Source organism: Castanea sativa, chromosome 1, assembly GCF_040712315.1.
Source record: "Castanea sativa cultivar Marrone di Chiusa Pesio chromosome 1, ASM4071231v1".
NCBI lineage: Eukaryota > Viridiplantae > Streptophyta > Magnoliopsida > Fagales > Fagaceae > Castanea > Castanea sativa.
In genome coordinates, this window is record NC_134013.1 from 74624698 (window position 1) to 74696786 (window position 72089).

Sequence of the window (72089 nt, forward strand, 5' to 3'; positions counted from 1 at the left end):
AATGTTCCATAACGACAAGAGAAGCCGCAAGCCCGCTCGGTCGCACCCCTACAGGTAGCATTATGTAGCTTGTATTGAATAATAAACTACTACAAATCCAAAGCCATACATCATCAGATTCAGATCTTCTAAGTCAAATTGTGTTTTTATATTTGGATAAGACTAAAAATTGATGCGTGAGGAGATTCGCCCAATTTGTATATAATAATATAATATAATGTATATATATAACAAATTGTAAACGTCATTTTTGTGTTGATCAATAAAGATACTTACAAGTTAATTGGTTCTCACCACATAGCAGTTCTCAACGTCATTATTTAATTGGTTCTCAAAATGAAAAATTATTATTTTCTTTTTTAAATGATAATATTTAATTTATTACATTTTAAAATTTGAGGATTTAATTTTTTATTTTTTAAATCTTAGGTGATGTTTGGTACGAGAAATCCACATTACTTCTAGTATCTAAATTCTTGGAAATGTAATGCCTTGCAATCTAGATGCCTAGTAATGTAACTATTCCTATGTTTGGTTTAATTGAGAATCTAATAAGATTCTTTGGAGTGTGAAATTATAATGTTTAGTTTATTTCCAAGAATATTAATTGAATTATTTATTTTTTCCATTCTATCCTTAAATTTGTAAATCCAATATAAGTCTTTTATAAAAAAAATCTTCCTCTAAATAAAAAATGAAAAACAAAATATAAACTATAAATTATGACAATTTTATTAAAAATATATTCTAAAAGAAGAAAAAATGAATATATCAATAGAGTTGTCTATCTTGTTTATATTGTTTTGGCGAGAAGAGATAATGTTGTTTTGGTGGGAAGAGATAAAGACGAAGGAAAAGATATTGATGATTTGTTTTATATTTTATCTCAATTGCTTAAATGATAAGGGAAAAATGGTTAAAATTGTCAATTTATAAAAAAAAATATAATCTCCTTTAAACTTGGGAATTTGGATACTCACCTGTTTTAAAGGAAATCCACATTTCTAGTGAAAGGGGGTTAAAGATGGAATCTAGATTCTTTGGCATCTGATTTCTTAGCATGATTGACAACCAAATATGAGAATCTTTAAACATTATTGAGAATTCTAAAACATTACCTCATATCAAACGCCGCATTAGGGTTTTAGTAGTTACACCCATATATTATAAGGTTTAGACTTTAGAATGTAATTTGCTGCCTTTATTTGGGTAAAACAATTTTGGGACTCTTTTTAGAAATGGGCAGAAAGAGTTTCTAATTAAGCTAGTCTCATGCTGTTACACCCTCACATATATATTGGCAGATAGTACAACTCTAGGGCTTTTTATGTAATGGAAGAGCCATAGGTGGAAAATGCTAGGAGCATAAATTTTCTCACAATTTGTTTATGTGACAAAAGTTGTGAAAAAAATTGTGGTTCTAATATTACTCGTCTTAGGCATAGATTGGACCTCCACAAGAGTTTTCTTACTATATTTAAATCTTAACTACTTATGCTTCTTCTTCTTCTTCTTTTTTTTTTTTTTTTTTTTTTGGTGAATAAGTACTTATGTTTTAGTAACTTTTAACGTACTCTATCTAATGGGTAGTTGTAGACTAGTAGTATTAGCTGCCATTAAATCTTAGAAACTCATACTTTTGGGTGACCCTTATTTGTTGTCAGGAGAGAGCAAAGAGAATGATGAAATTTGCGGACTTGATTGACCAAAATGTGGAAGAATTAGCTGCCTTGGATACCCTTGACGCTGGCAAATTGTTCAGTATGGGCAAGGCTGTGGAAATTCCTTCTTCAGCAGATACTCTCCGCTACTATGCAGGTGCAGCAGATAAAATTCATGGAGATGTACTTAAAATGTCACGTGACTTTCATGCATACACATTGCACGAGCCAATTGGTGTGGTTGGACACATTATTCCCTGGAACTTTCCCACCACCATGTTCTTCTTGAAGGTTAGCCCTGCTTTAGCTGCTGGGTGCACCATGATCGTTAAGCCCGCTGAGCAAACTCCTCTCTCGGCTCTTTATTATGCTCATCTTGCTAAGCTTGTAAGTTGCATCACAATTCGATTATTTACTGTTTTGCAAACGCTTAAGGGTTAATTGATTCACACACTATTCATATTCCCAACATTTTTATTTTTATTTTTTTGTTCCCAACATGGAATTTAAATAAGGTTTTCCTCAACAATTCTTTTAGGACCGCAATTTGATGTAGGGGATCCATCCCATTATGTTTTTCATACCACTTAGTGGACCACTTCAGTTCAAAGTTGTGGCACCAAAATTGTGTCCCTAAATTTTCTCTTCTCAAGTTGTTTTAGAACTATAATTTTGTTATAATTTTAATATGTCAAACTATATATGAGTTGCTTATTATTTTCATACGAACTCACAATTTTTTTTTCCTGTATTACACATAGTTTGGCAAGTTGTGGCAAAAATAGTAGTGGTCTTAGATTTTCTCTTTGGGTTAAACTCATTTCACACCTTATTTTATATAGTTTTACAGATAAGCGAAAAAACAACTGAAATTAGGACTTTCAACTCAAGTTACGATTAAGTCATTTTTTTGCGTTTGTAAAATTATGTATAATAATTTGTGTGTAACAAACACGGTTGTTTCTCTTTTGACGTTCATATTGCCACCATGGCTCATAAACTTTGGCCTGCTTTGGATTTTATGAGGTCTAACTGTTTTGACCTTATTTTGTTTTTTTCTTTTTAAAGGCTGGTATTCCGGATGGGGTGCTCAATGTTGTGACAGGATTTGGACCAACGGCTGGTGCTGCCATTTGCTCTCATATGGACATTGATGCGGTAATTTCTAGTTTTAACTACAATACATGTTTGTCTTATATGTGAATCTTTTCAAGGAAATTATTTAGCTATAAATTTGTTCTCTTTTTTTTTTTTTTTTTTTTTTCAGGTGAGTTTCACTGGCTCCACAGAAGTAGGCCGTATAGTTATGAAGGCCGCAGCAGAAAGCAATTTGAAAGTGGTTTCACTTGAATTAGGAGGCAAGTCACCCCTCATAATTTTTGATGATGCTGATGTTGATATGGCTGCTCAGCTTGCTCTCATCGGCATCTTATATAATAAGGTGAAGTGTTTCTACTCAATTTTTCATCAACTTGCATTTTAGAAAACTAATTAATGACTAAAACATGTACATCAATGACATTTTTCTATTTTTTCAGGGAGAAATATGTATGGCAAGTTCTCGTGTCTATGTTCAAGAAGGGATATATGACAAACTTGTGAAGAAATTAGTGGAAATGGCAAAAGCATGGGTAGTTGGGGATCCTTTTGATCCTAAAGTTCAACAAGGACCCCAGGTATGATCACGATGTGAGAGGATTCAAGATTTTGTTCTTGTTTGAAGTCCAAACATGAAACATGGGGCTTTAGGGAGCAACATACAACAGAGTTCTTAATGTGAAAGATAGAACATAATCCACTTATAAATTATAGCCTATAATCTGAATAAAATTGCAATCTATATTGAAGTAGTAGTACTAAGCTAACAATTTTCCCTTAGTAGGTTTCCAATGAAAAACAACATTTTTATTTCTTTTTTGATTTGCAGGCCGATAAGGAGCAGTTTGAAAAAATTCTTACCTACATTGAGCATGGCAAGAGAGAAGGGGCCACCCTATTAACCGGTGGCAAGCCCTTGACCTTGGGTGGGAAGGGATACTACGTTGAACCCACGATTTTCGCCGAAGTGAAGGTTTATATATTTTTCACTTTACAACATGCATCTAAGGATCTTAATTTTTAAAGTCCGTTTATCTTTCCCTCCCTTGATATATTTCTATTGATGACTTGATCAGGACGATATGCTTATAGCAAAGGATGAAATATTTGGACCTGTTCTGGCACTTGCCAAGTTCAAGTGAGTACATTCTTCATTAATCCTCTTATTTCTTTGATCAAAACTTTAGAATAAAATTATTTCATTTATCAATTTATGGTTTTAGAAAGTAAAACATGGAGCAAGTGTATTATAATGAACACAATAGTGCAAAATAGTGTTGGGGATTTATATATATAAGCGCTTGACTATGTTGGCTTATTTCATGAACAATTACAGAACAATTGATGAGGCGATTAAGAGGGCCAACAGTACTAGATATGGACTAGCAGCAGGTATCGTTACAAAGGACTTGAATGTGGCTAACACTGTCTCAAGATCACTCCGTGCCGGCACCATTTGGATCAATTGCTATTTTGCTTTCTGCCAAGACTGCCCTTTTGGTGGGTATAAGATGAGTGGGTTTGGAAGAGATTCTGGACTTGAAGCCCTTCACAAGTATCTTCAAGTCAAGTCGGTTGTCACTCCCCTTTATAATTCTCCTTGGCTTTGAATTTAATATCCCTTCAGGCCTGGCAAAAGGAGAATTCACCATTTAGCATATAATAACGTTTGCAATAAAGTTCTTAGTTTTTGGCAAGGTAGTCGATACCGTACCATATCAGCTGGTACCGCCGGTATGTACTGTACTAGTACCTGTACTGTTACAAAACATTAACATTTCGTACCGGTTTAAATACTGGCCGTATCGGCCGATACAGAAATAAGGTTTTTTTTTTTTTTTTTTTAATTTCAGTTCTGTAATTTTTTAATTTTGTGTAAGGATTTGCATTAATTTATTAGTATTATTTGTTTTTTTAGTATGTTAAAGTTTAAAACCTTGAATAATTTGTTTTGAATTGAGGTAATGTTTATATATATTTATAAATATAAAAAATAGTAGTAAATCCAAAACGGTACATTGGTATTGACCAGTACCGAAATATATCGTTCCACTAGTTAAATCGGTACAGCCTCTGGTACGAGATTGACTCCTTTGATTTCTAGGCCTATTGTACTACCGTATGTGTGTGACATACACCACTAATTGTGTTCCAAAAAACAATTTAGGATATGAAGTAATAGATCCTTCTGTGAAAATTGGGGATTGTTTCACCTTGTTAAATGAACACTTATTTGTTTGTGTTGTAGTTGTGACTTATTTTGTTTCCTTCCCATGATATTAAATTTCAGTCATTCAAAAATTAAATAATTAATGCCGATAAGAAGTTGATATAATATCTGCGCGTAGTATAAGTATATCGATATAAATTTCAAGAACACTTGCATTGTTAATGTCCATAACCTTTTTGTGCATGAGGTTTGGTGAAACAATAATTCTAGAACCACAGCAAAATTCACAATTTGTCCACATGACAAGTTGTGGACCCACAATGAAAACTTGGAACACCAATGCCAACTTTTTGCATCACGATTCTATTTGAGTCTATCATTTGCCTATAGTATGTTTAGATCATCATGCTCTTCTTTTTTTGGTAAACTATGCTCTTCTTGTTTAATGGCAAAGGCCCCAATCTTTAGCGTTTAAGCTATAAAGAAAACGCATTTGTTTAGAAGAAAAATGAATTTATGTGAAGGCAGTGACTCACTGTTATTTTCACATGGACTTCACTTTTTTTTTTTCAACACTCATAATTAGTCACATAAGAGGTGTGAACTTGTTTTTTAACACTCACAATTAGTCACATAGGTGTTAAGAAAGACTGTGGTCCTCCTGTTATTCATTTTCAACATCCCGCTACGCTTCACGTTGTGACTTTGTGTGGTTTTACCCATTGCACAATCAAACTATTGGACTTTTGTGTACAAAGTCTACAGACTACGGTGTACAAACTATGAATCTATGATCGCTCTAACTCGTGTCACGTGAAAGGCAAGGTTCGCGGAGTAAGACATTCGTGACTAGAAATGTGTCAAATTGGTAACTTGTTTTTTGCTCAAAGAAATTTTGGTAACCTGTTCTTGTTTGAAAAAATAATAGCTCCCACATAAATAACTAAAACCTTGAATCATTTTTATTTCTTTAAAAAGTTTATAGTTGCAATTAAGGGTTAAAGAATTTGAATCTTAAATTGAGATTTCTTAGCTACTACTTGGCATGAACTTGGATCCAACTTAGAGAAATATTTGCAACCTGGCGTGCGCACATTCATCACCTCCATTAAGATCGATATCTCATTCTAAGAGACCAAAGTTTAAAATTGAAGACAATATCAGATTTAGAGGTCAGGCACAAATTTTGTTTCCACGTAAAAAAACGAAATTAACGGAAAATACGCATAAAGAAGGAAAAAGAAAGTCATAAAACTCCAATGACATTCATATTTTCAGTTTTCTTACAACCTAATTTCATCTCACATCAGTTGTTACTTTCATTTACCGTTGTCCTTCACCAGTTAACAACCCAAAAACAGAAACCTTGGAAACCAAACACATATGTTGCGATTTCACCCCAAAAAAAAAAAAAAGTATCCGTACTGTTATTTTTTCATTTTTGTATTTTTTTTACCGATTTTTTGATACATAATTTCTTGAAAGATGTCAAATTATACTCGTTTGTATAATTACCATAGCATATACATACCATAATGTGTTCAAATGGTAACCTGTTTAAAAGAGATTTTTCTTCTTTGAAAAATATAATACTCCCACATAAATAATTGTAACCTTGAATCATTATTTCTTTAAAAATTCGATTGTTGCAAAATGTAATTAATTGGTATCCAAATATATATATGAATAAATTTACATAGTGTCTATTATCAGTTGATTAAGGAGGTATTATTTCCATGGGTTTGGAAGGATTTGACTCTTTTTAACTTTTTTGAGCCATGCTCTTGGATCCAACTTAGAAAAATATGTTCATCCTGGCGTGCGCACATTCGTCACCTCCGTTAAAATCGATATCTCATTCTAACAGACCAAGATAGAAAATAAGATAATTTCAGATTCAGAGGCCAGACACAATTAAAAAAGAAAAAACGAAATTAACCAAAAATACGCATAGAGATGGCCAAAAAAAAAAAAAGGGTCATGAAACTCCATTAATATTCATATTTTTTTTACAACCTAGTTTTCTTCCCAGATCAGTTTCTACTTTTATTTACGAACACCCATTACCAAGTTACACCCAAGAACCAAACACCCTATGTTATGTTCATGATCCACACCACCGAAACACTAACAGACACTACTACGTCGTTTCGAAACATCCCATCACTTTCCAATCTTTCCCCTCAGCTTTACACCAAGAACCCTTTCCATCTTCGCCAACACAGCCTGGTTCGGCACAGCCTTCCCATTCTCATACTCCTGAACCACCTGAGGCCGCTCGTTGATCTGCTTGGCCAGCTCAGCCTGGCTCATCTTCTTCTCCAGCCGCGCCTTCTGTATCAGCTGCTTCACCTCCGTCGAGACCCGGTCCAGCGCCGCCGGCTCAGCCGCCTCATCAAGCTTCTTCGCGTTCACAACCGGAGCCGCCTTCTTATTCGAACCGGCTTCCGCCTTCTTCACGGTCTGCACCGCAGCCCCGGTCCGCAACGCCTGGTTCACCGCCTTCCTGTCGCGATCTTGAACCTTGGTCCTGTTCTTGTGAAGCACCACTGGCTCCCAGTCTTGGGTCAGAGCTCCTGGATATCGGCTCGGCATCGTAACAAACTCAGAGACAGCAACAAAGAAACAGAGAGAATTTCACTAACGAAGAAAGCTTAGAGAGAGAAACACACACAAGGAGAACAAAAGAGAGAGAACGACAAAGAAATACAGAAATTCTGTAACCGATTGTTCATGAAACAGAACTTGGAGATAGGGGTATATATAGGAGGTGAGGGTCTGGAAAATTCTCAAGCCTTCTTGAAAGTTGAAACGGTTATTACTCTTGGTGGTCCATTCCGTTAGCTTGCAAAACAAGCCATGAAGTTAAAAAGAAATATCTGATCTAGTTGCTGATGTGTCGTTATTTTATTCGTCCTTGTTGCTGACCTGGACCTTACTAACTTCTCTCCGTTCCGTAAGAAAGGGTAAAAATTTGGCTTTCCCGTTTTTCTAGAGGTCTTTAATTAATTTTCCTCCAGTAGGAATTTGCCACGTAATTGTATAGTGAAAATTTATTTTGGATTAAGCTGATGCTTGCGATCTATGATTGGTTGTTATGCTGATCTGCTTTGTCACTAATCTTTGAAATTTCCTTTCTCGGTGAAGGGTAATTTTGGATTTTCGCTCTGCAATTGAATCAGACGCATCAGAAAATGCAATGGAAATCAAACGGTAGATGTTTACACTGGAAAGTGAAGTTTTTTTTTTGGTGCTAAATCACTGGAAAGTGAATTAAATAAGTCAAAATCAGTCCACGAGTTTTCTTCGCCCCAGGGCAAGACACTCGAAGGGGCAAAATTTTGGCGCCAAATTTTCACATTCTAAAATCTTTTAGTAATAAATACCACTTCACTTCATTATACAACCTCTCGCGCGCTCTCTCTCTCTAAAAGTCTGAAAATGCAGCGCCAAAAATCTATACTCTCCTTTTTCCAAAAACCCTCGCCGGAAAGCAATGGCTCCGGTGCCGGAAATGAGCTCGGCAAACGGCGTGTTCCGGCGAAGCAAGAGAAACAAAACGGTGTCGCTCTAAATCAGGCTGTGAATGACACTGTTTTGGACTCGTCTCTTGAAATCAGAGGAACCGACACACCGCCTGAGAAAGTGCCACGTCCGATATTTCCGGCGATGTCCAACGGAAGCGAGGACAGCAGAGGTTCTTCACTGTTCTCGAGTATTATGCATAAGTTTGTGAAGGTCGATGATAGAAAAAAGGCTACAGAGAGGTACTAATTTAATTTAATTTAATTTATTTTTTGTTTTTAAAAATTATTTTTATTTGAATGCATGTGTGAGGGTTTTGCAATTATTTAAATCTATTATAGTTTTTTTTTTTTAAAATAATAAGTAGAACTGGAAATTTTGCTCATCTCTTTTATTTTTTATTTTTGAAATGCTAACTACTGTTTGGTTGGTGAGAGGATTTGACAACGAAATAAAAATGTGATGATACATTCCATATTGTTGCTTTGAAAAGATGAAAATCTCAGATTAACTGAGGCATTTCGTTTATTGAAGCTGTCAATATGTTAATCCAATTTCACAATAGCCGATTGCGATATAATGGCATTGTTGGAAGTGACTGAATGATGGTTTTGGGTATCCAACTTAAAACTTTTGAAGGAATTTGAAGTTGTCAAATTGCATATCTGGTCCTAAACCTTTCACTTTTGTTTCAAAATCATCCCTATACTTTTAAAATGTTTTTCACTTCATTCTTGATGCTTTCAAAATCGTTTAAAAAACAAACAAAATTCATGAAACCGTGGTCACTTTGATGACGTGGAGCCTATGAAATGGCATCAATTCCATTTGCCATGTTAGAATTTCCATCTAGCAGATGACAGTAAGGTTATATTTAAAGTATAAGGATGATTTTGAAACAAATGTCGAAGGTTGAGGACCAAATATACAATTTACCCTTTTTCCCCCCTTAAATTCATTGTTGAATGATATATGTATTGTCCAACCTTATTCTCGTATTGTCCAACCTTATTCTCGAGTCTTGCACAATTCTTATAAGTTTTGAAGTTACAGCTTATTGCTGGTTAATGATACATGTAGTCATGTAGATTTATGATTCTGTCATAATACACAAATTATTTCGCAAATTTCATGTGTCGTATGGTCATAGCTAGTATACAAAACTATCCGAAAGTAACTTTACATTTGTACGGTTGTGTTGCATGGTATAGTAATGTTTGTGTAAACTTTTGCAGTAACCACAGTCATGGTGAACAACATCCCCAAAAAGGTAATATTGTCAATTCGAATGGGGCAGTTGATCAAGGGTGTGTCTTGCATATTGAAAGTGACGATGATATTCCTGGGCCGGAAACACCTGGTACGCAACCCCTTGTTCCTCGTTTAAAGAGATCTCAAGAGGATAGTCCCAAGTTCGATTCAAGCAAAAGGCTGAAACTACTTCAGGATACAACCGTCTTGAACAAGAATCATACGGAAGTAACTGATACAATCAGCAAGTTTGAGTGGCTTGATCCTGCTCGAATCAGGGATGCTAATGGGCGAAGGCCTGGTGATCCTCTTTATGACAGGAAGACACTTTATATACCACCAGATGCTTTGAAGAAAATGTCAGCATCTCAAAAACAATATTGGAGTGTCAAAAGTCAATATATGGATATTGCACTTTTCTTTAAAGTGGTTAGTTATTGTTTTTATCCAATCTTGATTTTTTTTTGGTTGAAATAATTTATTTCTAGCTATCATTTTGCATTAGAGCATGAATAAGCCCAAATGTGAAATGTCATATTTTTATTAGTTTTCTAATTGAGATTGATTTCTAATCAGTGACTATTGTTAGAATGGCCATTTTCTACTAGCTTAAGGTTTTTGGACTAGTGGTAATTTATCAACATAAACAAGGTGCTAGTCCTCTTCCTTTGGAGCATTGTTGGAATTATCAAATGCTAGAACATGACAAATGCACCTTGAGCAATGCAATTCGTTTTGATCTTCAATGTGGGAAAAGTAGCCTTGTGTCTTTTATTTATATATTTTTATTGGGACTAAAGTCAATAGTTTGGCTTGCTAAGCTTTAATTTTTCTATCATGATGGGAAGTCTCTTTGCAACATACATGGTTATGTAATTAAATGCTTCCTTTACTTGGGACCCCCTTGCTTGGGAGGGGGACAAAAGAGAGGGGGGGGGGGTGTTTTAAGGAATGGGAGAGGGCTGCCTGCTCTTGTGTATCCCATTAGCTCAAGTGGCCTCCAATTGACTGAAAGGAAAGAAATAATTGTCCCAACTTTGGATCATTGAAAGTTATTCATATCTATCTACATTAAGAATTACAGTTTAAAAAGGATGATTTTGTATATTGAAGCATATCTGCAGTACTATTTTTAAATTCAGAATTCTTTCTTTTGGAATTATATTACATAGTGTAGCAACCTATGATCAAATGCAGGGAAAGTTCTATGAGCTATATGAACTAGATGCTGAAATTGGCCATAAGGAGCTTGATTGGAAAATGACATTAAGTGGCGTGGGGAAATGTCGGCAGGTGACTTCATGTTATTTTCATAAACTTACTTGAGATATTTGCTCATCTATCGAAGAGAGTGATCTTGCATGCAATAACAGCAATACTTTCTGGTCAGGTTGGCATATCTGAAAGTGGGATTGATGATGCTATTCAAAAGCTTGTTGCTCGGGGGTAAGGAAGTGACTGGACTTATGTATTCCTAATCCTAACCATATTTGTTCATTCTTTGTTTCATTTTGTCTTCAAGGAAAAATGAGGACATTCTATTTCATTTCTGATTGAGTCTTTTTTGTAGCTAAAATCCTCTGGTACATGGCAGTTAGGTTCGGTATGCAAAAATGTGTATTTAAATTTTTTGAGATTTTAAGGATCATCATATGGCTGAAACGACAATCTTTTGTTCATGTGCTACATCTGACAAAATAGAGAGAGAGAGAGAGAGAGAGAGAGTTAATGAGAGCACTTGTTCGATCTAGCCATCTGCTGGTAGTTAGGATGAGATTTAGTTTAATGAAGTACTTATTTAAATTTCTGCTATGATATTTTTTATATGCTGTAGTTTACTTGTCTTATAATTTGTTCCTTGTGAAGATATAAAGTTGGGCGAGTGGAGCAGTTGGAGACATCTGATCAAGCAAAAGCCAGAGGTGCAAATTCTGTAAGTTTTTCATTGCTGCATGATGGGCCTTCACATGAATTTATAGTCTTTGTTTTAAAGGGTTTTACTTGACTTGAAATCCATCCTGTGTTTGCAGCTTGTTACAAATGAAATTATTGTTGGGCTCTCTAGTCTTGACATCAATTTTCTAATAAAAATTGTTAGCCACACCTAAAGATTGAATTATTTTGTTGAAATTTAAGACCAAGGTCGATCCAAAGAAAGTGACATGTCCACATTAAAGTTAAGGAACTTATTGAAGGAAAAAAAAAAAGGCAGAAAATTGTCAAAATGAGGATTTAAATAAATAATAAACGTCATACCTAGTGCACAAAGCTCTCACTTTTGCAGGATCTAGGAGAGGTCATGGTAAGCAACTTTAATTTTTTGGAGATGATGACTCTCAGACTCAAACCCTCGATCTGTCACTTTGGTGGAAGGCACTTGCTATCACACCAAGGCTCAGCTTCTATCATTTATTCAAATTATTCATATTATGCAATCTAAAATATCATTCCTATGGTGGCATGATAAAGGGGGTTGAGTTAATTGGACCTTCAATCGTCCAAAAGATAGAAATGTGTGTTGTACAAATAAAAGTGAGGGTCAAAATTGGGAATTAGATTGAAACTAGTGACAGCTAAATACTAAATGGAGGATCCAATGATGGTGGGGTCAAATCTACCCTGTTTGTGATCCATCTCTAAATTTAAGATATAACTATTGCAATTAATCATTTATTACGTGGTTGAAAGGCATATATTTTCCTTTATGCTAGAAAAAATTCTTGGAAATTTCAATTACTAAATGAAGTGATGCAATGTGAAGCCTGTAGGAAAATGACAAGAAATATTTCATTTGAAAGAATTGTTTGTTTAAAATTAATTTTTTGTCCTAGAAAGTGGTGACATTGGCCATTTTCCAGTTTTTTGTTTTTGGTATGGTTACTTGGAAGCTTCAAGAAAATCAAATAAATAGAGATAAAGTTGCACCAGGCAGGGGTTGTACTAATGTTGCAGGTGTTTTACTTGTACTATAAAAAACCTTGTTATTGGATGGGTTAATTTTCTGATCTTGATGAATCGTCAAATAAAAAAGGCCTTTCTTATTAATTTTCATTGATTATTTGACAATTATTAAACCCAGTCTTAGTATTTTTATTCCTGTTGGTAACGTTATCAATATCGACCCAGGCCTTAATATTGATCTTATTTCTAAGACAAAAATGGAGGATTTTCCAATCCAAATATTTTCTATTTGAATTTTTTTCTATATGAATTTTTTTCTATATGTAGACTATCATCTTTGTCGAGAGAATTATGGATAAGGATACCTCCTAGCATATCAAATAATTTGCGTTTAGGCGAATTGTAATTATAAGAAATCTCTTGGTTATTATTTACTTGTAATGGCAATCCATAAATATACGAATCTTTCTTATTTTCATAATTAATAGATTTATACAATAAAAAAATCATATTTATATTGTTTTTGATTTGGTAATGGTTCTATTTCAAAATCTTTTGCCTTTTCGTAATGAATAAATTTGGTTTTTTCATATTCATGACTCACATTTATTGAGATCTTTATTTTTAGTCATATGGTTGAATCTGGTTCGCCATTTTTGTGTTACTAATCTAGACCATTTAATCTGAGATAAATCGTATTGATATTGATAATGATCATTTAGCCAGTTTTTCCATTCATTAATTCCATAATTTGGAGGTTTTTTTTATGTTTGAATTCAGAATCAAATATTTCTTGCGTTCCAACAAAATACTCCCTTATTTCATTCTTAAGAAAAAAAGATGTTCTGTAATTTTAAAGACGGATCTTAACTTATATAGGTTATTGACTGGGCTTTGCGATAATTTATAAAATACATATGCTTCGTCACCTATTGACCTTGTTATTTGAAAGTGATGAAATTTCACTTTTCTATTTAAACTTGTATGTCCTTCGTCTTCTTTTGCATCTTTTTTCTTGCTCTTTTTTATCTTATTGTGTGCTTGGATTGACTTCAAACATTGGTTTTCAGGTAATTCAAAGAAAATTGGTTCAGGTGGTTACGCCATCAACCGCAACTGATGGTAATATTGGGCCTGATGCTGTTCATCTTCTTGCAATAAAAGAGGTATGCTTGCTACTAGTCAGTTATGTTCATATATGTACAAACAGAATGTCAATCTTAGTTTGTACTGAATTCCAATTTTCCTGTTTACATGAAGGGAAAAGCTTGTCATTTATCTTTCAATGCACATTCCTGAAATCGCATTAGATGCGAGCTCATTGTGTGATCTTATCAGTAAAGACAGTCAACAATAGGAAAAAGATTCTATCTTGAGATTTTTTTTATCTTCATATCTATGTTTCTGAAAAATGCATGATTCAAAGCTTTATAGTATATCATGAAAGTCCTGAATTATTACTGATGTTATAAGAAAGCATCCAACCTGGCTCCTATCTTGTTGAAAATTGATTTTTTTTTTTTGTTTTGGGTGGGGGGTCTTTATGGGCACCTTGAAAAAAAGAGGCAATTATTATTATTATTATTATTATTATTATTATTATTATTATTTATTTATTTATTATTTTCATCTCTTTTAATCATATGTAATGCAGCAGTTGACTACTTGCCTTTTCCTCTTAAAGTTGGCACTACTTGAATTAGTAACGGTTTTATGAGTTTATCTTGTTGCTGCTATCTACTAGAAAATTTGTTCCAATATATTAACACTATGTTTTGTTAAATTTTCTCTTTAGGAAAATTGTGGCCTGGATAATGGTTCAATTGTTTATGGCTTTGCTTTTGTTGATTGTGCTGCTTTAAGAATTTGGGTTGGTTCCATCAATGATGACGTGTCCTCTGCTGCTCTGGGGGCTTTACTAATGCAAGTATGGTTAACGTACTGTTTCCTTTGTTTAATCTTTTTTTAAGCAAAGTCTATCAAATTTGAATATTAAAATTTAGTGCTTTTACTGGGATTTGATTTTAGGTGTCACCCAAAGAAGTTATATATGAGAGTAGAGGTGAGCATTCTTCCCCCCACCCTGATGTTTGTGATTTGACCAGGGTTCCATTTCTGAAGCTTACATGAAAATAACTGCATAGTTGAAACTTTAAATATTCAACTCCTGCAGGGCTGTCCAAAGAAGCTCAGAAAGCACTCAGAAAGTACTCATTAACAGGTCAGAATGTTGCTAAACTTTTCTGAATGCCAGATTACATATGAGTGGAGTATAACATTTAAGTGTTCCATGTAAACACACTAACATACATGCTTTACAAATTTTGTTTTTCCATGTGTTAGAATAATGATTAAATTTTCCATCCTCTATCTGTTTAAGCTTTTGGGATTAGTGGCAATTTATCATGGTATGAGAGCATGTGATCCTGATCCTAAGTTCGAATCTTATTTCCACTCTACCTCCCATTTGAAAAATTAAAAATCCCATGTGTTGGGATCCACTTAGTAAGGGGAAGTGGGCCCACATCTGTGGAAAGTGTTAAAATAGTGATTAAATGATTAAAATGGGTAATACATGAGCTCTACTTTTTAAAATTAAGCCACATAAGCCACAAATTGAAGCTGTACCAAATGAAAAATAGTTAGGAAGAGTAATTCTGCAGCCACTTTTCTGCAATATAATTGACATTGATTTCAACTTTGGTGAATATGAGATGGTTAGATATATTTTCTTGTTTGAATTATGTTGTGACTTGAGAAAAAAGGTTGAGCTTTGACTTCAGTGTTATAGATGCTCTTTTTATTGTTCTTTGAAACCTGGAGAATAGTATGAGTTCTGTAGATGTGATTTCTACATTCATGTGTGCGACTTAAGTGGAATGAGAGCACAAGTTTCAAATCAGAGTTTTCTTTCGGCTGTTTTGGGTTTGGGAACTTTATATTTGAGAAGTTAATACCAAATTTTGGTACCGAGATGCATATTTATATGCTAATATATCAATTATCTGCATACTGATTTACCAAAAAAAAATGCTGCATGATAATCAGTTTAGAATCCCACAATAAGTAGGATTGAATTATCATGTTTGTTCATTGTAGGTCCAGCAACTGCACAAACAAGTCCAGTTCAGCCTATTACAGACTTCCTGGATGCTTCCGAAGTTAGAAATTTAATTCACTTGAAGGGATATTTCAAAGGATCTTCTAATATGTGGGAAAATTTACTTGAAGGTGCAATGCACCATGATATTGCCTTATGTGCTCTTGGTGGACTCATTAGTCATCTGTCCAGGTTGATGGTAAGCTTGCTAGTACCCTTTTTTAAAAGTTAAGAATAAGAAAAAGTAAATGGGAGCATCTATATGTGTTGTTTATAATGATTGTCCTGTGTCAATTACAGTTAGATGATGTTTTACGGAATGGAGATGTATTACCTTATCAAGTTTATAGGGGTTGCCTCAGAATTGATGGACAGACACTGGTTAATCTGGAGATTTTCAGCAATAATGCTGATGGTGGTCCATCAGGCAAGTTCCTGCATCTCCTTCACTTCAAGCAAACTACTCTGGCATATGATGTCCTATATTTTGCTTTAATTCTTAGTTATGTAATATCTAAAAGTTTAATACTCCTTGATTTTCAGGTACATTGTACAAATTTCTTGATAACTGTGTGACATCATCTGGTAAGCGGCTTTTAAGGAATTGGATTTGCCATCCACTAAAAGATATCGAAGGCATAAATAATAGGCTTAACGTGGTTGAAGATCTAATGGCAAATTCAGAAGTTATGTTGCTTGTTTCTCAAAATCTGAAAAAACTGCCAGACTTAGAAAGGCTGCTTGGACGGGTTAAGGCTAGTGTTCAGTCATCAGCTTCACTCATACTGCCCTTGTTAGGCAAAAAAATTTTGAAACAGCGAGTAAGTATTCTCTACCTTTTCCTTCAAATGGTAAATACATTTCCTTTTTTTTTTAAAACTGAATATTCTGCTTCAATAATTTAGATGAAAATATATAATGTTTTGTGGTACAGGTTAAAGTATTTGGGTCACTTGTGAAAGGCCTTCGTATTGGATTGGATTTGTTAATGCTTTTACAGAATGAAGGGCATATAATTTCATCTTTGTCAAAAGTTTTTAAGCTTCCAATGCTAAGTGGTAGTAATGGGCTGGATCAATTCCTTGCCCAATTTGAAGCAGCTGTAGATAGTGACTTCCCGAAGTACCAGGTAATGTTTGTTTATGCTTGTACCTTTTTTTATAGACATTGTAAGCTGAAATTCCAAATTTTTTTTTTTTCAGTTTTTAATAGTGGAAGATTCCTGTGACGAAGTTGAAAATGTTGCTGCAGCTAGCAATGGTTTATTTTTGTTTGGATTTTTGAAAATTTATATGATTTGAAAAGTGCTTTTTCATTTTATCTTTTCAAGAAGGTTAGAAGTGTGTAATCAGCAATGCTGAATGAAGTTCTGTCTCTTGTAGATCTTAGTAGGAACCTTAGCAGTTGTATGTCAGTGGATATTGTGCATGATACACATTGTTTGAAGTCTTATTATCAACATATTGCTTGCTCCCACCTTCAACTTGTTAACATTATCTAGGAATTATGTTCTGTTTGGATGTACTTGGACCTAAATATAATATATTTTTTGAGTAAATTATTGCATACATAACCTTTCTTTCTACCATATAGACCTCTTAGTTCAAAACAACTTTTCCATTCTTATGAATGAGCTTGTTTGGTGATTGTTTTACCAGGCAATGCATTAAATCAATATTTTGTAGTTGCTAAAGTTTTAGCATCTTCACTATTGTATGCTCTCAAAATTTCTTATCCTTGAGTAATAATTTAAGTTTCCAGTGTTGTGGCTAACACTCAAGTGATATTGTCTTGTTGCCAGAATCATGATGTAACAGATTCGGATGCTGAAACACTCTCTATTCTGGTTGAGTTATTTATTGAAAAAGCTACTGAATGGTTTGAAGTCATTTATGCCATCAATTGTATCGATGTACTAAGATCTTTTGCAGTCACTTCTAGTTTTTCATGTGGGCCTATGTCCAGACCTGTTATTTTGCCTCAATCTGAAAACATAACTATGGGCCAAGAGACCAGAGGACCAATACTTAAAGTTAAAGGGCTATGGCATCCATTTGCCCTTGCAGAGAATGGGGGAGTTCCTGTCCCAAATGACATAATCCTTGGTGAGGATACAGATGACTATCATGCCCGAACTTTGCTACTGACTGGACCGAATATGGGAGGGAAATCAACCCTCCTGCGTGCGACATGTCTAGCTGTCATACTTGCACAGGTTTTTCTTTTTCTCCCTATGGGCAATTTTGTTGTTTATCACCTAGGTTTTTGGTCTTAGTGGAGGAAATAATCACATATATTTTAAAATTCTAGGGCGTTCTACCTATAAATTAAATAAATAAATAAAAAAACACCAGGATGTTCTGTTTTGGGGTCAACTCATGTATATATTTTAATCTATGTTGACTTGCAGCTGGGTTGTTATGTACCCTGCGAGATGTGTGCTCTCACACTCGTGGATATCATCTTCACTAGGCTTGGAGCTACTGATCGAATCATGACCGGAGAGAGTAAGTGCGCCTTAGCCAAAGAAAAAAATTTAATTGTTATGGATTGATTCAATGTTTATGATCTGAAGTTTTCTGTGCAAGAATTTGACATGCTGGACCATTTAACTGTTGGACTCTGTTATTGATTATCATGCTATGAATGGGAGTGGGTATGTGGGTTTTGAATCTTTTGATAGTACGGTAGTCATAGTGCTGGGTGCTTGCAGTTGATTTGTAAATACCTTTGGTGGCTGGACCTGGTGGTGTTATTTAGGTGGTTTTTATTAGGTTCAATTGCAAGGCAAAAAAAAAAAAAAAAAGAACTTCTGGAAGGCTTAATGAAGTAACGCAAGTTACCTTCTGTTTAAAAGTTTTGTAGTTTGATCATCAAACCCTTTTTTTTGGGGGGGGGGGGGGTGTGTGTCAAAAAGAAAGAGGAATTCAAAACTAACAGAAGCAGAACAATAAATTAGTTATCCCTGCCCAAAGCAACTCTAAGCACTTGGGGGAAATTCCTCTCAGACAAAAAAACCATTAACATTACATCTCAGAGCCCTTTTTTTCCTTTTTTTTTTTGAGGAACATCTCAGAGCCCATTTAGCAAGACAGTCAGTAACAACATTAAAATCTCACCGAATATCTCTGACTATTTGATAATCTTCCCTGCATGGCTTTTGTTGGGCATGGTAACAGTTTCAATAATATTCAAAGGTTTGTGACACAACTTGTCTGATAGCCAAGGCTTTGGCTACTGCAGGAGAGATAGCATCAAAACTTTCACTCAATAATGCTTCACAGCTGCTCGCATTTATTTGATTGTACAAATATTTGTGGTGATAAAATAAATCATACTATAAGACTAAACAATCAATTGCTGGACTTCAGTAAAGCGGCTTCCATGCATATGCATGGGCTATTTTTTTGAGGGTCTTAAAATAAATATCAAGCAAACTGAATGCCTGCATCCTTCTAATATATTGGACTTTAAATCCAAGTCTTGTTTTTATTAAAATTAATGCAACATAGATTGAAACTCACCCTCACAGACATGGACACGGGTTTGTATGTGTAAGGACTTTTGGAATTGCAAAGTGATTTTGGAAACAATGTCAATCTTTTGTAGGTACGTTTTTTATTGAGTGCACAGAAACAGCATCAGTTCTTCAAAATGCGACTCAAGATTCATTGGTTATTCTTGATGAACTGGGTAGAGGAACAAGCACTTTTGATGGATATGCCATTGCTTATGCGGTGAGATTTTGCTCTTTAATGACTAGTCGTTTGCCCCCTTTCTTTGTTTTCTCATCTTATCCTCAGAAATTAGCATACAAATTTCTAACTTCCAATTAGAATATCTTTAAACATCTTTGGTTCTATCGAAACTAGTTGGCTTTTCTAAATAGTCTATTTGTGAGAGGCTTGTAATATGTTTAAAAATGGATGTATAAATATAACAAGTTGCAAACTTATAATTATATGCATGTATCGTGTGCTTAAGCATAGTTTGACTATAGACTTCCTAATCCAAATGGACTTAAGCAATTAAATCAGGGTAAACATATATTAAATGTTCCAGTACTTATTTATTTTAAATCAGGGGTGTCAACAACTGAAAGAAAGCAAATATAAGATACAATGAAATTATTTTTACGCATCAAAACAACAAAAATGAAATTATTTTTACAGTCACAGTCACACATACACATATCATGCAAAGGGGATGGTAGCTTCTAGGGCTGCATGTAATTAGCCTAAACCAAGTATGATATGAAATTCCTGTCCTATTATTCTATATAGCCACTAATGCCTCCCATAGGCTACTAATAGTTCTAAGTTGATTGTATACTCCTGTATTATTAACCATTTGACTTGTAAGTGTTCCATGTGCCATAGCTGACTATGTTTTACTTTTGATGTGTTCATTTCAATGGAATTAACCTTTAATACTTGTCCAGGTATTCCGCCATTTGATCGAAAAAGTTAATTGTCGACTACTATTTGCTACACACTACCACCCACTTACAAAGGAATTTGCTTCTCATCCGCATGTTACCCTGCAACATATGGCCTGTGCTTTTAAGTCAAAATCTGAATGCTATTCTAGAAGTGACCAGGAGCTTGTTTTTCTATACCGGCTTACATCTGGAGCCTGCCCAGAGAGCTATGGGTTGCAAGTGGCAATGATGGCTGGAATCCCTGAAAAGGTGGTTCAAGTAGCATCAAAGGCTGGTCTGGTGATGAAAAATTCTCTTGGAGACAGTTTTAGAACAAGTGAACAGAGATCAAAGTTCTCAACTCTCCATGAAGAGTGGTTGAAGATGCTAATGGCAATCTCTGATACTGGAGATTGTAATTTTGATGACAATTTCGATACGTTGTTTTGCTTGTGGCATGAGCTAAAAAGCTCGTATGGATCGGGTAACTAAAAAGAAAACATTGGAACGCTTTGTAAATATCAAGTTTTGAAATGATTATTACATTAAAATAGCAATGCGAGTATCGGCTTTAAAGTTTCAGCCATTTTATCAGGTGTTCAAAAACTTTGTAGGTTTGTGATCACTTAAACAGAACTGAATAAATCAGGAGTTGTAAATGTATAAATTAAATATATAAGTATCATTTTTAACCATACAAATTAAATAATAAGTTATTTAAGCGAGATAATTCAAAAAATTAACAACTTGTTTAGAGAATAATCCAGCGGTCCCTTGCAATGTTTCTTGCCTAATTCACCCTGACAGAGTCAAAAGACAAAAACCGAATCCAAGCATGCACTAATAAATTACTCATTTCGTCACTTCCTGACCACAACATTTCCATATGAGAAATGATATGTCCACAACATTTTTACAACATTTTTACAACAAATCCTAAGTGGCAAGTTGTTACTGGTTGTTATTGTTGGGACAAAAAAGTAATTTTAGTGTTAGATTCAAATTTGAACTTATAACAACTAACCACCTATGATTTATTGTAAAATTGTTGTAAAAATGTTGTGGACGTAGCACCTCTCTTTCCATATACAACTACCAAATATATTCCCCACTTCCATTCCTAATCGTTTTTTTTTTTTTTTTCGTCTTTCCTTCCATCCTTTCTTTCTGTCTACTTACTTTATAATGCAGACAAAAAGTTATAAAAATCATGACACCAACGAAAACAACTGTGCATCATGCCTGGAGAAAGAGGAAGACAGCCAATTTTTAGTTAGAAAATGCTATAAGAAGCTTTTAGGGCAATAGTTAATAATCCGTTTATAAAAGTTTTTTATGGGAAAGGAAAAAAAAAAAATTAAAATTTTGACAATTTTTTTTATTTTTTATAAAAGTGGTATTAAAACTTTTTTATAATGGATTATTAACTATTACCGTAAGTCTACATGTTACTATGATCCTTCTTAGCTATTTACTCTATAATCTTCCTCGTGACCCTAAATTTTTGGCATGATTAGTCAACTTTCTCATTATCTATCAGACTCCTCTACTGGGGAGCATGGATGACGCTTTGTACCTAAATCCAAGTGAATTTGAATAGAATCTAAAGTAATTAAGCAGTGCTGACTCTACGCCTACATGTTACTATGGTCCTTCTTAGCTATTTACTCTATAATCTTCCTCGTGACCCTAAATTTTTGGCATGATTAGTCAACTTTCTCATTATCTATCAGACTCCTCTACTGGGGAGCATGGATGACGCTTTGTACCTAAATCCAAGTGAATTTGAATAGAATCTAAAGTAATTAAGCAGTGCTGTATTAGGAATATCTTCAGCGATCAGAGGCGGCGCTACACTTTGTTCAGGGGTTCATTTGAACCCCTCACTTCAATTTTTATTTATTTTTATATATAATATATATTTTTTTGTTAGTTTATTACTTTAATTTATTCTTAAAAATATTATTTTTGGACGCCTTGATTTAAATTTTATACACCCTTATTACAAATATTTCAAACTTTAAGAGAAAGAATAATGTATCAAAAAATAAAAGAAAAAAGAGAAAGAATAAGGGTATGTTTGATAACTGTTTTTTCCCCTTATTTTCTGATTCCAAAAACAATTTTCTATTTTTGAAACTAAAAAATTTGTTTGGTAACCCAAAATAGAAAGAAAACAAAAATTGTTCTCAAAACTCAATTTGTGAAGAAAATTGAAAACATGCAAAAGGCTGTTTTCAGTTTCTAGTTTTCAAAAGTTAATAAAAACACATATTTGATTTAATAAATCTGTCTCATTTAATAAGCTAGCATTAGAGTTCAAACCCTCGTAACAACATATGTTAGTATTTTTTATTTTTTTTCTTCAAAAAACTATTTTTTTTTTAAAATTTCAATGAACCAAACGTGTTTTTTATTTTGAAAATACAATAAATTTTTTTTTCTTTATATTCCCAAAAACAAGTTTTTGAAAATAGAAAACAAACACTATTACCAAACATAATCTAAGAGTTTGTGGATTATAAGTGTCCTCTTTATCATAAATTTATATTAGAGTAATGCTACAATCACAAACTATTTTACAACATTTTTATAAAATATTGATGTGGTTAATATCTTATTAGTTTTCATCTAGATCCACCATTAATATCACTTTTTCATTTACCAATAATCACTCATCACATCAGCAATTTATAAAAATTGTTGTAATATAGTTTGTATCTCTAGCATTATTCTTTATATTATATATGTGTGAGTGTATCTAATATTGATTGTGTGCATTACTTTTTGTTATAACGTTATTTGTGTAAATAATGATGTGTGTGAAATTTTTTTTGTACAGTATAAATATAAGGGAAATGTTTTGACATTCTTTTTATAGGAAATATAACAATTGTCCTAAGAGTATCTGTTAGCATGACCCTAAAAAATTGCCCTAGAGAGGGTTTGTTGCATGTGTGTATTGTCATCGTGTTATAATAATTTTTTGTTATAAAGTCAGAAAAATTCAAGAAAAAAAATTGTAAAATTAGTAATTGTTCAAGTATTTGATTGGTTAAATAGACATGTGGTGTATTATTTATATATGAATGAGTATGGTTGTGTGCGTCAATGATTAATACAAAACCAATGAATTGAGTTTATTCTTTTAGTTTAAAATATTTTTATAAAAACAAAAACAAATAGATAATAACAATTGCATAAAAATAAAAATATTAGACAAACTTAACAATATAAAATGGTCATAGCTAAGCAATATATACTCATAATGAACTATCATATAACAATTCAAAATTTGAAAACTTGTAGAAGGAAATGTAAAACTTCAATTTTTTTTTTGTCAATAACTCAATTATATATTTTTTTTTCATTTTAGTTTTTTAATGATCCCTAAACAAAATTTATAGTCACCAGTGTCAGCAATAGTTCAAAGTACAAACTTGCCTGTTGATGCTTTGCCCAATCTTGGGCGCTCTCAGACATTTGCAGCTTCTGACAAAGGCCGCAAGTTCAGCACACCGATTGAATAAGAAGAAACTGTTGGTTTCTGCTGGGACTTGGTCATTCCATTGCTTTGGCCAACGCACAAAGCTTCCGGACATTTTGGCCTAATTTTCAAGATTATATGCTAGCAGTTGATCAGTTTCCTATGTTATCTCCAATTCCATTTGCAGAGAAGGCCATTCTAGGCCTTTTCAAGGTATTCGTATTTCTTAAGCTCCTCAGTACATATCAGTTTAAGAAACTCCCTGAGGAGCTCATTTTCAAGTTCATTAATTTAATGTGGGAACTTAAAAACGAAATTCTGGACACGAGTTCATAACACAATCAGTGAGCAAGATTATTTCTTGAGTATCCTGTAAATTTGCAAACCCAACTTGGATGAAAATCAATCCTTCACTTGTTATTGCGGCACCTTGAAATCTATGATCAGGGAGTTGAGATTTTGATTGTGTTGATGTCAGATGGGAAACCATGTTTCACGGACAAACTATGCCTACTGTATACATTGCATTTAATTTTATTGTACTCAAGAACAGTCCACTAGAGAAGAATTTGAAGATACTGGACCTAGTGGCAGATTCTGTGAATTTGTTGATCTAGTGGTATAAAAATCATTACTCAATCAGGGCACAGATTTAGCAATTCAAGCAATACAAGTCCTCTTTACAGGGAAATTCAAGAGGGCTTGGCTCTTCAAACTTTGCCTCGAATTTATTTCTTAAATTAGGGAAAGAAAATAGAAAAACCAGCTTAGCTCGGCAAGAAGAGATGAGAAACCATCCAATCATAACTCTTCAAAAAAGCTTCACACTGGCTAAGGAATTGGATCTCACCACCAACCGTGTGAACTATTTTAAACTTATCATTTTTGCAATGGTTGATGATTTACACAAGATGTTGGAATACTTGATAAGGGAGAACTTGGAGAAGAAGATGAGAAGTATCGAATGGACCCTAGAGATTGCAATGGAGTTATTGATAGATGTGTACTTGCAGTTTTTGAAACAGATATCACAGGGTCCTGGATGTCAAACATTCTAGCTTGGCTTGTTAAGAAGAATGGATGCATGTACGAACGCTGATTTGGTAGGGTATGGTACATCGAAAATTGAAAAACTAATCCTAGACTTGTTGAGAAAGATGATGTCACAGATGAAGGAAAAGAGGATTTTTAATGCAGAAGCAAGGTAACGATCTCTGGAAGATTACATATATTCAGATTCAATTGTAGCTCTTCTCATTCAAGGAGGAACTATTTCTTGAAGAAAATTTTTTAGAAAAGGAAGGAAATGAAAGGATAGTTTGTTTTAGTTTAAAAGCAATGGGCAGCAACAAAGTAGAAATGCTAATTGTGGTGTTTGTCCTTTCCCACTTCTCCTTACGATTTTCGTTTCGTTTATGGTTATTTAATTTTGGGGCAGTAGACTATTAGAATTTAGAAGGATGTAAAAAATGGCGTAATTAGAGCAATCACATCACTTCGTTTATTTTACCCATCCATTTTTACACTAAAAACCTACTTTTCTATTTTACATATTCATTTTTACAAAACACCCACATCAGTTTTTCTATTCTACCACATCTTTTAATTAAATAATCAATTTTCTTAAATTTTTTATTATTTCTCTTTAACTACCCTATACGCGCGCACACACACTCTCTCTCTCTCTCACTCTCTGTACCTTTTTTTTTTTTTTTTTCCGAATTTTGCTCTCTCTCTCTCTCTCTCTCTCTCTCTCTCTCTCTCTCTCTCTCTCTCTCTCTACCCATTTTCTAGATCAACTCTCCTGACAACTCCGATCCATAGCTCAGATCCACAGCATCGATCCATAGCTCCGATCCACAACCCGATCCGCAGCACCGATTCGCAGCTCCGATCCGCAGCTCAGCCAATCCACAGCAGCGATCCCAGCTCCGATCCACGGCACTGATCCACACTCCAATCCACAGCCCGATCCACAGCACTGATCCGCAACTTTGATCCGCAGCTCCGATCCACAAGCATCGATCTCCCTAGCTTCGATCAGGCTCCGATCTGGCAAGACCCAACTCTGATTAAGCACTGATCTGTCTCTTTGTTGTTTTTTCGTGTGGGTTTGTTTGTGTATCTCTGTGAGTTTTTTTTTTTTTTGTTGGAGTAAGTGTATGTCTGAGTTTGTTACTGAATTTGTTGAGCACGGAGAAAAAAGAGAAAAAATAGAGCGAACGGGAAAGGAATAAAATAATAAATGAACGAGCTATAGTACCTGTGTATATTTACACAGGTACTATAGCTCGTGTATGGATTTTCATATTTTTGTCAATTTATACACCCACTGATGTGGGTGTTTTTTTTGCATAAAATGTGTAAAAATTGTACTTTCTTTTATTTTAGAACACTTTAATTGATCTGGTGTGGATGCTCTTATCTAATTCTGCGTGTATATTTTCCATGGAATAATTTTCTTTGATTCTTCAATTGCTCATGTGCAAACTTACATATTGCAATACTGTCTACTAGTCTTAAACTCCAAGATGACATTATCATTATTTTACCCCTCTCTCTCTCTCTCTCTCTCTCTCTCTCTCTCACTCACACACACACACACACATCATTTCATCCACACAGTAGCTTTCCCCCAATAAGATTAAGAGCTGATTAGATAAGGCAAAATCATGAGTTCTCATTTATGGAAATCATTGAACCTTTCGTTTTACCTTAACTACCCTCAAATCAGCCAACCCACCATCATTTCTTTATTGACATTATGTTCTAAGTAGTAACATTATAGAGCCTATTCTATCACTTCTGTCAAAAAAAAAAAAAAACATTATAGAGCCTAAAGGATTCCAAAACTAGCAAACCTTTCTCAATTGACAATTTCTTGAAGAGTATAAATGATCAAATTGAGAATTAAAGTTCCATGATTTGTATTAGAGTTCCAACCACCGTCGATTATGAAATCAACGATTCTAACGTGGGTAAAGCATGTAGTTCTCTAGTTCTGAATATTCCATAATAGATCTCTTCTAAAATTAAAAGTATCAAGCTTCTTAAACAACTGTTCACCACCCCATAATTGATAGCTTTAATATCCAAAAAACATTTTCATGGACATGTTGACTATAATATAACAAGACTCTAACAAACCTCTTCAATCATGAAAAATTAAGTTGCAAGCAACCAAACCTCTAGTTATTATGTTAACCTTAACCATGACATTCCTCATACACTCCCCAGCTGCAGTGTTTCATACTCTCTAAATCATTTCCATTCTATAGTACTCTTCCACACAGCATGCCTAGAACAGCACAAGTCCTTGAATCTATCCATCTAATGAACGCAGCACATATTTTCAGGGAATCTATCAGACTTGTACTTCTTCATTCAACTCATTTCCATTCAATCTCAATATTCCTTTTCTCACCTCTCCCTATCTCTCTCTTCATCTCCCACTTTCTCATTCACCAATTTCCCCAAATGCCCGCCTCAACAATTAAATTCACACATCATTTACTTGGACTACCTCTGTCTAAATTACTCTCCAAAAACATTGTTCACATCCTCATATGTTTTCCTTCATTTATCACCTTCTCTCTGCTTGGAAGAGCTGCCACTGCTCAAGCAGTGTCAGATAGTTACAACAGAATAAACCTTGACAGAAGAAGGTTACTTATGAGAAGTGGCTTGGCTTGGATTAGGCTTCTCCATACAAGTTTTTGTGAATTCCTTGTTGTATTTGGCCTTCTGGGTGTTTTGGTGGCTATGTTGGCAACAATACCAAAGATATTATTTGCATGGGGTATTTGTTCCAAAATGTTAGGACTCTGGGGTGTCCTAGGGATTCTAGGTGTGCCCTTTTGTGTGGCATTTGCACATGTTACGGTTGTAGGGAACCTAGCGAGGGTTTTATCAGTATTGGAGGGTGAGAGTTATGGGTTTGAGTCATTATTGAAGGCCAAGAGTCTCATGGAAGGAAAGCGACAAACAGCTTTGGTTATGGCTTTGTCTAGCAATATGGGTCTTACACTAGTTGAGCGTTTGTTTGAGTTTAGGATGTGCAGCGGAATCAGCTTATGGGAAGCTCCTCTGTTGGTTTCCATGTATTCCTTGGTGCTAGTTTTTGACACTGTCATGAATGTTGTGTTCTATTATGCATGTAAACCTTGAGATTTTCTAATGTCATATAGGTAGCAAATGTTCCTTTACCGTGGTTGATTCAGATTAGGATCATCTTGAGTTTTAGAAATTTCTAAAATACAATTCATTCGGTTTGAAATGAGTGAACTAAATTTTACCAAGTCATCAACATATATAAGTAAATGTTAATGATCGCCATTTTGAGATATATATATTATTAATGAAGTGGCAAAATCCAATTAACACATTTTATATAAATAGATTAGATTTTAGTAACTCCTTGGTGGAAACCTTTTGAACTCTCAAGAATCCTAATCCGCTTGATTCCACAAATTTCAAAGGATTTTAATAAGTTGAATGATTCTACAATTTTTGGGACTGAAAATATTTGTTGTATAAGCCAGAAAATACGACTGACCGAGGTTAATTTCCTATTAGCCCCTAGAAGCAAATTCATCTCTAAGAAAGAGAACAAAATCTGCTGGTAAGGGAATCTTCAGCCAGAGTTATTCAAGCAAGATCTACCCTTGCATTTGTATAACTTCATACAAGCAAGATATACCCTTGCTTCTTTTTTCAATCAACTGCACAAACTTATATCTTTGGTTTAAGGGGAAGATGTGAAAAGGCAGCATTAACATGGAATCCTTTGCCAAGATTTATTTATTTATTTAAGTTTGTGAATTACCCGTGCACTCCATTAGTCTTGAATGCACAAACTGCTCTCCACCTTTACGAAGGAAGGAAATTCCATTTGAGTCAGATCTCAATGGCCCTTTACCAAGGGAATTTATTTTGGCAATTGTATTGAAATGCATTGCCAAGAAACCAAATTAGCAAGCCATGAAATTATCTGAGATTGGGCAAAAGTAGAGATGAGCTCAGATAATTGAGAGAACATAAGAGAATAGCCATGAGTATTAATCAGGAGAGTATGATACACTATTGATACAAAGGCATTGCATAAATGCGGAAAGTTCCAAACATTTCCCCTCCCCTCTCCTCCCTATCAACCCCTCTCCTCCCCAAACATACCCTTGGCCTGATAGCTACCCCTTGCTTCAGCAATGAGCAGATGCTTCTTTTTCCAAAACCCTTGCAACAGGTCCCGATACCACCATCAGCTCAGAAATTTCAACTGCTCAGACAAGTGAACAATTAAAATCTATTACTACCAATACCTCCGATTGTAAAATGCCATCATATTTATGAAAATGACTTCAACCAAAAAATATGTTTACCAAGTTGTTAATTAATTTATATGCATAGAAAACCTCAAATCACTGGCAACTCAGAAATCCACCAATTAAATTCCCACCAGTTTTATATACTAATCAAAATGCAACCAACAGGAAGAAGCAGCAGAGTATGTAGATCTGACAACTAAAAAAGGACTATATGTATAAGTTCAGATAAATTACAGAATTGATCCACACATATTAAGATCCTACATTACAAGTATAATGTGTTCCCTACACTAAGAAAAGCAAAAGCATAATGAGCTACATGCAGCAGGATGAAAAACTCAGGCCTCAGTACCAGGTTTTTCACTGACAGACGCCACAACGCACTAACATTAGCAACAATGAGGTACAAGAGTTCCACAGACCAAGAGAAAAGATTATTTCTACTACCTGCAAGTTAAAAAGTACAGAGAAACAGAACAAAGACAATGGATAATATCCTTGTTCCCAAAATTTAATCACTTCTCAGTATCACCTCAAAGAGAAAGGCTAACTGGGACAAACATGGATATCATGTTTCCAATGGACACTTCTAGGGAACAAATCCCCACCCCCCCTCCCCCAACTATTGAATTATTACCAAAAAAAAATAAATAAAGAAGACAAACATGGCTATCCAGTGAAAAAAAAAAAGTATTTTAGAGATAGCATATAGTTGAAAAACTTCCAATCTCCAAAGGCAGTTATGTTAACTTGTTTTTTTCTGGTGCCTCTTTACCTAATAGAGCACGCACCTACTGCTAGTAATAAGGACCAAACAAGTAGTACAAGTTATTGGCACTTATTAAAAAAAAAAAAAAAGATGCTACATTTACAACATTTTCAGAACAAATCACAGGTGGTTAGTTATTATTGGTTCAAATTTGAACTAAATACTAAGATTACTTTTTTGCACCAACAATAACAACCAGTAACAACCTGCCACTTAGGATTTGTTGTAAAATGTTAAAAAAATATTGTGGACATATCATTTCCTCAAAAAAAAATTAGTACAAGCTATAGGCAATACTAAAGTAAAGCAATTAACCCTAAAAAATTTCCGTAATGTTTGCTAGCTACTCCACTCCTTAAGCATTAACCCAAGGGAGGTTTCCATAATGTTTGTTAGCTACTCCATGCTTTTGAAATACGCATCACATCAAACTGAAGCAAAGCCACCTATGGAATGGTCCATATCAAACGCCTTTGCAAGAACACAACCACGACATTTAGGTCCAAACAATCTAAATTGAAAGGTTTGCAATGTTCTCTTTTCTAATGGACTAAAGCTTTCACAAAAACAAAGTATCACATGACCTCAACTATGTTATGTCTGTCCTAATTTGCAATGGAGAACAAACTGACATCCATAACCATTAATCCAAGTAGAAGTCAATTCACTTTGGTTACATAAAACCAGCTACCTTATGAGTGTAAAATAATTAGGGTTCACATTTTCACATGTATTGTTTTTACTTGAATTTCAACTTCTTACAAATTGCATATTCTAGCCAGAGTTGAAGATGTAAGTCTTTTTTTTTTTTTTTTTTGAGAAACAAAGATGTAAGTCAACACAACACAATTTGACAAAGCAAATCAAATGTTTCCTTAAACAAGAGATGCATAAGTTAATCATTAATACCTGCTGTCAAAAAAGGAATAAAACAAATACAATATTTTTCCCTAATTTTTCACATCTAATACTAGCAAATAACTCTCTCTCACTCTCTCTCTCAAAAAAAAACAAAAAAAACAAACAAACACTAGCAAATAACAAACCATTCAATCATAAAAAATAATTTAAACATGCCATGTAAGATCAAGGAAACACCCACCACCAACATCACTCACTGAGATTCTCTTCAGAAGCATCGGAATCCTCATCATCCTCCACCTCTTCCTGCATTTTCGCAATCTCCACCTGCGCCCTCTCCAGAATCTGCTTCTTCTGCAACTCCAACTCCCTCTGGAACTCCAACCTCATCTTCTCCAACTCCATCATCTGCTGCCTCTTACTACTCTCAATCTTCTCATATATCTCCCCGAACTTCTGTATCGAATCCGCCAACACCTTATATGACAACCCATCTCCACCAATTCCTCTCACTCCCCCCCTCTCATCAAACCCATTCCCCTCCTCTTCCTCCTCCTCATTCTCCGACTCCCCAGGACTATCCCTCATCTCATCAAACCCATTAGACCTCTCCAAATAAACCCGGGTATTCATAAACACATACTCCCCGGAATCAATCCCACACGCCAACCCACATTCTTGCCTCGGCGACGAAGCCATTAACATATCCATCTTCTTAAAGTAGACCCATTTGCTAGAACTCAATCCAAAGTCCTCAACTTTAGCCCTCTCTTTCTTGTACTTCCTCTTCAGCTTATCCAACATAGTCCTACACTGCAACTCATCCTTCTCCATCTTCGATGCCTCCGATACCTTCTCCGCAACATCCTTCCAGTCCTCAGACCTCAAGCTCTTCCTCCCCAATTGGAGAAACCTGTCCCCCCACACCTCCAACAGCACAAACACCGAGTGCTCATTCCAGTCAGCACCCGAATACAAAGGCTTCGAGCTCCTGCTACCCCTCGGCACCGAAGCGAAGTCGAACTCGAACTCCGGAATCGAATTCCTTAGCTTCCTCTTCTTTGAGTGCCTATCGACAAATTCACCATCTCCTTCCAAATTCCGATAATACCCATCTGGGTTTTCGTCATCTTCGTCCTCCAAATCTTCTTGCAACTCGACTTCGTTTTCGTCGTCGTCGTCGTCTTCTTCGATTTCGTAGCGATTGGAGATTGGGTGAGAGAAAGGAGCATTGCGAATTGGGTTTCTATGGCGACGAGGCGGGTTGTATGGGTTTAAAGAATAGGGCTTTGAAGGGTACCTCGCGTCGTCTTCAATGTCGTCCATTTTGTTTTTTTTTCCTGCAATGAAATTGATTTAGAACCAAACGAGCCCTAATTTTGATTTTGAGAAATGTTAGGGTTTTTGTTTTGGTTTGGAATTGAGGACGGTGTCGTTTTTGTTGGGGCTTGGCAAACCCTAAATTGTTCTATTTTTCTGGTGAAATTTTTGAAGAAAGAGTTGGAAGTTTCGGGTAGGTGAGAGAGAGAGAGAGAAACTGAGTGAATCGGGTGGGTTTTTGGGGAAAATATCGGCGGGAGCTAAAATGCACCCGGGGTGCGTGCGTGCGTGCGTGGTGTTAAATTAAAGTGGCCGTCGGTTTTCACTTTTTCTGTTTTCAGTAGATTGTCCACGCGTCACCGGTGCGCGTAGCTATGTGTTGTGTTTGTATTGTTGTCTTGTGCCTCACTGACACTGGGTTTCTGGGCCATGTTGGATTGGAACTTGATTCCAGAAGGCTGCCAGTGGCCACCGAGAATTTGCTAGAAACTGAAGTGGTAAACGTGGGCTAAAGCCCAGGTACTGCGTGAGATGGATGAAAACATACCAACAACACCCACACCCACACCCCCACCCCCCTCTTTTGTTTATTATTATTATTATTATTAGTAGCAGTATGTAACTAGTGCTTATCCATATGATGAATTGTAGGGGTGCTATTGATGTTAACTTAGGTTATAAAACATATAGGATATTAATGCGACCAGGACATTTGGAGGTATTGAAATACTTTTTTCTTACAATTTTCATGATATTAGTTACACTAAGTTTTTCATTACACTGCTATTATGTACATAATTTTAAAAATTACTATTGGATACTACATATATAATATTAATTTACGATCATTGTTCATGAAATTCTACTAAATACACCACAAAATAAAAGAATAAATTGGTCCAACAGTATTTCTTAAATTGAACGAGGATAGGTGCATGGAATCGTTCAACTTGATTACAATTTGTTACATTCAAGACCTTGGCATACAAAATATCTTAATAGAAACAGTACAAAAAACATGCTCATTAGTTTAGAGAAAAAAAACAGCAAAAATTTAAACAATAGATGAGACAGGTGACGCAAAATTAATTCTAATTGAACTCTAATTTTTACACTGAATTAATTAACTTGGCACAAAAAATTAAATACTTAGATTAGATGAAACACGTAGCGCAAAATTAGACTCTAATTGAATTCTAATTTTAAATCTAATTGAATTTTCTCTCAGTTTTACTTGTTAATATAAACCAACCCCAAGGGAGTACATAGGTGATGGGCTCATTAGTAGCGGTGAGCAAGGGCTTGCCTGACCCGACCTGACATATCTTGGGCAAGTTTGAGTATGCTTAGGTCTATTGTTGGCTCACACAATTAGGTTGTCATCGACTTTGGTTTGGGTTGTGGGTCAATAATTCACTCGATTTTTTTTTTTTTTGGAAAAATCCGATTTGGATTTTGGGTCTCTCTCTCTCTCTCTCTCTCTCTCTCTCTCTCTCTCTCTCTCTCTCTCTCAAATTTCTCACCTCTCCACACTCTCAAACCCTCACTAAATCTCAATGAAACTTTCTCAATCTCACTCAATCCTTTCTCACAATCTCACTAACGATAAGTTAAAAAAAAAATTGTTTTGATTTTTGGTTTAGGATTTCGGTTTTGGGTATTAGTAAAATTGGGGTTTGATTGGGTTTCTTTAAGGGATTTGCCTCACGGATTTTTGATATTTTGTGGTTTTTTGGGTATTTTTAGACTATGATGTTAATGCTGTTTTAGTTTTTGAGTAATTTGGGAATTTCGGCATCTAGGTATAAGTATGCTTTCATTTAAATGAAACTTTTGGTCATTTAGATTAATAAATATATGAAATGCTTTTGCTTAAATTCATGCGTTTATTTAATGGGTTATTTTAGTTTTTGAGTAATTTTGCTAATTTTGCTTCTATGTAATGGTATGCTTTTGGTTAGTTGTGACTATTGGCGACTTAGATTGATAAATATCTGGAATGCTTTACTTAAATTTATTAGTTTAAGCTTACTTCATCGTTTTAGTTTTGTTACAACTGCTTGAATTTGGGTTCTAGTGCACGTTTGATTCTACTTTAATTTTGCTATTTGGGCTTTTAAGTCCGATTAGTTTAAATTATAATTTGGTTGTTTGGGTGGTTAAACTTAATAGTTGTTGTCTATGATTTTGACATGTTCTTAATGTTGTAGTTTTCTAGTTGCTTTGTTGTGTTCCATTTTCTGCATGTTGTTGCTAGTGAAGACAAGATTGTTATAGGTAGTTTGAAATTTTTCAATGAGAATTCATATGGTTTGGTTATTCGATTTCTCCTTAGTAGTGAGTTAACCAAGCATTGATTGGTTACCTCATTTTTTTGAAAACTTGCAATTCTTTTTTTTTTTGAGTTCATAGTATGTCATGTTTTTTAGGTAGTATTTGATGTAAACTATCATTTTTGTACTTTTTTTGATGATGATATGCTTCCACTGGTATATTGTTATTGTGAAAGTGTTATTAACATATATTTAATTTACTTGTTTCTACTGTATTTTTTTACATAGTTTATTATATTTATGAAAAAAACGTCTATGTAATCTTATTTTATTTTATTTATTTTGTTTATTAGTTGATTTATTTTTGTTGCTCAACCGGATTCAAATGAGCCTTTACAACATAATACTATCATTGCAAGACCTGCTGCCATTGCAAGACTTGCTAGGAAACCTCCTTGTCTAGCCAAGGTGAAAGCTTCTTCTTCTAATCCTAATAAGAGAAAACAATCATGGGCTTGAGAACACTTTGATAAATTTGTAGACAAAGATGGTCAAACTAAGACGAGATGTAAATATCGTAGAAAAGAGTATATGGCTAATAGTAGAATTTATGGGACATCTAATGTAAAATCTCATGTGCCCACTTGTCTCGAGTATCCTAATCAAGATTTGCCTGAAGGAGAACACCCATTGTCCAACGATGGGGAGGAGGAAAATCTAGTACCTAGGAGCTTTTCAAATGTTGCAGGTAGAAAAGCTCTTACTGAAATGATAATATTGGATGAAATTTCCTTTAGGTTTGTAGAGGGTTCAGGATTCAAAAGGTTTTGTAAGATCCTTTAACTTAATTTTAATACCCCATCTTATTTTACAGTAGCTAAAGATGTGAGTATGATTTACATTATGGAGAAGAATAAGTTGAAAAATGCCTTGAGAGGCTGTAAGCTTTGTCTTACCACTTATGCATGGACTTCAATTCAAAATTTCAATTATATGTGTCTTACTTGTCATTGTGTAGATGGTAATTGGAAGCAACATAAAAGGATTTTGAACTTTTGTATTGTTGATAACCATAAGGGGAAGACCATTAGAATCTTGTTTTGAAGATTGGAATATTGAGGACATTTCACCTTGTCGATGAATAATGCTAGTTCAAATGATATGATCATTGACTACTTGAAAAAATCTACTAAAATGTGGAAAAGTATTGTTTTGGGCCATGAATTTTTACACATGAGGTGTTGTGCTCACATCCTCAACTTTATTGGATTAAAAAAATATAATAAGTCAATTGATAGGGTGTGTGATACAGTTAGATATGTGAAAGCTTCTCCAAATAGGTTACAACCCTTCAAAAATGTGTGGAGAAAGTGAAAATAGAGTCAAAGTCTATTTTATATTTAGATGTGGCCACTAGGTGGAACTCCACCTATAATATGTTGGAAAATGCTGAAATTTTTGAAGAGGCATTCAAGTAGATGGAAATTCATGATCCTAGTTATAAGTCCCACTTTCATGATGCTGAATCAAGTCAGAAATGTCTTAAAGAAGAAAATTGAGAAAGAAATTTTAGAGACTTTTTAAAAAATGCCACAAAGAGGTTCTCAAGTTCCTTGTATGTGACATCAAATGATTTATTTGACGAGATGTATATGATTCAGAGCAAGATAAATAAATTGTCTAAGAGTGGTGATTATTTTTTGAGCTCAATAGCAAAAGAAATGACGGGGAAGTTTGACAAGTATTGGGGGATCAAAGAGAATTTATCAAAGAAAATATATTTTATCTTATATGTTGTTGTGGTCCTTAGTCCTCGAAAAAGTTGAGGTATTTGTGTAATTTATGAAACTTTGTATCGGAAAGTTGTCGTTGAGTCTATGATTAATCATATGAACACCAAATTGACATGCTTGTTTGATCATTATTATTCAATTAATTCATCATCTATGTCTATGAAAAGTGAGGGTGAGACATCAAGAATGGAAGTTGATGATGATGATCCACAAAAATTTCTTAGTCTCTCAATACAAGGCCTTTAAGCAAGTGACAAAGTTTGTTGGGTGTAAGAATGAGGTTGACAAATGCTTGATGGAGGATTGTGAAGGTGTGAATGAGAAAAACTTCAATATACTGGACTGGTGGAAGTCTAATACAAGTAAGTATATTATATTATCTTGGTTGGCACGGGATGTATTGGTTGCACCAGTTTCTACACTGGCTTCTAAGTTGGCATTTAGTATAGGAGAATGTATACTAGATCTATTTCTTACTTCACTCACCTCTGATATGGTACAATCTCTCATATGTGTTCAAAATTGGCTTCAAGCTTCAGAGGTATAGGAACATATATTAGATCCATTTAGTATAGGAGAACGTATACTAGATCTATTTTGTAGATCCATTTTTGGATGCGAAGTTAGCTTCACCCTCAGTAGTGTCACCTTTTCCCTCATGCATTATTACTAATCTTGATTAATTTGCCCACATTCATTGGTGAGTTATTTGGTATTTTTATTTGTTGTTATGATATTTTTGTCCAAAACACAATTGATGAATTTAGCTAGCATGTCACCTTGTAGGAGTAGGCTGTTCCAACATCCTAAGTTTGTTTATTGATTACTTTTGTTGTAATTAACCATTAAATGAGCATATTATTTGTGTGATTTAGACCTAAGCATGGTAGTCTATTCTCCCATACTTTGACACTACCTAAAGGAGACTTGAATGGTTGAAAATTGAGAACTTAGGCCTTGCAGTATTGGAGGTGCTCTAGTTTTGTTTGATGGGAGGAATATGAATTGTTTTATTTATTTATTTATTTATTGTTGTGTTACATTCCTTTTTTCTTTTTTTTCCTTTTTGTGTGTGACACTTGGAGTCAATACCCTTTTTGTTTGATGACATTGCTATCTTGATCAAGTGATATTAAAAGGAAGTAGTGATTGAGATCTTTTTTGCATTTTAGTTTCATCAAAGAACAATAGAAATGTTGGCCGCTACATTTTAAGTTTGTTTTGCATATGTTATTGTTTGTATTTGTTGCTTGTTTTGCTTATTATTTCTTGTTTAGAACTACTCTATCTATCTCTCCCTCATTTTATGTTTATTACTATTTCTCTTTTTGGCTTGGTTTCTACTAGAAGCTTATTAGTTACATTTATTGGAATGAAAATGATTGTCACATTTATTGGAATGAAAATGATTGTCACATTTATTGGAATGAAAATGATTTAGAGGTATACAAAAACTTCTATTTGGAACTATGTCCTGCTAGTGTTATGAGATGAGGATAATCAAACCTTTAAGATAAGTATCTTTGTGACTTTGAGATTAGTATGATGTAATACATCTTCCAAAAATGACATGTATTGTTGATGCATTATGTCCTGCTAGTGCTATGAGATGAGGATAGTCAAACCTTTAAGATAAGTATCTTTGTGACTTTGAGATTAGTATGATGTAATACATCTTCCAAAACTGACGTGTATTGTTGATGTGTTTGTATTCTCAAAATAAGAAATAAGGAGGAAACAATGGCTAGCCAAAACTGAAGTTTCCATAATTAGCCTTCCCCCATTAGAGTTTGATTCAAAATTTGAATTCTATTTTGAATTTAAACTTTCCTTTGGAAGGAAATAAATCAAGAAGGTGGAATAAATTCATATTGCATTTCCTTAAATGAGTTGGGTCATTATCATTAATGAATTTAATGCCAAAATATTTTCTTTTAAAAGTTAAATTTGAACTTGAATGAAATTTGGCAAATGATAATAGAGTCATAAATATTGAGATTTGGTCGAGTTCTCAAATTGGAAAGAGGTTTGGTCATCAATGCCAATATTATAGAAAAAAACCCCAAAAAAGCAAAAGACCCAACGAAAAAAAAAAAAAAAAATCAAACCTTACCTAAGACCCAAAAACCTCATAAATCATTCAGGTGAGTTGATCAAACTTTCGGCAGGTTCGGTTTTTATTGGGTCGGGTTGCTGGTGACATGACATGACTCGGAGTCCCGAGGTCTCAGGTTCAATCTACCACATCATCAATCCCTGAGGAAAGTGGGATAATCTGGCCAAAGGCTGGGCCACAACTTCTTTATATCCACACACACACAAAAAAAAAAACACAACTTTCTTGTATCCAAAAAAAAAATAAAAATGCAAGTTTGAAATAACTCATTATTTGTCACTTCTTCATTTTTGGTAATTTAATTATAACACCAAAAATAAGTTTATTACTTCAAATGCTAAGTACAATGATGTAGACACAATATTGCATTTATAAGTTATAGGTCATTGCAATAGTAACTTAAAAGTAGTAAATTATTGCATCAACAATAATTATTTGCAACAACTTATAATTTTTTATTGCAATACGGCCTTAATATCTTAGTCCATTAGGAAATTTGTTTGCAATAACTTAGAATGAAAAAAAATAATTACAATAATTTGACTCAAATTATTTTTGTTAACTATTTGCAATATATTGCAATAATAACCGTGAAATAATAGCTTATTACTACAAGATATTCGTCACAATATATTGTTTTTTGGAACATATATATTATTGCATTAAAGTTATCATTAAAATACTTGAAGTTTATTGCAATAAAAAAATTTGCTACATAAACCTATTACCTCATATTTTATTGCATTTATTGGAACAATAATTTTGACTTTATTACAACAAAAAATTTCGTTGTAACAAACCCTTTTCTTTATAGTGTTGTACGTGAATTTAAGAACGAAGTTAAACTGATTGCAAACCTTCAACACTGAAACCTCGTAAGGCTCTTGTGATGAGAAGAAAGTATGCTGATTTATGAGTATTTGTCAAAGCTTGTGATGAGAAGAAAGTATGCTGATTTATGAGTATTTGTCAAATCAAAGCTTGGGCAGCTTCCTATTAAAATTGGCCGTCTCAACTTATATAATATATCTGAATTTTTTTAATAAAAAATATATGGGATTTTGTTTTTTTTTTTTTGTTTTTACCTTGAATTTATAAGATATTGAACACGTAATCTTTATATTAGAAAATAGATTAACTTTCTTAAGAAATAACTAGCCTCCTGTAGGGGGTAAAAATTCCTGAACAAACATTTGGGCTTTAGGCCTGGTTGGCTGGTACCAGTTTGTTTTTGATCAGGGCCTCTAGACACACAAGTCAATCTGCACTGTAAAGGTCCGAGGAGTTGTCCGAGGAGGAATGTCTCCTCGGACAGGCCCGACAATGACCATAGGACTTGCTAAACGGGTTAAAGGCAGAATTCTGAAAAAACTGATGGGTAAGAGGGTGATCCAAGCACCCTCTAGAAGCAAGGATGTGAGAGAAATATTTAAGGAAAAGCTACTACCACCACATTAAAAATCCTGCATCTACCTCCCTGGCCGCATTAATGGGGAAATGACCTTTGAACAGTAGGATTCAGCCTCCCTGCTATTATTTGAAGATTTCAAGATGGCGGTGGATGTGACAAGTATCCAGGGAGAAGATTTGTATGACACATGGATGAACTAGTGAAGAAGAAATATATAAGGAAACAAAAGAGGAAAGAGGGGGGATCTGCGCTTTCTGCTGAGAGAAAACAAGAACTAAAAATTGTAAACTTTGGCGTAGAAAGAGAATATATATATATATATACAATTCGTCATCGGCTTATGTCCGAGGAGGTCTCCTTGTTGTATTCGATTACCATTTGCACAGATAGTGGCACTCTAGTCTGTTAATCAAACTTCCAACATCCCGAACCTAGATTTCAAATCCATTCTCTACAAGTTTATTGTATAAGGCTCATTAGGCCCGAGCCCAACACTTGTTTTTAGGACCGGGTGCAATTGTGCACTTACAATTGGTGCCGTCTGTGGGAAATCTAGCGTTGAAGGAATTGGAACATCATGGCAGGTTTAGGTTCACACCATGCAGAATCTCAGGGATCGCAGCCCGAAGATCTTTTTAAGTGTCTTGAGCGCCGGATGGATCGAGAGGGAAGCATTCATACTGTATATCCTGGCGCGAGTCATACGCACGGCGGAGGCAGTGCCACCCATGAGGATGATGTCAAGGCCATGCAAAGGGAGATTGACCACCTCAAGAAGAAGTTGCGCCGCGTCAGACGAAGGCGGGCTTCACCCCCATCCAATCCTTCTTCAGGGGGATCCCGAGGAAGCAGTTATAGTTCAAGGTCCAGGACTCCCCCCAGCGAAACCTTCTCTTGTGAAGAGGATGACCTACCGAGTCGTAAGCATAGGAAGCTTCCCTCTAGGGGCTTGAGGAACGATGCTATGAGCCGAGCGCTACACCAACTCTCCAAATCGCCCTTCTCACGCAGGATTGAGAATGGAAGGCTCCCCAGGTGGTTCACCCAGCCCACCTTCACCATTTATAATGGCCGGACAGACCCGGTGGAACATGTGAGCCACTTTAATCAGAGGATGGCGGTGCATTCTCACAATGAAACCTTGATGTGCAAAGTCTTTCCTTCTAGCTTGGGACTTGTTGCTATGAGATGGGTCAATGGACTAAAGTCAGGGTCTATTGGTTCGTTCAGGGAACTTATTAGGGCATTCGCGTCTCGGTTCATTACATGCAGCAGAGTTCCTCGACCGTTGGACTTGCTATTATCTATGGCCATGAGGGAGGGTGAGACGTTGAAAGCATACTCCGACAGGTATTGGGAGATGTTCAACGAGATAGATAGAGATTTTGACGAGGTGGCGATCAATACTTTTAAAGTGGGCCTTCCCACTGATCACGACTTGAGGAAATCCTTGACCAAAAAGCCCATACGGAGTGTATGTCGCCTCATGGACCGTATTGACGAGTACAAAAGGGTTGAGGAAGATCAACAGCAGGGTAAGGGTAAGGCGAAGGTTATCCTGCAGGAGAGAAGGGATTTCAGGTCGAACAAGTATCACAACAATAAGTCGAGGAGAGATTACTCTGGGCAGTTTGGCTCAGCCACTCCTCAAGCAGTTAATACTGTATTCCGAGAACCAGTGCACCAACTGCTAGAGAAAGTCCATAAGGAACACTACTTCAGATGGCCCAGTAAGATGGCGGGGGACCCTATGAAGCGGAATCAGAATCTTTTTTGCTAGTACCATCAGGATGTGGGTCATACTACCGAGAATTGTCGGACCCTTTGGGACCATCTGGAACAGCTTGTTAGCGAAGGGAAGTTGAAGCAGCACCTGTACCAACCTAACAGGCAAGGCAGTCAGTCAGGCTCAAATAATCAGAAGAACAACTCATCTCGGCCCTTGGGAACGATTAACGTCATTTTCGCTGCACCTGGCAGGACTGGTTCCTGTCCTACTAGGGTGATGGCAGTGTCACACTCCCAAGCCGAAGAGTCAGGCTCGAAGCCGAAGAGGATTATGGGGAATGTGCCTGTCTTGGGATTCTCGGAGGAGGATAAGGTTGGGACCATCTAACCCCATGATGACGCTCTGGTGGTCACTTTGAGGATAGACAAAACGACGTCAAAAGGGTGATGATCGATCAATGCAGCGGCGCGGATATTATGTATCCCGACTTATTCAAGGGGCTAAGGTTAAAACTGGAGGATCTCACTCCTTATGACTCCCCACTGATAAGCTTCGAAAGGAAGTCGGTCATACCAAAGGGACAGATTCAATTGCCTGTACAGTCTGGCTCGGAAACGGTCGAGATGGATTTTATTGTGGTTGACGCATATTCCCCATACACGGCCATCCTTGCTAGGCCTTGGTTGCACGCTTTGGGTGCTGTCCCCTCAACTTTGCACGTTAAAGTAAAATTCCCTTCCGGGGGACTCATCGAAGAAATTCTTGGCAGCTAAGCAGTGGCAAGGCAATGCATATCGGCTGCAGTATTGCATCAAGCCAAATCAGAGTCCTCGGCCTCGGTTGTGAAGGACTTATAGCAATTAACAACTCTGGATGCACCCGATGTGGTGACAACAGAGGAAGCCATGTGTGAAGATTTGGAGAGGTTTCTAATAGTCGATGATCTTGAGAGGTTCTTTTAAGTGGGGATACAGTTACCACACCAGGAGAAAATGGAATTGGTCAAGTTTTTGAAAGACAATATCGATGTCTTTGCCTGGGATCCCTATGAGGCTCCGGGGGTTGACCCAAGCTTTATTTGCCATCATTTGAACGTCAACCCTGCCGTTGTTCCTAAGAGGCAGCCACATCGGCGTTCCTCCAAAGAGCATTTCGAGGCTATTAAAGAAGAAGTGCTCAAACTCAAAAGGGCTGGGGCTATTAAAGAAGTTTTCTACCCGGAGTGGTTAGCACATACACTTGTGGTGAAAAAGAAGAACGGAAAGTGGAGAGTATGTGTGGACTTTACAGACCTAAACAAAGCCTGCCCAAAGGACTCATTCTCAATGCCACGCATCGATCAGCTTGTAGATGCCACGGTCGGGCATCCTCAGATGAGATTTTTAGATGCCTTCTAAGGTTATCACCAAACATCATTGGCGGCAGATGATCAGAAGAAGACTGCTTTCATTACTCCAACAAGGAACTATCACTATAAAGTGATATCGTTTGGATTAAAGAATATCGGGGTTACTTACCAAAGGATGATAACCAGAATGTTTAAGTCACAACTTGGAAAGACCATTGAGGTAAATGTGGATGATATGGTAGTGAAGAGTAAGACAATACCTACGCACGTGAAAGATCTGGACGACACTTTTCAAATACTTAGAAAGTACAAGCTGCGCTTAACGCCTCAAAGTGTTCTTTTGGGGTGGGTTCTAGAAAGTTCCTAGGCTACATGGTGACTCATAGAGGAATAGAGGTGAATCCGGCACAGGTCAGAGCCATTCAGAGCTTGCAACCACCTCGGAACCCAAAGGAAGTTCAGAAGTTGACCGGGATGATCGCTGCTCTCAGCAGATTTATCTCTCGGTCAGCTGACAGGTGCAGACCTTTTTTCCAATTGAAGAATAAGTGGAAAGGATTCCAATGATCCGAGAAGTGTGCTAGCTTTCCAGCGACTTAAGGAATATCTTTCCTAGCCACCCATTATGTCTCGGCCGGAGGTTGATGAAATCCTGTTTGCGTACCTAGCTGTGGCTGTCCATGCAGTCAGCCTGGTTCTTATAAGGGACGATGGCAGGGTGCAAAGACCGGTCTATTACGTCAGCAAATCCTTGAATGAAGTTAAGGTGCGTTACCTGCCTTTAGAGAAGGCACTTCTGGCCGTAGTCCAGTCCCACACCGTTGTGGTTTTGACCCAACTGCCTCTCAAATCAATGTTACGCAGTGCTAACTACTCGGGAAGGGTAGCTAAGTGGGGAACTATTTTGGGAGCTTTTGATATCAAATACATGCCACGCACCTCGGTGAAGGGCCAGTTTCTCGCAGATTTGGTGGTAGAGTTCGCTGAACCATTGTTGGAAGAATCTGTGGAGGGATCAAGCATGGATGAGAAATCAGTTGGCATGATCATGGACAAAGGACCTTCGATTTGGAAAGTGTCCGTTGATGGGGCAGCCAACCAGAGGGGGTTTGGTGTCGGACTTGTTTTGGTATCCCCTGAGGGAATTGTCTTCGAAAAATCATTGAGATTAGCGTTCTCGGCCACTAATAACGAGGCCGAGTACGAAACTGTCTTGGTCGGTATGAACATGGTACATAGAATGGGGGGAAAGGAAGTTCATATGTTCTCGGATTCTCAGTTAGTGGTTGGCCAAGTGACGGGGACCATGGAGGCTAGGGATCCAAGAATGCAGGAGTACTTGACCCAGGTCAAATGTTTACAATTCGAATTTGATTCCTTTATCCTTTCTCATGTTTATAGAGGTGGAAACACACATGCGAACTCGTTGGCCACTTTGGCGACATCCTCGGCTCAGTTTTTGCCTAGGATTATCCTCGTTGAAGACTTGCTAGAACCAACTCTGACCACTGCAAGTGCCGTCCATATCCATCTGATAAGGCCCGGACTTAGTTGGATTGACCTTGTGGTATATTTTCTAAAAAGCAACATTCTTCCCGAGGACAAGTCTGAAGCAGATAAGATTCGTCGAAATGTGCTCGTTTCCGACTGTCCAAGGATCAGAAATTGTATAAACGCTCCTTCTCCGAACCATACTTGTTATGTGTACACCCTGACTCAACGGAGGCACTTTTGGAAGAATTGCATGAGGGAATTTGCGGAAGCCACACTAGGGGAAGGTCTTTAGCCCATAGGGCTCTGACTCAGGGATATTGGTGGCCCAATATGCAGAGGGAAGCTCAAGACTATGCGAGAAAGTGTGACCCATGCCAAAGGTTCGCTCCCAACATTCATTAGCCTAGGGGAGTCCTTAATCCTTTGTCCAGTCCTTGGCCTTTCGCTCAATGGGGATTGGATATAGTAGGGCCTTTTTCGAGTGCTGTGGGAAACAAAAGATGGCTACTCATGGGAACCGACTACTTCACCAAGTGGGTCGAAGCTAAGCCTTTAGCAAATATTAGGGATATCGACTCCAAGAAGTTTATTTGGAAGAATATTATCACTAGATTTGGGTTACCCCACACATTTATCTCAGATAACGGCGTCCAATTCAATAGTAGAGCTTTCAGGAAGTATTGTAGTGATATGGGCATCACAAACAGATACTCCAGCCCAGCTTATCCTCAGGAAAATGGGCAGGCCGAGGCCGTTAACAAAGTCATAGTCAGTGGACTCAAAAAGAGGCTGGATGACGCGAAGGGTAGATGGGTAGAGGAGCTACCACATGTTTTATGGACGTATCGGACTACGCCGCGTAGGTCCACTGGAGAAACACCATTCTCTATGACTTATGGGGCCGAGGCGGTGATACCTTTAGAATTAGGTTTCCCCACGCTAAGGACGAGTTCTTTTAGGCCAGAAAGTAATGATGATCTCCTGGAGAAAAGCCTGGATTTGGTTGAGGAACAGCGAGAGACCGCTATGGTCCAAATGGCTTATTATCAGCAGAAGCTTAAACGAGGGTATGATGCCCATGTGAAGCTAAGGCCACTAGCGCTTGGGGATCTGGTGTTGAGAAAAGTTGTGGGTACTGCCAAAAACCCAGTATGGGGAAAGCTATGACCAAATTGGGAAGGACCCTATCGGATCATCTCTGTAGCAGGCATAGGATCATATCGACTGGCTAATCTAGATGAAAAAATTGTATAACACCCCTGGAATGTAAACAACCTGTGAAGGTATTATTATTAATAAAGAGCACTTTTATCGTTCGTCGTTCAAAATTATCAATACGTACTTGGGTTTATCTCTTACAATTTCTAAGTACCAAACAGAAACTTGGTCATGGATGGTCCTCGGACCACATACCTTGTGGAAATTGATATCTTATCATGTGTTAAACAGAACCTTAGTTATGTCGGGTCCACAGACCTTCTACTTTGGGGAAATTAACATTTCAAGTTACAATTTCTAAGTATCAAACAGAAACTTGGTCATGGATGGTCCTCGGACCACATATCTTGTGAAAATTGATATCTTATCATGTGTAAAACAGAACCTTAGTTATGTCGGGTCCACAGACCTTTTACTTTGGGGAAATTAACATTTCAAGTTACAATTTCTAAGTATCAAACAGAAACTTGGTTATGGATGGTCCTCGGACCACATACCTTGTGGAAATTGATATCTTATCATGTGTTAAACAGAACCTTAGTTATGTCAGGTCCACAGACCTTCTACTTTGGGAAAATTAACATTTCAAGTTACAATTTCTAAGTATCAAACAGAAACTTGGTCATGGGTGGTCTTCGGACCACATACCTTGTGGAAATTGATATTTTATCATGTGTTAAGCAGAACCTTAGTTATGTCGGGTCCATAGACCTTCTACTTTGAGAAATTAACACTTTAAGTTGCAATTTCTAAGTATTAGATAAAAACTTTGATATGCATGGTCCTCGGACCACATGCCTTGTAAAAATTGGCATCTTACTTGTTCTAGAAAGAAAGTTTGGTTATGTTAGGTCTTTGAACCCTTCACTTTGAAAACATTAGCAGAAAACTATTTCACATTAGTGCTGAGGAGTTAATGAAACACTTGGATTGTTTTATATCCCAAGTTAAATTCTAAGTTAAGTTTTTGATTGTATATTGCCGTTTCTTGTTCGCGGGTCATGATTTGCAAAGTATAAGCTAAGTATGTGTGTTTCTATTAAAAGTCATGACAAATTGAAATATTGCAAGTGGTGTTAATTGTTCCATTCATTCATTTTTGTGATGATGAGTATTGCTATACAAAAAAAAATTGGAAGGCAAATTAAAATAAAATCAAACAGATTGTCATTAATTTCTGTCAATGTACATTCAAAGCAAAAGTTCAAAAATTTGTTACATGACAAAAAGAGAAGTCCTAAATAGCCTAAATCCTAAGCCTTAGAAGGGGGGTTCTGCTCGGAAGTGCTGGCAACTTCTGTACTTTTTATCTCCATTTCAAAAGAGGACTGGACTTGTTTTCCCTTGTCTATTGCCACTGGTGGAGGGACATTAGGCTCGACGCTTTGGCTCGTAGCCTCCTCGGCACCTTCGCCCTGTTCCTTCTCTTTATTGGAACTAGTAGGTTCTGTAGGAGCAGGAATGGGCTTTGGGATCTTAGGAAGGAGCATGGAAGGTGCTGTCTCAGGGGCAAGGGCGATAGGAGGAAGTTCTTCTATCTCCTGGATGTCTAGGGGAAGTCAAACATTTTCGGGCTTCCTCAACTCGGAAGTTGAGGGAATCCCTGCCACATTTAAGGCTTCCTCCCAAACTTGCTGGCAGTACTCTCGACACAGCCTGGCGAACTCCTCAATTAGCTGGTTTTCTGTCGCCACTACCCCTTCCTTGTAAGCGGCCTTCTTCGCGGCCTCCATAGAATCCTTGAAGGTACGAGCCTCGTCCTTCATCCTGGTAAGCTCCTTCTTCAAGTCGAAGTGTTCCTGTTGAGCTTTGGATAACTCTTCATCCCTTTGACGAAGAAGCTTACGTTGCCCCTCCACCTGGGTCCTCATTGTCCTTAGGCTAGCCTCGGCACCATCTTTTTCCCTTTTAAGCTTCGCCAGCTGCGTGGTTAGCTTTTCATTCTGCGCAAGGGCCTGGCCTAAGGACTTCTCGATCTCCAGCCTAAGCTCCAGTTCAATTCTAGCCTTCTTCCAAGAATCCTCCACCCACTTCTCGACAGCAAAAACTTCTTGGATGGCCTGTGGCGAAATATCAAAGTATTTAACGCGTGAGAATGTCTCTTACAATAAGATGTGATGAAAAAAATAAGGTGAGCATAAGACTTAAATACTTACCAAGGCCAAGTCCCTTTTTAGCGAAAGGAACAGATGGGGCTGGTTCATCTTGTCCAAGACTTCCATGTCCTTGGGCAGAAGAAGGGGACGTTCCAAGGCATCGGCCAGGTGGGGAGCATGGCCTTGTTGGAATGCCCTAATATTAGACTGGGAAGGGATTGGTGCCCCGTCCAGCATAAACTCGGGAGACCAGTTAGCCGGTGCACGGCGCACCTCGGCAAGGTCCCTATTCTCCCCGCTTTCTACCGAAGAGGCACGTCCCTTGCCCTTGTTGGGTTTTTGTTGCTGGGGTTGTTGTTGTTGTTGTTTCTACTTCTTCTGCCTCTCCTCATCTGCCTCCTCGGCCTCAGCCTTCCTTTTCTTCTTGGGCTCCGCAATGGGAGGCTTAGGATCGGAGGGAGGAGGGGGTGGGGGCAAGGACGGAGGGACTTGCGACCCACCTTTTTCCTTTTGAGAGACTCTTGCACCCCTCTTGTGCATCAGTTCTTTTAAGGCGTCCATCTCTTCTTCTTCGGAGCTGGGGTCAGGGTGGGCAATCACCAAACCTTGTATCCCCGAAGTCTCGGGGGGCTCGTGTTCCTCATCCGAAAGAATGATAAATGGATTTCCTCGAGGCCTTTCGATGTCCTAGAGTTGAAAGTTGTCTATCTCTTCGTCCAACGAGTGTTGCGAGGACGTTTGCTCTTCTCAGACGGCGGTTGTCTGGGAGTGCGCCGAAAGGGGAATCGCTGCGATTGGGCGCGTGTACAGAATGGTGGTGGGATCGTCGGGAATTTCGCGGTTGGAAAGGAAGCCTGGTCTTGCCACGTCTATCCTTCTGCGTCGCTTACCTCCCGCGATGATGGCGTTTTCAATTTCTTGGAATCCACCAATATGGGGTCGTATCCCAGTATCAGGTGGGCAGCTTTCAATTGTAGGTCCTCACTGACGAATACTTCAGAGCGAAGGACACGGTTCAGGTCGGCAACGTTGAAGAGGCTGAGGCGTGCACGTACGTGTTGTTTGTCTGTGAAGAGAAACATCCGAGAAGGAGAACATGGTCAGATTAGTGATAAACATCAAGACAAAAAGGAACAATATGCAGTAAAAATTAAAAATGGTAAAGGCAACGGGGTTGAATCATGGGTTAGTAAATCTAACTCCTAAGGATTCACACCTGGTTCTCCCCATTCGACTGGGCAGTGAGGACCGTCATACCAGTTTCTTGACGCGATGAGGTAGTCGTCCTTCATGCCTTTGTTGGATTTAGGAAGACAGGAGATCAGTCTAACTATGCTAGATCGGGATTTAATGTAATATCCTACATTTTTGAGTTTGTGGCACTCGTACATGAAGGCAACGTCGTGCCATGTGAGGTTTAAGCCCATTTGCTCGTTCAGAGCGTCGACAGTGCTTAAGACCCTAAACATGTTTGGTGCGCACTGGTCTGGGCATAACCTATGGTTGCGAAGATATTCACTAGTCGCATTTCTCATGGGGAGAGTCATCCCACCTTCTATGAAGGCAATCATGGGAATAATGACTTCTCCGTCTCTCCTAGTGCTACCTACGGCTTCTACTGGACAGTATCTCAAGCCTATGTCATTGGGAATATGGTACTTGGCCCTAAAACCTTCCATACCGGTGTCAGTATCAACTAGACACTTAAATCTACCCATTTAGGAGAAGTGAAAATGAGAGTTTGAAGAAGAAAGGAGGTTTAGATGGGAGCCGAGGACAGAAGCCGAGAAGGAATGAATAAGGAAAAGCGAAAACTTAGTGGAGTTGGTTATGCGATTCTTCACAAGTTTCTGGAGAGAAAAGGTGATGATTGACACTTTGATATGATTGATTTCTGAAGAAATGAATGAAGGCGCGGGTTTCCAGGCATTTTGACGTGCGGGAGGCGGCCTCGAAATTAAATTTTTCCCGCTCAAAATTTTCAGGGCCAACCTAGACCGTTGGATGTCCATCTTACTGTTGAACGTGGGGAATAAGATGTAACTTACGATCATAAATGCGTGCGTTCCGGGTTTCGAAGCGTTAGAAGCGTTTTCAGGGAACGAAAGGACCCATACACGCGTGGCGGTTTACAAAGCGTATGAGAGGTATTTTGGTTGGATCAAAACTCTATTTCTCTCCTCGGACGGGTGGGAAAAATAAAGTTTTGAGGGGCTATTGTGGGGGTAAAAACTCTTGAAAAAACATTTAAGTTTTGGGCCTGGTTGGCTAGTACTAGTTTGTTTTTTATCAGGGCCTCTAGGCCCACAAGTCAATCTGCACTGTAAAGGTCCGAGGAGGAATGTCTCATCGGACAGGCCCGGCAATGACCCTGGGACTTGCTAAACGGGTTAAAGGCAGAATTTTGAAAAAACTGATAGGTAAAAGGGTGATCCAAGCACCCTCTAGAAGCGAGGATGTGAGAGAAATATCTAAGGAAAAGGCTGCTACCACCACATTAAAGACCTTGCATCTATCTCCCTGGCCGCATTAATAGGGAAATGACCTCTAAACAGTAGGATTCAGCCTCCCTGCTATTATTTGAAGACTTTAAAATGGCGGTGGATGTGACAAGTATCCAGGGGGAAGATTTGTATGACACGTGGATGAACTAGTGAAGAAGAAATATATAAGGAAACAAAAGAGGAAAGAGGGGGGATCTGCGCTTTCTGCTGAGAGAAAACAGGAACTAAGAATTGTAAACTTTGGCGTAGAAAGAGTATATATATATATATACAAATCGTCCTCGGCTTACGTCCGAGGAGATCTCCTTGTTGTATTCAATTACCATTTGCACAGATAGTGACACTCTAGTCTGTTAATCAAACTTCCAACATCCCGAACCTAGATTTCAAATTCATTCTCTACAAGTTTATTGTATAAGGCTCATTGGGCCCGAGCCCAACACTTGTTTTTGAGACCGGGTGCAATTGTGCACTTACACCTCCGAATACGCGTTCACGCGCGTGCTCAGAGGTTTTTTTTTTTTTTTTTTTTTTTATAGTAAAAGTTAATAATTTGAATCCATTATAATTTGGGATTACTACATTTTTCAATCACAAAAAAATCTAGGGGTGTGATGAGTAAATTATTTCATCTAAAACATAAAATACTCATCACACTCTTAAGTATTTCTGTAATTGAAAAATGTAGTAATTTCAAATTATAATGGATACAAATTATTAACCTTTACAAAAAAAAAAGAATAGAAGAGCAATTTAAAAACCATCAGGAGAGTGGTCATGTTTTGTAGGCAACATTTTAGTGGAAGTTAAAGATATATCTACTTATCAAAAAAAAAAATTGTATATATCTGCTTGGCTTAGAGTTTTTTTTTTTTTTTTTAAAGGAAAAAACAGTAGCAACATGGGTTGTTTAACTTATTTTTCTATTTAAAAAAACAAAAACAATAAACGTATAGTTATTTGATTATACTTACAGATTAAACCTAAAGAAAATTATTGCCGTGAAAGAAGAGCTTCAACATTGTTATTGGGGTTGCATGAGAACTCATTCATCTTCATAAAAAATCTAGACTTTGAATTATTGACCAGGATCTAAAATCAAGCAACATCTTATTAATTAGATGCTGATATGAATCCCAAATTTTCATATTTTAGTGTAGCAAGAACGTTGGAAGAAATCAGACAAAGGAAATGACTTAATATTTAACTTCTCCAACTAAAATACAACATACGGAGTACATTTTGTAACCCCGCTTCATCATCTATAGGCTATAGCTAAATACATATGAAAAGAAAAAACACACTCACACAGAGAGACAAACGAAATTAAAGAAGTAAAATAATAAAAAAGAAGAAGAAGAAGAAAGAAAGAAAAACAGGTATATACTTAAATGATTATGCAAAATTCTGCAGCCAAAAAAAGAAAACATCAACTAATATTAGGATTTAAGTATAGACAAAAATGCACACAGATTATTTAAAATATTGTCTTGGTGCCATATTTAAACAATGCTTCACTACAAGTCATAATAGCACAACTTGAAAAGAATCTTGAAAGCCCTGTCTTTTTTTCTTCTTTTTTTAAAATTTTTTTTATGAGAGAAATTAATACTTTTTATTGAAAACAGCCAAACCAAAAGACTCTTTCATCAAGTCATTGATTAGAGCTTGCATAAGCTCTCTTCTATCCATACTTACTCATCATTTACAGAATGTGCATAGTGAGCGAGAATATGTGCAACCTGATTTGAGTCTCTCCTGGTATGCACAAATTCCCATTACCGTAGCCGTAGGTGAGTTACTAGAGCTTTTGCGTCCTCAATAGCAGGTCTTACTGTAGAATTTTTTTTTTTGCACTATCATGTATAGCTTTCATCATTGTGAGTGAATCACCCTCAAAGATGATGCTCCAGCCTCCAAAACCCAACATCCATGGCAAATTGGATTGCATGCCTCCTTGCCAAAGCCTTGACTAGTTATGTGTTCTTTATCCCATGATAGAGCTGCCATAACCATACCCTTTTGTCACAAACAATAGCCTCCATACCTGATATCTTTGATTCTGCAAAAAGAAAAATACATTTCTACCAAAACCTACAAAGTACTCCATAATTGGAAAAATAACTATGCAAAACTCACAAATGTAATTATAGTAAAAAATTATTAGATCTCTCTACCCAAAAAAAAAAAAAATCTCTACCAGAACCTACAAAGTACTCCACAATTGGCAAGATAACAATGCAAAATTCACAAACGTAATAAAATAAATTTTTAAAAAAACCTTCTCAACTGATTGTGACTTGTTTACTCGATCAGCACCCAAACAAATTCTCACATAAAATTTGAGAATAGCATACAACATGCAAAATCCAAAAAATTCTCTAAAAAGTCACAAACTCGGTCATGGGTGGGAGAGTTGGAGAGAAGGAAATTGTGGAGAAAGTATTGTGTCTCTTTGCTGCGTCTTTGGAGAGACTTGCGTATGGCATAGCCACATAGGGTTTTTCAGAGAGAGTTTAGATTTGGAAAATTGTGACACCTCCAAAGTTTGTGGCAAACTTTTTGTGAATAACAAAAAAAATCAAACGTTTCAATTTTATATTATTTATAAAATTTTTAAGTCCTCATTTTCTTGAAGTTGCCATTCCGTGAGACCAACATGGCATGGAGGAAGCTACAAATGCAAATGTAAATTTTTTAAGATAAATGCTTTTGATTTCCTAATTCCTATGGAAAACAACTGGTCTTTGGTCTTTCTATTTTACTTCTAATACTCTTGGGGATCATATGATTCATATCCGCGTATTCCTAACCTTCCATTATAATGGCATATTGGTTATCATAATTATGATAACCAATATGCCATCATAAATATGATAACCAATATGCCATCATAAAGAAATGGTAAACATTATAACAATAAAATGAATGGCTAGGATCATTGGAGGTACCAGTACCACCGAAAATCATACAATAGTACTATAGAATTATCTTTTTTTTATTATTGTATTTATAGGTAAAGTACTATAGAATTATCTGAAAATCATATATCAATTAACTATAACATGTAAACCTTAATCATAAGATTTCTTTTCCTGAAATTATGGATTACAATTTTTACTTGAGAATAATTGTCTATTTAGAAACAACTTATTTAACTTTCTGTTGAAAATTATATGCTGAAAATATGTTAAAATATAGTTATACTTTGAAAAAACAAGAAAGTATATAAATAAAGTTTTAAAAAACTGTAAATGAAAGTAAAAAAAAAAAAAGCAAAAAATTAACTTATAAACTATACCCAAACACTCGCTAAAGTGTTGAGGAACCTTTTTCAAGGTTCCAAATTCATTGACCAAAACGTGTCCCGGTGGCAGTGGCACCCACCTAATTAATTAAGGTACCGATCTCATCACATTAGTATGGGGCATAATCCGGTTAGTGTCTTTTTGATATACTAGTATATATTGCATATATAATCCGGCTTACGATATATCTTATGTTTAATTCTTAACCAAAACATAAGAGATAAGACCATGATTTGGATAGTTGAAAAGGCCGAAAAGATTTCCAGAAGTTAGTGGATAAAGAGAATTCAGGAAAATATAGCGAGATTTCAGAACTCATACATGGATTGTAAATTTGTAGAGACCAGAGAGAGCAAGTGTTATATTTCATGAAGGGCATACATATAGGCATGTGAAAGAATTAATTAGAGAGCACAAGTGCGGCGTCTTAACTAAACACAAGTACAACCACCTCCGTTCCATCTAATTAGCCTCGTCAAGGAACAACGTCGCTTTCGGTATACGCACACTTGGTTCTTCTGTAATAATTGTTGAGCACCAATTGGCCAACTCATGGGTATTTTCCATTACCCCACGTGATGCCCTTTTTCCACTTCTGCATGCAGATCATGTTATTGTACTCTGCCCACCAGTAACGGCGCTTTTGAATAAAGTAAAATTCGCCTAAAATTAGCTTACCTTTCCCCCCTCAATCCAAACTGGCTTACTTTGATTCTAAAGAAAGGTTAAGCAATGTGTGAGGGAGAGAGAGAGAGCACTTGGTCCCTCTGTAATAATTGTTGAGCACCAACTGGCCAACTCGTGGGTATTAACGTGTTTGCCCTTTTTCCACTTCAGCATGCAGAACAAGTTATTGTGCTCTGCGCCCACCAGTAAATGTACTTCGGTTCTCAAGAAAGGTTAAGCAATATGTGAGAGAGAGAGATTGGTAAATCACGGTGCCATTAATGCAAACGAGCCAATCGCATAGATGGTCATTTGATCAAGCTGGATGACTGTTGTAAAGCTAAAGCTAGCGGAAAAGCAATTTGCTTTTCCCAACCTCCAACCATATTTCAATTTGAAACTACTTTTTTTACTGATAACATATCCAGAACTGACAAACTAGTTCTTGGTGCAACTCTGCTATATATATAGTCATGCCCCATCAAAGAATCTCATCTCACAAGCAGTGAACTGTATCGATGGGGAGTGTAATGGCGAGGAAGTTTGTTTGGGTGGTTTTGTGTGTTGCTTTGGTGGTGAGCTGTGAGTGTGTGGAAAACAGGAAACTAGAGAAGAAGGGTGGAGAAGGAGAAGGAAAAATGAAGAAGCCAGGGTGGTTCTTCAATAATCCAGGGTGGATTGGTGGTGGTGGTGGTGGTGGTGGTGGTGGTTGTGGTGGAGGAGGAGGTGGTAATGGTGGTGGTTTTGAGGGTGGTGGTGGTTTTGGGGGTGGTTTTAGTCATGGAGGAAAAGGATTCGGTTTCAGGCATTCTTTTAGTTTTGGCAAGGGATATGGTTTCGGCTTTGGTTCAGGAAGGCCTATCTTTGGTTTTGCAAAGCCTGATTGTATTGAAAAAGGTGGTGGCGGCGGTAGTGGTGGCGGTATTGGAGGTGGTGGAGGGGTTGGAGGTGGTGGTGGGTTTGGCGGTGGGGGTGGAGCTGGTGGTGGTGGTGGCATTGGTGGAAAGCATCATAAGAGAAAAGATCATCATGGTGGTGGTGGAATTGGAGGAGGTGGTGGATGTGGTTCTGGGGGAGGAATTGGTGGTGGAGGTAGTGGAGGAGGAATAGGCGGTGGTGCTGGGGGAGGCATTGGTAAAGGAATCGGTGGAGGAGGTGTTACAGGAGGAGGCATTGGAGGAGGAACAGGTGGGGGTGGTGGCGCAGGTGGGGGGATTGGTGGTGGTTCTGGTGGGGGATTTGGAGGAGGTATTGGCAAAGGAGGTGGTGGTGGTGGTGGAGGAGGAGGAGGAGGAGGAGGTGGTGGTTTTGGAGGAGGGACTGGCGAAGGATTTGGTGGTGGTGCTGGTAGTGGGTTTGGAGGAGGAATAGGCAAAGGTGGTGGTGGCGGTGGTGGTGGAGGTGGAGGAGGAGGCATTGGCAAGGGAATAGGAGGAGGTTTTGGAGGAGGTGCTGGTGTTGGTGAAGGCACTGGTGGTGGAGGAGAGATTAGTGGGGGTGGTGAAGGAGGAGGTGGTGGAGGAGGAGTTGGTGGCGGTAGTGGCACTGGCAGCAAGGTTAATGGCTCTTTGGAACGGGTTGGGGCAAAGAAACCTTGAAGTGGAATTTAACCAATAATGGTGGAAGCCTTTGACCACCTCTACATACTACATGCATTGCTTGTGTTTCTCTACAGCTCTCTACAGCTTGTTAGTGCCATTTTCAGAATAAATCTATGTAATTATAGATATTGTTCTTAGAAATTAAAAATTAACCTATTGTTTAACTTCTTTAATATGTTATCGTCTTTAGCTCCACCAATTGAACAACAAAAAGCTTTATCCCGCAACTCAAACAAGATCTTCAATTTATTGTACAAAGTTAAAAAAAAAAATTTTGATAGAACGTTTTAAAAATAGTTGAATAAAATATATAAGCACATTTGTCTTTAGGTGTGTTTAGATACCACTTATTTTACTGAAAACTGAAAACACTGTAGCAAAATAATTTTTAAATGTGTGAATAGTGCCGTAGGATCTATTTTTAATGAAAGTTTGTGTGAAAAAAGAGGTTTGTGGGCCACGTGAACAGTACATGGGATCCACTGGAAAAACATTCCAGCCACAGAACGCGCTTAAAAAAAAAAGGGAAAATGCAAACGCAAATTCTCTCTCTCTCTCTCTCTCTCTCTCTCTCTCTCTCTCTCTCTATATATATATATATATATATATATATATATAAATATATAACCGAAACTTACGAAACTTTCACAATTTTGTACGTCAGCATAATATTTAAATAAAATTATTTTTATTTAGTCCAAACTTAATAAGGAGTGAAACTCTATCTTTTTAACAAGTTCAACTTAAACTCAGGCTAATCATTTTTTTTAAACAAAAATATTTTTGTTTGATCTAAACTTATCAATGAGTAAAACTCTAACTCCCTAACAAGTCCAATTTAAACTCAAACTCAACGTTGATATTATTATTATTATTATTATTATCTCTCTACTTCACTAATGTGATATTTTATGATAGGGTGCAAACTTATAGCCATGGATTATTATTTTGAATGTAACACAATTTTTTTCTTACATTTTTCTATTTTTTAGTCATATATATTTTGTTTTGTTTCAATAATTTCTAAGTAGTAAATCATTTGATTCTTTAATATTTTTTGGTCTTTCATAAGTTTTAATATCTGAATTTTTGAGTTATTTTTTGCATTATCTGAAATTGTATGACAAATTTTTTGTAAGCCATGACTTCTTCATTAAATTGTAACACAAATTGAAATCATACAAGAGCAAATCATATAATGGTGTAGTTTCTTAATCAATTTAAGATTTTATAAAATTATTTTAGTTTACCTCACAAATAGATAAGTTCCTGTGCATAGAATAGATTAATGACTAATTGCATACTAATTCGTATATTATAGTTTTTTTATAAGAGTAACTATTACTAATTCTATTGTATTCTATTGTTAAAATGAGTAATATGACGCTGCATCCTTGTATATGTAACGACCTATCATTCTATTGTAAAATTATGGCTAAGACTTCAAAGATGATAAGCATAGTATTGCTGCTACCCTGTCTGTGAGACTCACTCGAAACACTGCGTTATATCGTTTAATAGCTAGATAACTAAAGACTATATCTTTAATTCTTTATTCTCCATTTTCCTTAAATTTTGATAATGATGCGGTTACAAAATTATATATAGAGCTTTTATATTCTTACATTCGTTTTTGTTTTTTTTTTATATCTACTTTTATGTTTTAAAATTTTGACATTTTTTCTTCAATTGTGGATATTGATGTGAAATAATGGATGTAAATGATTATGAGAGAATATTTTTTCTTATATTATATTAGAGCAAGACTTAGGTACAGTACTTAGATGCTGTTCCTTAGGTTCCTCTCTTAAAATTCTGCCATATGGCTTTTTTCTCATTAATGAAAGTGTATTTTTTAAGTTAAGTAGCCACATGGCAGAATCTTAAGAGGGGAACCTAACAAACAGCACCTAAGGTACTGTATATAAGTTTTGTCCATTATATTATATTATATATACTCTTCAAATCCGTAGTATCTATAAAAAAAATTAGGGTAAACTACATAAATGGTTCCTATCCTTTACATCATATTTTAATTTGGTCTTTAATATTTCAATTGCGTCAATTTAGTCTCTAACCTTTTAGTGTCGTGTCAACTTCATCCCTGCAGTTATCTCATGGATGAAAAAGTCTAACGTGTCAAATGGCTTAAATAAAAAATTAAATTATTGCAACGTCAACGCACACATGTCTTGCCACGTTAGTTTTGTTTTTAACCCAAATTAATTTAACCCAAATCAAAAATTTTTTTTTATAAGAAAATTAGCAGATTTTATTAAACAGGGCAAACCCAAATTAAATCTAAAACACATATCTCCCTAAAATCCAAAATCCCTAACTGTGAGGGTGGCGACGCCTTTTTCTTCCGGCAGCCCTTCTTTACTCCAGCAACCCCAGGTCTACCTCTTTTATCTTGCGATTTCTCTCTCTCTATAACTCATCCTTACTTCATGTTGGCTCCCTCGAAATTCAATGATTTAGTCTTTTCCTACTCTTAATTTCGTATTATCATTTGGCTCAGCTTTGTGTCTTTCGTATTTTTATACTTTAGATCGTGACTTTTTTGCTTATATATATACTCTTTTCTTACTTGTTTTTTATGCTCAATCTCGCATGAGTGGAGATTGGCCCTATGGTTGCTGCAATGTAGAAACTCTTTTTTTTTTTTAACCCTTTAACTTGGCTATAGTCCACTATGAATCTGTTTGGGACCATTTCTACCTTAAATGGTTGGACCCACTTGTAGTAATATACACATACAGACAAACACATTCAAATGAACCTTTGCATGATAAGTCATATGATTCAAAAAGTACCGGATTCACATAGAAAATTCAACAAAAGAGTCAAGACGCGGAGATGGTCAAGTTGACACATCATTCTTTATATATACTAAATTCCAAAGTTAATATGTTCTCCAAATGTGGTTATTGAAATTGAGGACCTGCTTCTAAGAATGATAGCAAAATATTAAATTTGTATTTATCTTTTTGTCCCTTTAATGAAATAAAAGAAGTGCAGAAAAGCCTAACTAGTACTAGTGAAAAATAATATTGTTTATGTATCTTATTTTGTTTGTTTTTTTTTTTGCAAGAATGGATGAATTTTCTGTGGAATTTCATCATGGTGGGAAATTTTTGAGCGATCCAATTAGGTATGAGGGAGTTGCTATAAATTATTTTGATGGTAATGAACGAGATTGTTGGTCTGCCCAAGAATTGAGAAATATGGTTGAGAAGTTGGTGTATATCAGTTATGGTAAGTTGTGGTATAGGATGCCTATGGTGAGCTTGGAGGATGGTGGGCTTAGGCCTGTAACTATTGACAATGATGATTTGGTTATGGGTATGGCAGATGTTGTTCAAGGGCATAAGGTGATAGAGTTGTATGTAGAGCACTGTGTGGATGTGACTAACATAATTGATGATGTGGGGGATGATATAAACTATTCTGACAATTCTAAAGACTCAAGTGGTAGTGATGATGCTTTTGATAAGATGGTGATGGGACCAATAGATTTAGGCCAGGCAAGCAAAGAACAAGATAGTAACATGGCGATGGGGTCAAATGCCAATATCGTAACTGGTCTTAGTGACAATGACTGGCCTTATGAATCTGAGGAGCTTTTGAGTATGGATGATGATGATGACAACAATGCTATACCTCCTTATCCTGTGTTCGTACCTCCTACAAACCCAAAACATACCAACTTTGTAAAGGGAATGCTGTTTATTTCACTTGAACAGTTTAAGAATGTTGTAACTGATTATGCAGTTCATGGGGGCTGGGGTATTCGGTTTTAAAAAAATGATAAAGTTCGAGTGAGGGCAATTTGTCAAGATGGGTGTAAATGGATAGCATATGTTGCAAAGATGAGGGACCAAATGACATTTCAGATGAGAACATACTATGGTTGACATACTTGTACTAGAACTTTTAAGAATAAGAGATGCACTAGTAAATGGTTGGGGAAGACACTAGTGAGCGAGTTGAGTGACCACCCAAACACAACAAGTTCCACAATTGTAAAAGGAGCTCAGGAGAAATATGTTGTGCACATTTCAAGGAGCAAAGCACATAGAGCAAAGGTTTGTGCACAAGACATTATTACTGGTGACCAAGCGGCACATTTTACCAACATTCAAGAATATTGTGCTGAGTTGTTGAGGACAAATAGAGCTAGTTCATTCCTATTGAATGTGGTTACGGTACTAACTTACCTATTGAGGAGATTGAAAGGCCTGGGAGGACATTATGTCCATTGTTCAGAGGTTGTATGTCTGTTTAGATGCATGTAAGAAGGGCTTTGTTGCATGTAGGCCTTTTATTGGTGTGGATGCATGCCATTTGAAAGGACACTATGGTGGACAACTCATGATTGTTGTGGCTACAGACCCTAACGATCAATTGTTCCCTTTAGCATTTGCCGTTGTAGAAGCTGAGACGAAGGACTCGTGGACTTGGTTTATATCAAAGCTTATAAGTGATATTAATGCCGGTTCAAAGCATAGATTGAAATTCATCTCTGATCAAAAGGTTTGTCCAAATTTTAATTTACTTTTAACGTTGTTTGTTTATTCATATTTTGTCCATTATTTATTTGTTGTTAATATGTGTTTATCTTGGTTATGTAGGGTTTAATACCCACATTTGAGGAGTTGATGCTTGGGGTGGACCATAGACTATGTGTTAGGCATTTCTACAACAACTTTAAGAAGAAACATCCTGGCTTGATCTTGAGGGATATTTTTTGGAGGATAGCTACTGCAACTTATTATAAGCAATGGGATAGGGCAATGAAAGAGTTGAGATCAGTTAACACACAAGCATTTGAATGGGTTAGTGGTCATTCACCTTCACAGTGGTGCAAACATGCGTTTAGTGTGTACCCTAAGTGTGACTCATTGACTAATAACATGTGTGAATCATTCAACTCGGTTATTTTAGATTTTAGAGAGAAGCCAGTCATTCATTTGGTAGAAGATTTAAGGTTGTATCTAATGAGAAAATTCCAATCATGTAAGGATCAAATGATGAAATCTGAAGATGAGTTATGTAAAGTAACTAGAAAGAAGTTAGAGAAGAACATAAATGCTGGTGGTAATTGGATGTCAACATGGGCGGGCGATGACAAGTTTGAGGTGCATTGTGGCGCAATGCAATTTATTGTTGACTTAGTAGATAAATCTTGCACTTGTAGGAGGTGGGACTTGACTAGAGTGCTTTGTTGTCATGCAATCAGTTGCATTATTTACAAAAAAAGCCTATGGAGCCCTATGTCAATGAGTGCCTCAAGATGCAAACTTATGCAGCATATTATGAGCCAATGGTCATGCCTATGAATGGGCTAGATATGTGGGAAGATACTGGGTTTGAACCTGTGGGACCTCCACGTAAGCAGAGACCTCCAGGTAGGTCTAAGAAGCGTAGAAAGAGAGATGCTGATGAGCAGAGGCCACAATCTTCAAAATTGAGAAGGAATCTAGTTATGAAGTGTCAATATTGTAAAGAGGTTGGTCATAACAAAAGGACATGCAAAGGAAAAGTTGGTGGCAATCAAAGGCAGCCTACAAGTCAACAACAGAGTAATTTCACACAGCCTACTACGGTATAAGTTTAGTTACTGCATAAAAGTGATATTTGTTATTCTTATAGTCTTAAAAAAAAAAATTCAAACTGTGCTATGGTAATTTTCATTTTATGCTTTACTACTGTGATAATTGTCTTTTATTGCTTTGCCATGGTGAGAGTGCAGGTGCAAATGCAGGTGCAAATGCAAGTGCAAGTGCTAGTGCTAGTGCTGGTACAAGTGCTGGTGCTAGTGCTAGTACAAGTGCATATGAAAATCAGCCTTCACAGCCAATAATACCACCACCATCAACTGCAAGTGCACAAGCACATTCTGAAGGTGTTTGCAAATACATAATCAGCTGCAAATGCAACAGCCACAGGAGTGACCTCCGCAATAGGTAGGACATTTACCAATGCTGAAAATGGTCCATTTGTTCCACTACCACAAGGTAAAAAGCCGAAGAGGCCTAGGAGAAAAGCAATTGATACGCCAAGGGGGAAAATAAAGCCTTGGGTCAGCAATGTACCACTTCCAGAACTATGGGGTCCACCTTCTTCATGGAAAGAAAACACTTATGTAACCAAAGAAACACTGATGGCTGCTAGTCAAACTGCAAGGTATAGGGAGACATTCAACATACTTGGCAGTCAGGAATCAGTTCATGCGCCACCATCATTTAGGGGACAAAGTGAGAAAGGAAGTCATGCTAATTTTTATTTATATTCATTTTAAAGACCTGTTGGAATTTGTATTTATTTTGAGTTATATTCTATTATGGCTTGATGTTTTAAGTCAACTACCAGTTCGTTTCATGCACTTTGGATGTTCATTTTAAGTTGTGTATTGTCAAGTTTGATATGTCATGTAATTTGACTATTGAGTACTCTAGATGATTACTAACAAGTTTGAATGGATGTTTTTGTTTAGTGTCATTTCATGATGCCTAGGTTTTTTTTTAATATTTTTTTTATTTAAATTTATATTTTCCTTATTCTCTTTACAATTTAGTATTTCTCAATGCCAATAAATTTGGATGATTGACAGCAGGTTTGAATGAATGTTATTATTTAGTGCCATTTTATGATACTCAGTTTTTTATGTATCGTGTCCATAATTTTCCTTATTGTCTTTGCAGTTTGGTACTTCTTAATGCCAAAAAATATGGATGATTGCCAATGTGTTTGAATAGATATTTTTGTTTAGTGTCATTTTGATTTTTTAACGTGTGAATGGAACATGTTCCTGACCCTATTTTGTTTAAACTTTAAATGGAACATTTTCCTCATATATTTTAGGCAACTTTATGCTCAAGAGCGCAAGCACATGTAATCTTTATATATGATGCCCAGGCTTTCCATTATCATGTATCTTTTCCTTCTTGTCTTGGCAACTTGGTACTTCTTAATGCCAAAAATAAGTGTGAAAAATAAAGGTGAAAAGAACAAGGTCAAATAATAATGGATGTAATTGACTGCCATAGTGATGGAAATATGCATGTGCGCAGCGGAAAAATAATGGATATACTTCATTCATAAAAGTTAACATGTACTATATAAGTTTCAGAATTTGAGAACAAAAGAGTGTACCTTGGAGCGGTGAATTTCAAAACATAAGATCAAAAGCGCTTGGGAATACTTTCAATCTTCTCTAATTCCACTAACGCCCAAGATGTGTGGTCTTTCAATCAGTTCCAAAGGGAGAAAATGTCAAAGTGTCTAACACTTCTTACACCACTTCACAATAGTGTTCTTACAAAATTCTCTACAGAAAATTCTGTATGTTTCTCCCTTTGTGTCTAACCGATTATCTAATTGGGCTGGCCTTTTGGGCATTTCTAATTGGGCTTAAATGTATGGCTTGGAATGGGACCAAAAGGGACCAATAAGACACTAGCTCCAATAGGCCTTGGGTTTTTCTGTCAACTCTTGATAAGTCCAAAGTTACCATTAATTATATTTAATACCACTATATAATTATAGTTGCACTCTAGGTCTTATCTATAAATTATATCCCAAGAATTTATTGTACATGCAACCCCTTTATAAAATATTCGTAGTAATACAAAGTCATAAATAAAAACTGCCACTTTGTAAATTACTACATCTTATCCTTGACTTCCCGGTTTAATCCTTTAAATTTATTCATTATATATTTATGAAATCCAATTCCACAAATATATATACTTTAGTAACTTTTTACTAAAGTGGTCAGGCCTAACTCTCTGAATAACGATCCCATTAAACTTCTTTCAAGGGAATATTTTGTATCTCCGTTAAGAGATTATGAATTTCATCTTGAGAATAAATGTTCCATCAACACTAAATGTGGTTGCCCAACATCCTGAGGTTTTGACCATTACTCTAGATCTCACTCCTGATATATCAAAGCAACCTACACCTCATGATCAAGTCCATTATTCTCTCAGGATTAAGAGTTCATGCAAATATAAGTCGTGAGTTTATTATTCATTTGATAGTCGTTAGAAGAATAATAAATCTCACACGGTCCAATTCAATATGTTTTAACTCTTAAAACATATCAACATATGAACTAGAAATCTCCATTTCCATGATCAAGACAAATCATCTTAGTTGATATGTTATAGTCTTCGCAGATGAAATGCCCAATTTTCATCACCGACTACGAACTATATTTTGAGTCTACAAGGAACTTGTGATTTACATCTTCTGTGACTAAATCACATACAATACATCTCATGGGCTATATGATAATGTCTTAATATTCATGTTACCATTATTTTTAGATAATAATAAAACAACTTTATTAATCACAATATTATGCCATACACAATATCATGCATAATATTATACATAACATCATACAATAGGATTTAAGGGCACTAATCCTAACAATCTCCCACTTGCCCTAAAGACTATTGTGCACTAATCTAACTCCCATCTCCTCCAAATGTGACTCGAAAGTCCTTTGGGGCAAGGCTTTGATAAAGGGATCCGCTAGATTCTTTGCACCATCAATCTTTGCTACAACTATATCTCCACGAGCAACAATGTTTCGAATGATGTGATACTTTCTCTCAATGTGATTTCCTTTCTTGTGATTCCTTAGATCTTTGGATTGTGCAACCGCTCCATTATTGTCGCCGAACAATGTAATAGGAACTTGCTCAATTCTTACAACACCAAGATCAGAAAGGAATTTCTTAAGCCAAACAGCCTCCTTTGCTGCCTCACAAGCAGCAACATACTCGGCTTCCATGGTGGAGTCAGCAATACAAGATTGCTTAACACTCTTCCAACTTATGGCTCCACCTCCCAAGGTGAAAACACATCCCGACGTGGATTTTCTGAAATCTAGATCCGACTGAAAATCTGAATCTGTGTAGCCAATGGAAATCAAATCCTCACAATAGTAAACAAGCATATAATCTCTTGTTCTCCGTAAATACTTGAGAATATGCTTCACAGCTTGCCAATGTTTTGGTCTTGGATTTGATTGATATCGGCTAACCATGCCAACTGAATAACAAATATCCAGTTTAGTACAAAGCATGACATACATGAGACTTCCCACAGAAGAAGCATAGGGAACTTGTCTCATCATATTTTCCTCCTCTTGAGTCTTAGGCCTTTGGTCATTAGACAGAGGAACTCTATGTCTAAAAGGAAGTAATCATTTCTTGGAGTTTTGCATACTAAACCGTTCTAGAACCTTATCTATATATCCAGCTTGTGACAAACCCAATATCCTATTTTTTCGATCTCGCCAAAGCTTGATCCCTAGAATATAGTTACCTTCGCCCAAGTCCTTCATATCAAATTGGCTTGACAACTAAACTTTAACCGATGACATTACTCCTACATCATTTCCAATGAGTAGAATTTCATCAACATAAAGCACTAGGAACATTACTACTTTGTCTTGATGTCTTTTGTACACACATGATTCATCAAGATTTTTTTCAAAACCAAATGATTTGATTTCTTGATCAAATCTGATGTTCCATGACCTAGATGCTTGCTTAAGTCCATAAATGGACTTTTTTAACTTGCATACCATATGCTCTTGGTTCTTTACTATGAAATCTTCCGGTTGCAACATGTAGAATTCTTCTTCAAGATTGACATTAAGAAATGCAGTCTTAATATCCATTTGTCAAATCTCATAATTATAATGAGCAGCAATGGATAAGAGAATTCTGATAGATTTAAGCATGGCTACTGGCGAAAAGGTTTCATCATAGTCAATGCCTTCTTTTTGTGTATACCCTTTCGCCACTAGTCTTGCTTTAAAGGTTTCAACCTTTCCATCTATCCATCTCTTCCTCTTGTAAACTCATTTGCAACCAACAGGTTTAATGCCGTTAGGCGCCTCTATAAGATCCCAAACTTGATTGGAATACATAGAATCCAATTCAGATTTCATAGCTTGGACCCAATGATGTGCATCTATATCATTTATTGCTTCATCATAAGTGTAACGATCTGATTCAGCCTCTTCAGAGATAGCTTCATAAGTTTCTCCCAAACCTAAGAATCTCACAAGAAGCCGAACAATTCTCCCACTACGACGAGGCACCTGTATACTAGACATCTCATGAGTAGTATCTTGTGGTGTATCTAATACAACCACATCATTCCTAGTTTTGTCCAACGACTGTTGATTTACAAATTCATTCATTTCAGCCAATGCAACTCTGCTTCTAGGAGTAAAATTATTCATATAGTTATTTTTCAAAAATTTAGCATTTGTACTAACAAAAATTTTGTTATCATTTCGACTATAGAATAAATAACTCCTAGTTTCTTTTGGATAACCCACAAGCAAACATACTTCTGATTTTGATTCCAACTTATCAGGCTTCCCCTTTAGCACATATGCTAGACAACCCCAAATGTGGAGATACCTCATACTAGGCTTACGCCCACTCCACAATTCCATGGGTGTTTTGGGAATAGATTTTAATGGAACTAAATTCAAAAGATTTATTGCTGTATCTAAGGCATACCCCCAAAAAAATTGGTAAAGTTGAATAATTCATCATGGGCCTAACCATTTTCAAAAGAGTCCTATTCCTTCTCTCCGCTACACCATTTTGTTGAGGAGTTCCAGGTGCAATTAATTGGGATACAATCCCATTTTGAATTAGGTAATCCTTGAAATCCCCAAGAAGGTATTCGCCACCTCGATCAGATCGAATGGCCTTTATGCGTTTGCCTAATTGATTCTCAACTTCAGCCCTAAACTCTTTGAACTTTTCAAAGGTTTCGGACTTCCATCTCATTAGGTACACATAACCATATCTTGAGTAATCATCCGTGAAAGTGATGAAATACTTATAACCTCCTTTTGCTTGGGTTAACATAGGACCACATACATCTATATGAACTAATTCAAGCTATTCTTGGGCTCTTCTACCTTTTGCATTAAAAGGTCGTTTGGTCATTTTACCTTCCAAACAAGATTCACAAACTGGAAATTCATCAAAATCTATGGGCTCTAAGAGTCCATTTTGTATCAGTCTTTGAATTCTATTTGAATTAATATGACCTAAACGTAAGTGCCAAAGATATGCATCACTAGAAGGAAACTTTCTTTTTAATGATTTTACATGAGAGTTATCATCTAATTCAGAATTATGTAATTCATGCTTATCAGGAGTTAAAATATAAAGACCATCCACAATATTGCCAGAACAGATAAACATTTTATCCTTCTTTATTACAACATTGTCTTTTAGGATAATACAATACCCATGTTTACCTAAATAAGTTGCAGAAATCAAATTCCTACGAACATTAGGTACAAACAGACAGTCTTGCAATATTAAAACCCTAGACTCAAAACACAAATTAACAATACCAACAGCTTCAACTGGAATTTTGTTCCCATCAACCAAAGTAAGAAACAATTCCCCTTCACTCAACTTTCTAGTCTCCTGAAACCACTGCAAAGAATTGCAGATATGATTAGTACAACCTGAATCCACACACCAGGAATCCGTGGGATTCTGTACCAAACATATTTCAAGAAGAAAGGAAATTTTCATAACCTTGTTCTTGGCAGCCTTAAACTTTGGACAATTTCTCTTCCAATGTCCTTTCTCACCACAATGGAAACACTTTCCTTTGAACTTCTTTCCTTTATCGGCAACCCCTAAGGAAATTTTCTTACCCTCTTGCTTAGTGAAGTCCTTCTTCTTCTTCTTCTTCTTCTTCTTCTTACCCTTGCCTTTCGACTTAGGTTGAGAAGTAGAAGCTTCACCAATATTGGCTTCAACACTAGAAGTACCAAGAATGTCTTCCGCTGCTACCAACTCATTCATTAATTCAGACAATGAATAAACCTTTTTGTTCATATTATAATTCAGTCTGAATTCCTTGAATGATTCCGATAGTGACTGGAGTATCATATCTACTTGGGATTCTCCATCAATGTCGGCACCTAAAACCTCTAAAGTATTCAGATTAGAGATCATTGTAAGACAATGCTCTCTCACTGAACTACCTTCAACCATTTTGGTATTATAAATTTATTTCATGATTTCTTGCCTTGCTGAACGGCCTTGCTCACCAAACATCTTCTTCAGACTATGCATAATGTCCGAAGCTAGTTCTACATCCTGCATTTGATGCTGTAGAACATTTGAGATGGATGCTAGGATATAGCACTTGGCCATTTCATTAGATTTCTGCCAACGATCATATCGCTATTTTTCCTCAATAGGAGCATCTAATGAAGGAAAGCTAGGACATGGTTAAGTAAGCACATATTTGTGCTCTTCAGCTATTAAAACAATGTCTAAATTTCTTTTCCAGTTAACATAGTTGGATCCAGTCAGTTTGTTTTGATTAAGAATAGAAACAAGTGGGCTAAATAATGCCATGTTCAAATCTGAAAATAATAAACATGAATACAATAAGTAAATTGGACATTATCAATTTAGAATATGAGCATCTAATATGGAACCTTAACAAAACCATAAAATAATATATGCAACGACAACCTAATCCATGTCTATAATTCCTTGGAAGCAAGTAAATTATAAACACTATGATTGATTGAGAACTATTCTCATTATTAGTGATATTATGATAACTCTTATCAAACACTAATAATATGCCGTTTTTCTTTTAGTCTCTAAGTAATAATGACATAGCTCCGAAGGGAGGTTAACATTAAACTTAGTCTAGTGTACACCATTGACTGAATTCTATGTGAATCATCAAGTAACTCCATGGTAGCGTGGTCGTTCTTAATGTAAAAACACATAAATTCATCATTAAGAAGTTTAACCTGTAGTACCATGAATTAAACACCCTCCAAAGGGAGCAAGGCATATACACCAAGGCGAGGTGCTTAATCATACTACTATAAACCGTCAATGGAGATCGTGAGATCCAATCTTTGTATCTCTCTCCTACTAGATGTTTTAAAATAAATTTTTTTTTAAATTTAAAACATGCATAAACTAATTACAAATTGCCTTGCTCTTTATATATGTAAAAACACTTAGGAAAAATTCTAAATTCACAGTCCTCGATCGATCCTCGACAGATTCTCGATCGATCGAGAATAAGTTCTATAAAGGTCGATCAATTCTCGACAGATCCTCGATCGATCAAGAGATCTTCTGTCAGCTCGATAGATGCTCAACAGATCCTCAATCGATCAAGCATCGCAAATTTTGAATTTTCCAGAATTCTTCTAAGACAGTTTTTCTACGTTTTCATGTACAAAACAACCAACATACGATCATAATGAACATAAATTGATATCAAAACTAAATTTCATTGATGCTATAGCCTTAAAGTTCAGTTTAACACACTTAAACTAAAAATTAAACAACATCAGAACATCAAAATCAGTTTTTATCAAACAATAATTTCAACAATCACGCAGAAAACTATTTTCTAACAACATGAAATCATTGTCAACAATTCCAAAACTCAAAACATATTAAATAGATACGAAATGAAGACCGCTCTGATACCATTTGATGAAAATATGCATGTGCGCAGCGGAAAAATAATGAATCTACTTCATTCATAAAAGTTAACATGTACTATGTAAGTTTCAGAATTTGAGAACAAGAGAGTGTACCTTGGAGCGGTGAATTTCAAAATCGAAGATCAAAAGCGCTTGGGAACACTTTCAATCTTCACTCCAATTCCACTAACGCCCAAGATGTGTGGTCTCTCAATCAGTTCCAAAGGGAGAAAATGTCAAAGTGTCTAACACTTTTTACACCATTTCACAATAGTGTTCTTACAAAATTCTCTACAGAAAATTCTGTATATTTCTCCCTTTGTGTATAATAGATTATCTAATTGGGCTAGCCTTTTGGGCCTTTCTAATTGGGCTTAAGTGTGTGGCTTGGAATGGAACCAAAAGGGACCAATAAGACACTAGCTCCAATGGGTCTTTGGCTTTTCTGTCAACTCTTGACAAGTTCAAAGTTACCATTAACTATATTTAATACCATTATATAAATATAGTTGCACTCTAGACCTTAATAATAAATTATATACCAAGACTTTATTGTACATGCAACCCCTTCATAAAATATTCGTAGTAACACAAAGTCATGAATATAGACTGTCACTTTGTAAATTACTATATCTTATCCTTGAGTACCCGGTTTAATCCTTTAAAGTTAATCATTATATACTTATGAAATCCAATTCCATAAATATATATACTTTAGTAACTTTTTACTAAAGTGGTTAGGCCTAACTCTCTGAATAACAATCCCATTAAACTTATCTCAAGGGAATATTTTGTATTTCCGTTAAGAGACTATGAATTCTATCTTTAGAATATATGTTCCATCAATACTAAATGTGGTTGCCCAACATACTGAGGTTTTGACCGTTACTCTAGATCTCACTCCTGATATATCAAAGCAGCTTACACCTCATGATCAAATCCATTATTCTCTCAGGATTAAGAGTTCATGCAAATATAAGTCGTGAGTTTATTATTCATTTGACAGTCGTTAGAAGAATAATAAATCTCACACGGTCTAGTTCAATATGTTTTAACTCTTAAAACATATCAACTAGAAATCTCCATTTCCATGATCAAGACAAATCATCTTAGTTGATATGTTATAGTCTTCGCAGATGAAATGCCCAATTTTCATCACCGACTACGAACTACATTTTAAGTTTACAAGGAACTTGTGATTTACATCTTCTGTGACTAAATCACATAAATCACATACAATGCATCTCATGGACTATATGATAATGTCTCAATATTCATGTTACCATTATTTTTAGATAATAATAAAACAACTTTATTAATCACAATATTATGTCATACACAATGTCATATATAATGTCATACATAATATCATAAGATTTAAGGGCACTAATCCTAACACATAGTTCATATTTGCAAACTCAAATTACATCATAGTATCTATTACAAACTCAAAATTACATCATTTGAAACTAGTACATTAGTTAGCCTTTAAGCTAACATCATTGTGCTGCAAGCCTCCATATGAGATACTTGAAGACATTTGTAACCTGGTACAAATAAATTACAATTAGTTTCAAATGAACAGCCACAAAAAAAACCCACAATAACATACATAAGCATAAAAGAACAGCCAAACAATATGAGCTCCAAACAAAAGTATTATACGAAATCATCATCTAAAACTTATGATTGATGACAGATTGAGAATAAGTCACCAATAGCAAAAATATTAAACACCAAAGTATCGAGGCAAGTCCTAATTTTGAAAATTTTGTGGATATTCTCATCAAATGTTTGTCAAGTAGCCTTCTAGCATTTCCCTGCCAAATAAAGTGTTTCACACAACTCTTTGAATAAATCAAAAGTAAGGAAAATCTAAAAATCCATGGTCTGAAATAGAAAATAATGTCTTCACATAGAATCTGATATTAACATATATATATATATATATATAGAAACACCCTTGCTGTTCATTTATCAATACAATTATTCACTTACAAATGGAAAGGGCTACCACCTGTAAAATAAAGTGTTTGTTGAAGTGTTAAGAAAAACTTCCCCTAGACACCCAAGTTAAGGAGTGTCTAAAATTACTCTTACACCACCAAAATCTCAAGAAAAACATAATAAAAGCTTAAAATTACTCTTACCCTGTATTGAAATTAAGCCTAATAGATAATAACAAACTCACTTGTTTATTTCCCCAAAGTAATGCAGAGCAAAACTTAGTTGACCATTCTCTTGCAACTAAGGTCTTTTAAAACCAATCCATGCTAATTAAAACCTAACTGTTCTTGCTTGATGCATCAAACAAGTGAAGAAAGTAAAAATCAGAGACAAATGCTAAACAATCAGATAGGGATAGTAGACAGCCCAAGTCCCAAAACTATTAAGTGTACAACCACATCATATCAATTACACTTGATAATTTAGAAAAGGCTCTAATTAGTATAGAAGAATATTCACAGTATCAGAAATACAACAATATACAAACTTGACCATCTCCATGTCTTGGCTCTTTTGCTGAATTTTCTGCGTGAATCTGATACCTTTTGAATCATGTGACAACCCCATGCAAAGGTTCATTTGAATGTGTTTGTCTGTATGTGTATATTACTACAAGTGGGTCCAACAATTTAAGGTAGAAATGGTCTCAAACAGTTTCACAGTGGACTATAACGAGGTTTTTTTTTTTTTTTTGAGCTGCGACTATAACGAAGTTAAAGGGTTTTAAAATATGGAGTTTCTACATTGCAACATCCGTAGGGCCAATCTCCACTGATGCGAGATTGAGCATAAAAATCAAGTAAAAAAAAGAGTATATATAAGCAAAACGCCAAAACATGAAGTAGAAAAATGCAAAAAATACACAAAGTTGAGCCAAATGAAAACATGAAATTAAAAGCAGGAAAAGACTAAATCGTTGAATTTCGAGGGAGCCAAACATGAAGTAAGGATGAGAGAGAGAGAAATCGTGAGATAGAGAGAGACACACCCGGTGCTGCTGGAATAGAGAAAGCGCCGCCGGAGTAGAGAACGCGCTGCCGGAAGAGAGAAGGGGCCGTCAGAAGGAGGCTCTGCCCTTGTTCTGCAAATTTTCTTATC

At 36.2% G+C, this 72089-nt stretch overlaps 5 protein-coding genes across 6 annotated transcripts in view; 3 read left to right on the forward strand and 2 right to left on the reverse strand.

Annotated features, from left to right (window-relative positions):
- Positions 1–4679, forward strand: part of LOC142644646 (aldehyde dehydrogenase family 2 member C4-like) — a 7771-nt gene extending 3092 nt beyond the window's left edge. Inside the window, exons 3-9 of the mRNA XM_075819228.1 lie at positions 1665–2048; positions 2730–2819; positions 2929–3102; positions 3200–3337; positions 3589–3732; positions 3836–3897; positions 4096–4679. Of these exons, the coding sequence (XP_075675343.1) occupies positions 1665–2048; positions 2730–2819; positions 2929–3102; positions 3200–3337; positions 3589–3732; positions 3836–3897; positions 4096–4369 (1266 nt within the window). The 3' untranslated portion in view covers positions 4370–4679. The remainder of the gene's footprint in view (positions 1–1664; positions 2049–2729; positions 2820–2928; positions 3103–3199; positions 3338–3588; positions 3733–3835; positions 3898–4095) is intronic.
- Positions 4680–6886: 2207 nt separating this feature from the next.
- LOC142622061 (multiprotein-bridging factor 1c) lies at positions 6887–7720 on the reverse strand. Its single transcript, XM_075795475.1, has one exon. The coding sequence runs from the start codon at positions 7522–7524 to the stop codon at positions 7093–7095; it is 432 nt and encodes a 143-aa protein (XP_075651590.1). The 5' UTR covers positions 7525–7720; the 3' UTR covers positions 6887–7092.
- Positions 7721–8239: 519 nt separating this feature from the next.
- On the forward strand, positions 8240–20715 carry LOC142628259 (DNA mismatch repair protein MSH7). Its single transcript, XM_075805077.1, has 17 exons — positions 8240–8696; positions 9690–10134; positions 10903–10998; positions 11096–11151; positions 11572–11638; positions 13677–13772; positions 14402–14533; positions 14635–14668; positions 14780–14827; positions 15706–15905; positions 16007–16133; positions 16250–16527; positions 16641–16835; positions 17508–17921; positions 18117–18213; positions 19316–19443; positions 20148–20715. Exons 1-17 carry the CDS (start codon positions 8371–8373, stop codon positions 20616–20618), a joined length of 3210 nt encoding a protein of 1069 aa, XP_075661192.1. The 5' UTR covers positions 8240–8370; the 3' UTR covers positions 20619–20715.
- Positions 20716–27090: 6375 nt separating this feature from the next.
- On the forward strand, positions 27091–27780 carry LOC142634318 (uncharacterized). The gene has a single exon (XM_075808617.1). The coding sequence runs from the start codon at positions 27091–27093 to the stop codon at positions 27778–27780; it is 690 nt and encodes a 229-aa protein (XP_075664732.1).
- An 832-nt stretch (positions 27781–28612) lies between these two features.
- Positions 28613–32242, reverse strand: LOC142622385 (trihelix transcription factor ENAP2). Of its 2 annotated transcripts, none has more exons than XM_075795840.1 (2): positions 30825–32242; positions 28613–28888 (listed from the first exon to the last, which is right to left on the reverse strand). In XM_075795840.1, the coding sequence occupies exons 1-2, from the start codon at positions 31891–31893 to the stop codon at positions 28812–28814; spliced, it is 1146 nt and encodes a 381-aa protein (XP_075651955.1). In that variant the 5' UTR covers positions 31894–32242; the 3' UTR covers positions 28613–28811. The 2 variants fall into 2 exon arrangements, with proteins under 2 accessions (XP_075651955.1, XP_075651956.1); XM_075795841.1 differs by having other exon boundaries at positions 30809–32242.
- Between the last annotated feature and the right edge of the window lie 39847 nt (positions 32243–72089).

Coding starts and splice junctions, on each gene's coding strand:
- LOC142622385 (XM_075795840.1), bottom strand. CDS start 31,893: ATGGACGACATTGAAGACGACGCGAGGTACCCTTCAAAGCCCTATTCT. Junction 28,889..30,824: donor TGCTTCTGAAGAGAATCTCA/GTGAGTGATGTT, acceptor TTGTCTGAGCAG/TTGAAATTTCTGAGCTGATG.
- LOC142628259 (XM_075805077.1), top strand. CDS start 8,371: ATGCAGCGCCAAAAATCTATACTCTCCTTTTTCCAAAAACCCTCGCCG. Junction 17,922..18,116: donor TAGCTGTCATACTTGCACAG/GTTTTTCTTTTT, acceptor GTTGACTTGCAG/CTGGGTTGTTATGTACCCTG. Junction 18,214..19,315: donor TCGAATCATGACCGGAGAGA/GTAAGTGCGCCT, acceptor AATCTTTTGTAG/GTACGTTTTTTATTGAGTGC.
- LOC142634318 (XM_075808617.1), top strand. CDS start 27,091: ATGCCCGCCTCAACAATTAAATTCACACATCATTTACTTGGACTACCT.
- LOC142622061 (XM_075795475.1), bottom strand. CDS start 7,524: ATGCCGAGCCGATATCCAGGAGCTCTGACCCAAGACTGGGAGCCAGTG.